This window comes from Onychomys torridus, chromosome 10 (assembly GCF_903995425.1).
Source record: "Onychomys torridus chromosome 10, mOncTor1.1, whole genome shotgun sequence".
Classification (NCBI taxonomy): domain Eukaryota; kingdom Metazoa; phylum Chordata; class Mammalia; order Rodentia; family Cricetidae; genus Onychomys; species Onychomys torridus.
Window position 1 is genome coordinate 63,714,433 of NC_050452.1, and position 71,356 is coordinate 63,785,788.

A 71,356-nucleotide genomic window follows, 5' to 3' on the forward strand; every position below is an offset into this window, starting at 1 on the left:
TCAAAAAAATCTGAACTCAGTAGAATATCATTTGGTCTTCCTTGTCAGCCTTTAAGTACCATGGGAAGAATTACCCTACATACATCATTTGGTCTCCTATGATTTGGGAGAAAAGGTCACCTTAACCCCATGAATTAGACACCCACTTCCTAAGTATTTATGAACCTTCATAAAAAGTCTTCAATGCTTGGCCCACTTCTGGCCCCTCCTTTGGGTCTACATACTCCATTCTCTCTTTGGAGTATATGTTTTGCTTTGCTAAATGAATGCCTGATTAAACTGTTCGTATCTCTTTTTAAATTCTTTCCTTGGAGAAGACAAGAACTGAGAAGAAACTTTTACCAGGTAACACCAATCCTGGGTCGAAACTTGGGGATCCAGTCCAAAGGCAGAATTCTCTCTCCCTTAGGGGAGGTCAGTTTTTTTTTCCATTAAGACATTCAACTGGTTGGATAAGGCCCTCGAGTTTATAAAAAGTCAGATGCAAACATTAACTTTGTTAAAAAAGTGTCTTCAAAGAAGCATTTATTTGACTGAACAAATACGTGGCTGTTATGGCCCATGTAAGCTGACACTCTGATGAACTGCTTAGGAAATGTCTCTCAAAACAGGTCGAAGAAGGCCACATTCTCCTCTCTCTCAACATTCTCATGTGTGGCCTCCTTGAGACTTCATGCCTTGTGTGTTCCCTCATTACTAACTCAACTTGGGATTCTTTATCAACCTGCATTCCCTCACTACTGGAAAAAGCCTACTCATCTTTCACAGTTCAGATCAAATGTTAGCTCAGAGAAACTTTAATACCACACTTCATCCAGGAGACTTCATTTCTTCCTGTTCCCCTGTGCCGGGGCTACTTTAACATTCTTACATTGCATCACTTGTATATCTAACTGTAGATCAGCAACATGGCTTTAAAAGTGGAGGGGGAGTTTTCCAAAGGTGGTATTTGTTGGAAGTAACTACGGATCCTAGGAGCAACAATGGGAAGACATTAGAATTGGGAAACTTAGAAGCTCAGAGGTGGAGTTCCAAAAAGCTTAATGACCTCTAGAAAGGGACACTGTTGGCCTGGTCCTGATTTACCTGAGCTTGCTGGATGGGCTGCATGTGCAAGAGACCCTGACCCAGCAAGAATGGGTATCAACTGTTTGCTGCTGCACAAGTCTTACTTCACTGTCACAAGTGTCGAGAGGTGGGAAAATTTAAGATATTCTGCTTTGCTTTGTTATATGGGTACTTAATCTAACAATGTATCTTCCATAATTTGTTCTGGCTTTGCACAGTTTCTGTCATAATTGAGGTAAAAAGTTTATATGATCTAAAAATAATATGGATTCTGGTACCAGACTCACTAGATTTCATCCCTCATCTCACCAAATTGCACAACTTGTCTGTACCTTGATTTTTCCATCTGTCAAATGGAGCTAGAATGGCTCTGGCCACTTGGGAGGATCTAGACAGTTAATAGGTGGAAAAGTCTTGGAATGGTGCTCTGGGCTAGGGATATTGCTCAGTTTCAGAGTGTCTGCCTCGTAGATGTGAAGCCTGGACTTGATTGGCAACACCGGGTTGGGGGTGGGGGAATAAAGGAAAAGTCAAGCAACCAAGCAAATAAGCCAGTGTTCAGCACATAGTGGCCACTCAGAAGCCCACAGTCATTCCCATTCCTAGTGTTATTGTTGCTAGTTGATTTCTGTGTCTCGTATATATGTTCTTACTTCTCGAGGATAGGGGCATGATCATAGTTTCTTTGCACACCTCCAATACTACAGAGAACAAGATCTACTGAGTCTTACTGGAGTTTATGTGACCTTGTTTGCAGAGATCGCCACCAGCACCATTGGAACCTCACAACCACACCTGCGAAGTGGTTATTATCCCCTTCTAACAGACGAGGGAGCTGAGAATTAGTCACTAAGTGAATTGTCCAGTGTCAGACACAGCTGACCGGTTTAGCTCCAAGGTCATTTAAAAGAAACACCCTGGTCATTGAGAGTTTTTCCTTTCTGGCCCAGCCAACCCTTTAGTCCCTCCATAGCCTTCCTTTTACTACCACGAACACTTGGATTGAGAAGGCTGGAAAAAGCGAAACCCCCATTGATGTCGCAGACTGATTAAGGGAAAGGTGTGGTCAGGAGCCGGATATCAGTATAAAATGTCCTCGGGGGTAACGGTGGCCTCTTCCATTTTAGTCTTGATTTCTGGGATGGGAATTTGACTGATTGCCACCACAACCAAGTTTGCCGCGTGGGCCGAGGCGCTCGCCACGCATATCCAGAATGACTCTTCATACTGTTCTTCCACCACGACAAACTGAAAGAGCCTCTCCTGGAAGTTGGCGATTCTTTCCGTCAGGTCGTGAAATCTCACTGCAGCCATGAAGCTGCCGATGGCTAGTGCCACGACTCCACCTGAAACCCAAAACAGCGCCTTTACTTACCGCTCCTCTTGGCAGTGGTAAGGTCTCTACTTCTGTGCTATGTGAAACAAAATCTTTTGGGTGTGAAGAATGAATAAAGCATCACAAATTTGAATTTGTGTTTGAAAGCAGTAGATAACCCACAGAGTACCAGAGGCAAGAGGGACAGTTGTCTAGAAAGAGAACAAGTTAGTAACAGCTGGACTAGAATCTGGATGCCTCTAACTCCTCTTTCCAGTGGTATCCCCATTAGAGGACCACTTTCTAGACCCCTTATGCCTTCTGTATAGATGGTGAGCACTGTGTAGGAAGAAGTGAGATCCTATGCTGTAAGGCAAATAAAGGAAAAACCAAGCAACCCAGGTTTCACCTTCCGGCTGCACTGTTCTACAGAAGGTGGAAGCGCTGGAATTCCAACCTCATTTATCTCCCTAGTAACTGAGCAAAACTTAGAAGTTGTTTGGTGGGTCCCCGCCCTTCTAATTGAAATTGACAATCAAAAAGACACAATAAACTGAGTCTGGTAGTGTATGTACATAATTCAAAGGCTTGAGAGGCTAAGGCAGGAGGATTGCAAGTCTGAAGACAATTGACCTACAAAAAGAGAATGGGGAGGGAAGGGTGGGCAAGGTAATGCTCGCTTTTGATGCCAGTCCTTGGGAGGCAGAGACAGGTGGATCTCTGTGAGACTGAGAGTAGCCTGGTCTACATATTGGGTTCCAGGCTAGCCAGGACTGTGTGGTGAGACCCTGTCTTAAAAGAGAAAGAGAAAAAAGGGAAAAATAACAAAACAAAAACCCATTCTTAACTGTGTGTGCAGACTCATAATTGTAACACATGGGAGACTGAAACGGGAGGGTCACCGTGAATTGGAGTTCAGGCTGGGATACAGATTAAGACCTTGTCTTTAAAAAATAATTTTAAAAAGGGTATATTTTCTATGTTTTTAAAAGATTGTTACACAGTCACTAAAGGAACTTTGGAGACCAGAGACAAGTATAAACTCGGAAAATAAAATTTAGTTTCACCCTAAAGACCAGGCACACTTTGTACACGTTTCTTTTATTTCATTCTATTGAATACAATCAAAGGTACTCTTTTTTTTTTTTTTTTTTTTTTTAGCTGAGGACTGAACCCAGGGCCTTATGCTTGCTAGGCAAGCACTCTACCACTGAGCTAAATCCCCAACCCCAAAGGTACTCTTAATTTGATTTTAAATTTGGTTTCTTCTCCTTTCACCCAAGGATGTTCCTGGGTCATTAACTGTTCTGTAAGGACACGACTTTTAAAAACATGTGTAGTATTTTATTCTGGAGCCATGCCTACATTTTAAAGGATGGCCTTGCTTCTGGGACTCTAGATGATAGGAACTGAGTTCTCTTCCATTTCCTCTCCATAAGCCTCATCTATGGGATTTTTCACAGGCAAAGGCTATTTACATTTTTATTCGTTTTGACAATGTTTCTTCTGATTGCCTATTTGTTAGGATCTCATCAGTGGAATTAGAACAGTGGTTCTCAACCTTCCTAATGCTGGTGGGCCCCAACCACAAAATTATTTCACTGCTACATCATAACTGTAATTTCGTTACTGTTATGAATTGCAATGCAAATATCTGCTTCATGATCCCCAAAGGGGTAAAGACCCACAGGTTGAGAACCACTTAATTAGAGAGTCCTAGGACTTTAGAAATGTGGACTCTACTCTCTAGACACATACAGAAATAAGCATTTATTTAATGAGTAGGACTGAATAATTATTATGGTAAAAGTCTGTGGAGATAAGACACCTGCAGTCCTGGTAACTATACAGGATAGCTAATCTTTATATACAAAGGCAAACACATAGCAATTGATGGACTATAATATATGTTGCAAACCCAGTACTTGTGTTACACTTTATGATCCTCTGATACATAGCTAAGAAAGTGGGAGATTATTGCCACAGTGGAACCTTGGCCATCCCATATGGGTTTTCTGTGACAGTCTTTTTTTCAGAGGATTTTGTTGTTTTCATTATAGGCAATATGTTAAGTACATAATTAAAGGTAACTCTTACTTTCCACGTGTTCACGTACAGCTAGTCTATGTGAACACAACACTGTTTCTTTCAGCAAAGAAAACATCCCTTTTTCCACCAAGGTTTTGGACCCAGCAAGGGGCATGTGAAAGAGCGGAGAGTAAATATTTTAATTTCTTCACACTTTTCATCCGACTACTTACGTTACAGGACTTGATGGCTTTGGAGGCCATTAAGGATGGACCCTTACCCTCATGGTCAGTTTTTCTCCCTCCTTGCTGTCTTTGGACCCTACCTTCTGTTTTTCTTGTAATACTGGAAAGGGAAGACTCTTTAGGATCCAAATGACCATATGGGTAGAGAGAGGTACCTGGTTGAGACCCATTAAGGGAAAGCTACTTCTTCCTGGTCAAAGGACATAGTTAAATTCTTTCTCTGGCTCTGGGTAGAGACCTACCATTCCAAACTACCCTAAACCTTGCATTCTAGCGTCCCTTCTGTTTAAGAGTTACTCCAGCTCAGCCTGTCAATCACCCAACTAGGAGTCTACCCTTCTATGGTGGACCTTAGGGCTTTCGGACTTTCCCTTTGAGAAATCTGACTTATATGTGGATGTGCTAAGGGGATGGGAGGAGCAATTATCCCCTTAATAAGATCATGTATTTACCTTTCTTCAAAGCCCCTTCTTTTCTGGAACCACTTTGCAGCCTGCCCACCCTTCTGGGACACCGTGGGCCTTCCTCACGCATGTGCTAAAGTTCTCCTCTCCTGTCACCACGCAGCTTAGACTTCTGTCGCTGAAGCTGCCTGCTTTCTTGAAGTCACGGGCTTTCTCTTCTCCATCTCCCTCTTCCTGGCAGCTGCCAAGATTTGGAGCTTGTCTTTCTCTCTTGTTTTTCTCCCAGACTCTAATAAAAACGCACCTTGGCTTCCTTCTGAGTCTGTTTTTAAATTCTTTCATTAAGGAGACCGAGATCCCCAAAAAGGTTAACTCTTGGGATCCCAGCCTGATGATGTGGATACCAGTTTCCCTCCCCTGGGGGCTTCTTACCTGCCAGGACATTCCAAAGGCAGATGCCACCAGGGCCATTGACTGCCCTGTAGGGGACCTGAATGATGTTGAGAATAGCAAAGCCCATGCTGACCAGAGCCAGGGCCAAGGCCAGGAAGAGGAGCAGCAGAATCGTGACATGGAGGCTTGCATTGAGCTCCTTCACCAGATGTGGGAAGACTGTGGAGAGAGACGGTATTTCAAGGTCAGAGAGTGGCTCCTTTCACAATGTCAGCACTTGCTTATTCCAAGATAAGTTAGTTGAGGATAAGGGCAAGACACAAAAATGCTGGGTTTTCCAAAAGCAAGAGACTTCCTGCGATGGGTCTGTGGACCCCAGAGCTACCCCTTGTTAGTTGGCAGGGATCTTCATCCTGATGGAGTGAACACAGATCCAAATGTACCCCACAGTGGCCATCACACTGACCCTGCAGTCCTGGGTGGGATCTGATGTAAACTGCTGTACTTCACATAAGCCCCAGGCACAGGCTGGGCAGAGTAGATGCTATTGCTGCCAAGTATCAAGGACACTTAATACTCACATAATACAATACTTCATGAACATATCAATTTTCCATGTGAATGTGGTGGAAGAGGTTAGTGAAAATATCTGTTTGTATTTGTTTCTCTCTGTTTGCCACTGGTACTAGTAGAGAAAATGATATGATGCACTAGAGTATTTCAAATACTGCCCAGGACAACCTGTTCTCAGAGATGACATCTGTGGGTACTGATGTCGTTATTTGTACTCTCTAACCTGGGAGAGGTATGTGGCCTCAGTGGGAAGCTGGTGATGGTTGTGTGAGAGAGGGGTAACTGCCTTTTGCTGAGCACAGTTATGGGTTGAGCTCTTTGGAGTCTTCATCTCAGTCAGTGATTGTGGTAAGGCATCCGGAGGTTGTCAATCCCTTCATCCACAAGCTTACAGACATGGAGTTCATTGTCATTGGGTAAGGCAACCCTGAACCCTATATACAGAAGTTGGAGTCCATACAGGATATACAGTCCTGTGTATTATGTGGTATAACAAGTTTAAGGTCAGTTTTTAACAATTTAAAATAACGAATACTAAAGAATCCCATCCCATAGCAGACTCCAAGGTTGGCATCTCTCAATCCTGAAAACTAGAGGGTATTTTTTATTGTTTTAGACAGGGTCTCATCATATAGTCCTGGCTGGCCTGGAATTGGCTGTGTAGTCCAGGCTGGCTGGCCTCCAACTCACAGAGATTCACCTGCTTCTGCCTCCTGAGTGTGGGGATTAAAGCATGCACCACCACGCTGGGCAGGAGAGAGGGCTCTTGTTCTCCTCCCTGTGTGGTGTCATTTCCATTCACAGGTTTCCAGGCACCACCGACATTCACATCCTGGGTTCTTCTTCTTCTTCTTCTTTTAATTTCATGTGCATTGGTGTTTTGACATGGGTGTCAGGTCAAAGAACTGGAGTCACAGACCCCTATGTGCTGGGAATTGAACCCAGGTCCTCTGGAAGAGCAGTCAGTGCTCTCAACTGCTGAGCCATCATCTCACCAGCTCCTACATCCTAGGTTCTTATTCAACTTTCTTTCCAGTTCTGTGTTTCCATTTGTCATTATCTCTGCATGGTCATCTCACTGGCTTTGGAAACTTTAGCTGGGGAGATGGGCTCCTTTCCAAGGTCTTTCTCAGGCATTGGTCTTCCCTTTGTTTCCATTCTAATACCCTTCTTGAGACCCACCATCCACTTTCAAACCCTGAGTCTCTTCTTATTTCAGACACAGTAGCTTCTACCTAATTGCCCATCTCTTTACTACCTTTCTTGATCATGCAATCCTTATGACACATGACTAGTATAGTATAGCAACCCTTTACTAAATCCTTAAAATGCAAAATAGTCACTCACATGATTGGCAAGATTAAAAACTCCTGTTGATGATGGTGTAGGAAAAAGGTACTCTCAAATCTTATAGGGATGCTCAGTCCTACATCCCCATTAAAAGGCAACGTGATCAAAGGCAGCATCTATCAAAGCAATTTCATTGCTAGTCATTGTTGTCCAGACAGACCAATGCATTCAAAGTTGTGTACGTTCATTGGCTATTCATTACAATAGCAAATGTATGGAGATAGATTAATTCCTCCAGTCAACAAAGTGGTTGAATAAATTTAGTTGTGGCATCACAATGCAGATTTTAGAAAGAACCGGCCACAGGCACATGATGATATGAACCTGTATTTGGAATTGACTAAATGAGAAATTGAGAACCATATTATGACGATGAAGAAGAGGGAACCTGGGGCACAAAGACTTGTGTGGGGAAGGAGGTCGAGAGTACTCAATCCACAGCCTCTAGCTGAAGGGTCTTAATCATCCAGACTATTGGCACAGGGTGAATCTCTGGCTCACATTCACATTCATGTGTATTAGTCCTGGCTCAGGATCTTCCTGGGAACCAAGGTTCTAATTACCTTTTATATGTTACGACTCAGAAATTCAAGTCTTTCTTTAGGAGTTTCAGTTTAACAGTTCTTTCCACTAGATTTTTCTCCCCCAATACCCTCAAACAGGGTTTCTCTGTGCAGCCCTGGCTGTCCTGAAACTCACTATGTAGACCCGGCTGGCCTTGAACTCAGAGATCTGCCTGCCTCTGCCTCCTGTGTGCTGGTTTCCTTTAGTTTTTGAGAACTCCACATTTAACACTGTTGCATGGTACTGCCATCAGAACACTGTGGCTCACTCCTCTTTCATATTTGTACCATTTCCAAGAGTTTTAGGCATTTTTCAGTTAATGAAATTGAGGTTTGTAGCTTGGAACCCACAGCGACAAACACAGTTGATCCATGGCCTCCACTGATAATCAGGTATAAGCTGTGTGCAGCCCCTTCATACACATTCTTCCTTTTCTCCCTCTCTCTCCTTCCTATGTGTGTATGTGTATGTACATGTGAGTGTTCATGTTTGTGCTCATGCATGTGGAGGCCAGAGATCAGTCTCAGGGTATTCCTCAGATACTATCCACCTTGTTTTTTGAGAGTCTGTCACTGAGACCCAGGGCTTTCCAATTAATCCAGGTTTGCTGGCTAACAAATCCTGGGGACCCTCTCATCTCCACCACCCCAGCATTAAGATTACAAAGGCATGCCTCTATACCTAGCTTTTTACATGGGTGGTGGGGATGGAGCTGAGGTCTCCATGCTTACATAAGGAATGCTTTGCTGACTGAGTTTGCTCCCCAGGTCACCCTCTCTTATTCTTGCAGATGTGGAAACTGAGGTTTAGAGAAGCTAAATAGTTTAGCCAGGACCATGTAGCTTGGTAGTAATGCCTAACTATTCTGTGAAAGGACAGACAGGAAAAAAAAAAACAAAAAAAAAAACAAAAACAAAAACCAGAAACCTTAGATAAGCAAGTTTAAAATTGCTGTGTGGTGGTGGCACATGCCTTTAATCCCAGCACTTGCGAGGCAGAGGCAGAGACAGGCAGATCTCTGTGAGTTTGAGGCCAGCCTTGTCTATAGAGTGAGTTTCAGGATAGCCAGAGCTATTACACAGAGAAACCCTGTCTCAAAAAAAAAAAAAAAGTTTAAAATTTTAAGCACAGTGTAGCTCAAATTCTAGAAGGCTCAATTTGAATTTAAGCTTTTTTTTTTTTTAAATCTAAGAAGCAATACCTGAATATTATTCTGTCGGCATTTAAACTTAGATGATTTGTTTGTTCCTAATTTTTTTTGCCCTGGTGAGATAAATAAATAATCACAGAATTGGAAGTCAGATCCAGATTTTAGCCCTTGGGGAGAGAATTCTGGAATGTGGGAAGGGGACTAGAGAACTAAACTTCAACATAATGTAAGTTAGGTATATTCACAGAGGTTATTTCATGTATTGATATCTCTAATTTGCAATTTCTTCTTTAATAAAATGTCATCATAAAGTCAGGGTAGAGGAAATGAACCCCAGGGGTGGCGTCAGAGATTCTCTAGTGACTAGCGTCTAGTCCAAATGTGCTCCATGTCTCCTATGTCACACAGCAGGCTTCTCAGGGCAGGCACTGGTCTGCTCTGTTCATCCCTCTTTTCCTGGTGGTGCCTGACTTGTACCCCTGAATGCACACATGTCATTCATTTAATGCTTGCTGTGTTCTTTCTGCAGCTACTCTAGCATTACTTCTATTTCAGAAGTAATGAACAGACCTTGGTTGGTGGTGGCAAATGTCTTGGTGTTCCCATGACCAAGAGGGAGTTGAGTCTCTCAGAAGGTGAGGAAAGAGGCTGTTTGTGAATGAGATGTGATAAAAATCCCCTAGTCTAAGGTTCACAAAGCACTTCCAAGCTCCTCTCTGCTGATTTGCCCTGTGAACAGGGATACTCTTCTGTAGACCTTCAGAAAGTGGGAAATCCTGTGAAGGGTGGGAAATGCTAATGTACTCCATAGCTACTTCCAGTTTACTTTGTACTGGACTTGAGAGATGTGCCCTGAAGGAATTTAGATCGTCTCTCGTCTCTCGAGAGGTAGTGAAACACACACAATTTCTCTACAGCACATGATCGAAGGAAGAAACTACCTCAGGCTTCCTGACAGCTTTCAAGCACCATCTCTTCCAAGGTACTGTGAATGAACACTTCTAAGGTACTGTGAATGAACACTTTATACATCCTCTGGGACAACCTGAGAGCAGCTGAAAACAAAACATTCTCAAACACTGCCTGACTCACAGATGAAAATGAAACACCTTCTATGCATCTCACACGTTTTTTGATGCTTGAGAGTAGATCACACTAGAGGGAACGGATGGTTCTTGTGGTTATCTTTCTTAGAAGGAAGGGGCAGGAGAGAAACTTCCCATTAGAAGCAGTTTAAATTTCTGGGAGCTGAGTGAGGATGGCTCAATTCCCACTAGCATTCAGGTACCACTAGCACATTAGAGGACCACAGGCACTTGGATGCCCTGCCATGCTCCCACATACTAGTTTCATAAGCATCCCGCAGACATACTGGCAGCCAGGGCATTCAGATCAAGCACCATTGTCATGGTCTCCTTTTAACATATCCTTTTCTTTGTTTATTTGTATAATTATTTTTCAACTTCTACTTTTTTGGTGTGTGTGTGTGTGTTGTGTGTGTGTGTGTGTGTGTGTGTGTGTGTGTGTGTATGTGTAGTTTGTACATGTGTGTGTGGGCTTTCAGAGAACAGAAGAGGACATTGGATGTCCTACTGTATCAACCTCTGCCTTACTTCTTAGAGACAGGGTCTCTCACTGAACTCAGAGATATGCTGGCAGCCAGCAATGTGTCTGTACTCTCGACAGCACTGGAGTTACATGCTTGCATGTGACCAAGCCTGAGCCACCTCTCCGGCCCCTTAGGTTGTGGTAGTAATGGAGTTATTTCCCCAATACTTAAGGTCCATTTTAATTGCTAGGTGAATATACATATACTCAGAGATATTTTTCTCAAACATAATGAACATGTCTTTCCTTTCTAATATAGAAATGAAGAGCACTTGTATAATGTCTGTCAAGGGATACAACCTTCTATTTTTCTGTATTTAGTGAAATGCATGTCCTGGCCAGGTTTTTAAACATTCCCACACAGTTCTGAGATACAGAAATCAAGTGATGGGTGAGATTTCTAATCCCCATGTGCTGACAAGCCATTGATTAACTATAGTTTTGTAGGACACTGTTTTTACTAGCGATCTAATTGATTGTTTTGGTTTTTTTCTTTCCCAGAAAATCTTTCCTAAGCCATTTTTGGATTCTAGCCTTAAGTCTTCACGGGGCTACTTTGTTTACCTTCTGAGCTCTGAACTCAGGCCAGTGCCGTGCGCTGGCAGCTCATCTTTAAACCATCAAGTGCCTTCCTCAGTCTCCTTGCCAGGAAACGTGCCAGCTGCTCTTCAAACCCCAGAAGTATGCTCCCAGCAAAGTCCTGCTGCTGTTCCTCAGGCTGTGAAGCTTTCACATACGTGGATGTGGGAGCGGTCACCATGCTTCCTGGAGGTCCTCTTTTGCAGGCAGTCTGCCCTTGTACACTGATGTAGAGAAGACTACCAGGGTCACATGGCATGGGTCTGGTGTCTGGCTCTGTTGTTACTTGGCAGAATGAGTGACCCCAGGTGAATCATGTAGCTGCTCAAGCCTCAATGTACTCTGCTGAAAAATGGGAGTATTCACAATGCCTTCATTTATAAGTGTGTTGTAAAGCTTAAAAGAATCTGGCAATGCACCTCTTCTAGTGAGATGCTTGACACACGAGTACTTGCTATTTTACTAATCATTATTACTAGAAGTAAACTACAAAATATACAAATTCCTATTTCTAGTATTTTTGTTTATCTCTTTTAGAAAAGAAAGAAAAATTCTCTTTGCATTGCTACACAGGAGCTATTGGCTGCCCATAGACTTTGATGTTATTTCTTAGATAGGCAATAGTCAAATCTCACTTAGACATAAGCACTCCTGCAAAACAAAAAATGCACACACCAGTTTACATGACCCAATATACTCACATACTCACTTGTAAATTGGGACTGGCGGCCCCCGAGCCCACATTGCCGTATTTTACAACCTCGGAAGAGCCCATAGTAAATGTCCCCGATGAATTTGACCAGTTCTGGGTCTGTGGCATTGACCAAATCCACTCCAGTTTGACACAGGATCTTCCCACTCAACCAATGGGGCACAGCCAAGGCAACGATGATCAGAAGGAAGGAAGAGAAGCTGAGTAGAGACGCCAGCCCGTACCACGCCTTTTTGAACCATCCAGGCATGCTAGTGAGTGCAGATCATCCCCCAGGGCTCTGGGCAGCAGTAGGGCAAGTGGACATCTTCAGACACTCGGCGATAGCCTGCTCCATACACACCAAGTCAAGACTTCCAGTCCATTTCCTCATTCCCCTTCAGTGCCTGCCTCCTCAGCTTGTGTTTACCACATGCCCATCGCAGCCTCTGCAGGTGATCTTCCCCTGACTCGATAGAGCAGAGTGTGTTACCCAAGGAAGTAACCCTATATCTCCCACTGGACTAGGGTTTCAGCAGAGGCTTAATTGCTCCTCCGTTCGAGTATTTAAGTAATCGTGATGTGGATGCCATAAGGACCAGAGAGTTATTACCAAGCAAAGCCAGGGAGAACTGCTGACAAAAGATGCTAACTAGACTTAAAAAAAATAATTTCGTGGCAGAAGCAAAGCAGAACAGACCCATTAGTGCTCACATGTGTTAGTGACAATGTGCAGGATCAAATGTCGATCTCTTCCAGGCGTGCCCTGGCATTTCTTTCTCTAAAATGTCACTGCTGTCAGAGTCCCCGGAACTGTTACCAATACCATGAATCGACCCTGGTTCATAAGGCTTAAATTGAAATGTATGCATTAGAACTGTATGGATTTGTTGCTGGATGAATGATAACATGAAATCTGTTTATTGTAATTACAGGGCCATCCTTTCCCCTGCTCCCCCCTTTCCAGGGCATCTGACATTGTCCAGACACTTTTATTTCTTTTAATTTTTGTACATTCTCCCTATGCATCTCAGACCTGGATTTGCAGAAAGTCCTTCCTCAGCTTCCTGGGCATTAGGATAATAGGAGCAAGGCTCTTGCCTGGCTGAGAAGTTATAAAAAACTCAAGATCTATCTATCTATCTATCTATCTATCTATCTATCTATCTATCTACCTATCTATCTCCTATCTATATCTAGCTATCATCTATCTACCTATTTATCCATCCATCCATGTATTATGTATGTATGTATGTATCTGCTTATTATCTACCTATCAATCATTTATCTATCCATCTATGTATCTACGTATTTATCTATCTTTCATCTATCATTTGTCAATCATCTATCTATCATGTATCTACCTATTTATGCATCCATGCATCCATGCATCCATGCATCCATCCATCCATCCGTCCATGTATGGAGCAAAATTGGGCAAAGGCAGCTCAATAAACTTTCCAATGTTTCCTATAGCTGGAGGGGCTTCTGACGTTACATCTGTTGGTCAGTAGGAACCTGAGATTTTCTTGGAGATATTGTGGACATGTTATAGAAGAGAAGTCCTGCTCATGAGAGGGCTCACTGAAGTAGCCTCTCCATAATGGAAAGAAAGGGCAGTATTTCTGAACCTTGTGGGGAGCTCTACCAGACAACAAAGGGCTTTAGTGTATGATTTTGCATCTCTGATGCGCCAGCAAACCCGTGGGCCAGGCCACTGATTTTCTTATGGGCAAAGTAATGGAGACATTGGGCTGGAATATAGGTCTTTGAAATACTTTGGCTTATCTTTACCACAGTGGCCTGGAAATAGAAAATGTTTGTCTGCCAACAAATGACACAGTGCATATTAGAGCCCTTGAAGACTATTTGGCATATTAATACATGACAAATAATATTAGCTGACATTCTTAGTTTAACATTAAGGATATATTTAGAAGATAGGATGTACTTATGTGTTGGAGTTATAGTTCTGTATTAAATGATGGGCTTATATCAACTTTCGATGTTTTGAGGGCTTTCAGAAAAAACTCTTTGAGTTAACGCCTGAGTTCTAGCAAGCTCCTGCCGTGCTGACTCAAGTGCTGGTTGAGAGCAACTCCAGCTATCGAAGGCCAGATTCAAAGTCTCTCTCTTAGGCAGGTGTTTGAGACTCCCATGCCCTTGTATTTATAGCCAGCCACACAACTGTTGTGTGCAGAAAAGTGAACTTGTACACATAGATTGCTTAAAACTGCCTGGCATGAGGAGGGCACTACATAAATGAGCCTTTCACTCCCACCAGGTTTCTCAACAATTCTACTTTGGATGATAATGCAGCTCCTGACAGTGGAATGTTTTGCCAGCCACATCCTGATGTCTGCTGACATAGGTCTTCAGGTCTCACCTGTTACAGGTAAAACTGTGTTGTCTACAAGGCACCCTGTGGGCTGGAGGTGCACAAAGAAGTTCAATATACTCTCTGTTTCTGAAGGTTACAGCGGAGACAGATAGCAGTTCTTAGCTAAAGGTGATCTTTAGCCCTCAGGGACCTTTGGAAATATTTAGAGTGTTTTGTCTCCCTTCTTCTCCCTCCCCCTGGCTCCAGGGATTGAGTTTAAGTCTTTGGGCACGTTAGGCAGATGCTTCATCATTGGGTTACATCCTTAGCACTCTTTATTTTGAAACAGGGTCTCATTAAGTTACCTAGTCTGGCCTTGAGTTCAGTCTGGTCCAGGGAGACCTTGAGCTCATGGTCCTCTTGCCTCAGCCTCAGTATCTGAGATTCAAGGCTTATGCTACTAGGCCTAGCTAGAGATAGTTTTGATCTTTATGACTCGAGGGCAGGGGCTTGCTATTGGCTCCTAGGGTTAGAGTCCAGAAATGCTGTGAGTACTATAAACAGACAGGCCACTCTCAGTTCCAGTTATCTGGTGCTAAAGGTCAGCAGTGAAGTTGTTAAGAAACTCTGGCTCATGAGCAGAAATCATTAACCTACCAGTGGTGGGTGACACAGGATCTGTTGGGAAGGCTGGCATCATTTGGTGGGTCTCAAATGCAGATCCAGGATAACCCTTGCTTACATGTAGCCAGAGAGGTGTAAGGACAGGCGTAAAACTTACCAAAGCTAAATTTGTGCCCCTACCAGACTAAAGCCTGTTGTGCTATCTACTAATACTATTTTAAAATATAGTAACTGCCCACGGTATTCTCTGTTTTAAAGGCTTGAATTCCAGAAATGGAAACATTTAAACTATAGAGCACTACAAATTTTGTATCACTGTTTTGGCAGATTTTCACTTTTAAATGCATCCCCAGATAGACAATTGCCTTCCATTTGGAAAAATGTAACAGACTTCTAAGAGGCTCAGTAAACTTTAATAACCAGTACTGATAAGACTACTTCTGATAGCCACACATGGCTCGATGTACTTTTCACACTCTTTTCTCCAACTCTTAGAGGCACAAACTATTATTCACATTTTATTAGCGAGGATAAACTGAGGCACAGAACAACTGAAGGAATTACTTAGGTGTCACAGCTATTAGGCAATGGGGACAAGCAAAGTTCATACTTTTATTTGGGGGTTAAAATATTTTAGGTGGTCTGCTAAGTATCTGCAATTACTTTCACCCACTTGATCCCTGCAGCTTCAGCGCTACTGAACTCTTGTTCCTGGCTGGGGCGTGGCGCTGTTAAAAGATCGCTTGCCGGAGGGCGGAACTTTGCTGCTGTCTCAAGGCTTGTAGTGTTCCGAGCTTAGGCGGAGAGAGTGCTGCGCGCCTACTGGCCGACAAGCGAGGGCGGGTCACCAGGCGGAGTCTAAGAGCACGCGCCTAGGTAGCTACGCTCCTATTGGCTCACGGGCGGCGGAGGCGGGGCAGATGGGCGGGGCGCAGTAGAGAGCGCGTACCTAGGCGGCTGAGAGTCTCCGCCCTCATCGAGAGGAGGCGTGGTTTAATGTATCTCAGCCTTAGGGCGGGGCACAGTAGAGATCACGCGCTCCAACTGGCGCCCTCCTATTGGTCGAAGTGGGAGGCGTGGCTCGGCAATGTCCCCGTCTCCCGGGGCGGAGCTTCGGGGGGCGGAGCGCAAGAAGGGGCGGGCAACCCACTTGAGTTCCGCGTGGGGTAGCGGCTGACACCGCAGTGCGTTCGCGCTTGGTATTTCGTACGTACCGCGGGAGCCTGTCAGGAGAAGAATGGCGGCTTCGGGCGAGGCGCGCCGGGTGCTGGTGTACGGCGGCAGGGGCGCGCTGGGCTCGCGCTGCGTACAGGCCTTCCGAGCCCGCAACTGGGTAACGCTGCGGGACGGCCGCACACATGGAGAGGGGGGGGGGGGGGGGATTACCTCCGTGTGCACCCTTGACTAGGCTACACTCGCATGCTCCGGTCTGTTCTAGGCCATAGATGTCGAGGCTTTGCCCTGCAAGGAGCGTGTGGTGTAGGTGCTCCTTAGGCTTCCTCCGGGCCCAGAAGGTCCAGCATGACTCGGGAGTGGGGAGGCAGAAGGGAGACTCTGGAATTGGGCTGCCCGAAGTTATTAGCCCAGTGACCTTGAATTGATTAACGCCCTCTAATCTCAGTTCCCCAGTTAAATAAAATGAGGATAATGTTCTTGTTTACTTTTGGGTCGATCGTGATGGTTCAATGAAATAACAGGTAAAAGCCTTTTAAATGCTAGCTGCCGCCAGTACTGCAGCTAATATTATTACCCGTGTTGCTTTAGCTCTGTTGGATCTGGCAGTCGCAGTCACAAGCCCGCAGCTGCTGACATCTTTGCTTAGTTAAGGATATTTCAACTACTTTGGTTAGTCAGGTGTCGACCGCCAGAGGACAAGTGGGCACGGAGCTGATCTTGGCCCCAGCCTCTTAGCAGGGATCAGCATGGTTCAGCACAGGAGACTTGTCTTAAGAGTCAGCCCTGGGGCTTGGAGCACCTTCCTGAGAGTTTAGTTAGCAGAAGCAGCAGCCTACTACTACAAGGGTCCCCTGGGATCAAGAGAAGGGCCCAGGAGTTTTTTTCTGGCTTCAGTGTGGTACAAAAATAATATCACTATCTGTTTAGAACATAGGAAGACTGGGATGTCGTCCACAATCTGTGAAGATGGAGGGTGGAGACAAAGGCAGCGTTGAAGGTGTGGGCTTTGTCTACCTCAACTGGGCCCTGTACTTCTACCAGTCAGCTTTCTCTGACTCTAACTTCATTGATTCCCCCTCCCCCACTGGTTATCTTTTGTCACATTGACAACCTAGAGTCACCCTGGAAGAGGGAACCTCAGTGGATGAATTGCTCACCTGATTTGCCTGTGGCCATGTCTGTGAGAGCTTATCTTGATGGATAATTGATGTGGGAGGACTTAGCCTGTTATGAATAGCATTATCTCTAGGCAGGCTGGGCCTTGGCTGCATAAGAAGACAGCTGAGCATGAGCCAGGGAGCCAGCTACTAACCAGTGTTCCTCCTTGGCCTTTGCATTGGGTCTGGTGTGCTGATTTACCCTGAATTCTGTTTCCCTTTCCTTCTTGGCACCCTAGGGAGGGCTGGGGTGGAGCCGACTTTGTCTCAGTATTATTCCCCATGGTTTGGGGTATACAGGTAATGAGTGTTGTTGAATGCTGCTGTATTTGCAGCTAAAGATAGATACTGACCTCTGGGGTCTTCAGCCTGAAGGACCCTGGAGGTTTCTGCAGTCAAACTCAGTGATGCTGGGAGTGAGTATCCTCCATCTCATTTTGTTCTTATTCTTACTAACCCCGTTAGTCATTCACCTCCTTTCTTTGATGAAGAAGATTGCCACTTTATGGCTGAGCCAACCTGAGTTGGGCATCTTCCTTGACAGCCCATCTGTCTGCTGCAGAGCTGAGGGGACTTCCATCGGACAACTGGACAGCCGTCCATCTCTATGCACCCAAGAGTTGTGAAGGGTTTTACACTTGAAATGGTTTTATAAAATGAAAAGAATAACACCATGTGGCGTGTGTAGTTTATATTTCAGCATCTGGCATTTGCAAGGATGGCTCATCCAAGCCCCCTACTCCTCCTTATTGTAACCAACTCCTGCATTAGCAGGTTTAAGTATTTGTGGCAGAGATCATAGGCCAGCAAAGTCTTTGGTTCTCGCTGTGGGCTCTTTACAGAGGCTCTTCTGACTTCGGGTGTTTCTAGGTACATGTAGAGTTTGGCCTTGAGAGTCCACCAGGGAAGAGGAAGGAACACAGTGGCTTGGGGTGAAGTGTGGTAGAAGGTGGATCACCCCTGAAGGATGCCTAGGAGATCAGTCGTTACTTCCTTTCTCTAGTGGGTTTTTGTCTACATGGTAAGCATCCAGAAATCTGAGATGCTTCTAAATCTGAAGCTTTTTAAGGACTATGGGATGCCCTAGCTGAGAAGTTTCATGACATGAAACCTGTTGCATGTTCAAGATCATTAAAAGCACTGTGTAAAATTTCCTTTAGATTGCGTATACAATGTAAATGAAATGTGCATACGAAATGTGGATTTTGTGTTTAAACTCTAGTCCTATTCCCAAGATAAGTATATGCAAACGTTTCAGAATCCCAAATTGCAAACTGGAAACATTGTTCGGTCACATGCATTTCGGTTTGAGCCTCTTCACTTTCCTTGTTGCTCTCATTTCTGGGTGTGGCTCTTTTGAGAAGTAACAACTCACTGACTATCACCCCCGAACTGCTTTTCTTGCTCCAGTGGGTTGCCAGCATCGACGTGGTGGAGAATGAAGAGGCCAGTGCCAGTGTCATTGTTAAAATGACAGACTCATTTACGGAGCAGGCTGACCAGGTAATTCTAAAAGGCTCCTCTCTGTGACAGGAGAGGCCCAGGGTATGTTTCTCTGGCTGTGTTCTTTGTCTGCCAATTCCCAAATCCTCCAAGGAAAACTTAGAAAAAGTGAGAAACAAAACTAAAGGCACAAACAAAGATAAATTTTAGGATCCATTTCTGACTAGCTTATTTTGGCATGTTTCCTTGTCTTTACTTTGCATGCTGTGTGTTAACTGCTTTTGCATGTCATATGTTTTATATTGATGGTTAGATTTTTAAAACTTCACCCTTTAGTTGGAATACTTTATTTCATGTAAATGCTTTGTTGATGTGTAATATTTTATTTTGTTGATTGGCTATGGCTTACTTAGTTTCCTCTTTATTGTATACCTCAGTCTTTTTTCTTATTTAAGTTCATTTTTTGTTTGGTTTTACTATTTAACAAAAATAGTATGGCTAGACATCTTTGTATATCTAATATATTTTGAAAAGTGAAGTTAACCTAGTTCAAAGCATAAATACTAATAATATATTATTTTCAGTTATGAAATTATGTGCAAATTGTAAAACAGGGAAACACATAGAATTTTAGAAATATGTAAATAAATAGTAATCCTACCTTTTCCCCCAAGATAGTGCTACTCCCCAGAAGGACCACCATTGCCATCTGGATGGATTTTTTTTTTTTTTTTTTTTTTGGTGGATGTTTTAGTATGAGTATCTTAGAGGTTCTTAAGTGGTCCTCCCTCTGGAGGATCCCTTCTGGAGGACTTAGGGCAGTGTTCCCACCCTCATTCCCAAGGAAATCCCCGCTTCCTTCCCTGTGTGGTATACTGTGTTTTCAGGGACTCTTGGATTGGCAGGCAGGTGGGCTGCTTCACAGTGGGGTCGCTAGGTTTCAGCCAGTAAGTGACATTCAGAGAATCTAGTTAGTGCTAGGGTTAGGGCAGGAGTTCCCTGACACGAATCAGTCTGTAAGTGGGCCTGCCTTGTGCACTCTCTGGTGGTCTCAACACTGGCTGACGATTCATGTTCCTTGGCTCTTTTAAATCACAGATGTGGGAAAGACTGGCAGAGAGTTCCTGGCCTTTGCCTAAGGTCATGCAGGTAGGAGAGTGGCAATAGCTATTAGCCATGGTTTGTGCCCGGGCAGTGGATTTTATGGTTGTGCTCTTACATGCCTCAAATCAATCCCATGGATAAAGCAGTGAAAGCTGAAACTCGGGAGAAGAGCAATGCCTGGGCTTGGAGAGCCGTAGACCTTCCAAGTGTGGGTTCTGCTTTCAGTGTCTCCTCAGTTCTGAAGTAGACGTTCTGACAGCAATGTGGGTTTATTTACTCATTATTATTATTGTTATTATTGTTACTGGAGTGGGGAGAAAGGGTGGCAAATGAATGAATTAGAGTGTTAATGTGGGCGTACATGCTGTAATCGATGTATGGAGGTCAGAGGGCAACTTTGGTAGTTAGTTCTTGCCTTCCACCCCGGGATCCAGGGGTTAAACTAACTAACAGGTCTATACGGGAAGCACTTTTATTTGCTGAACCATCCTGCTAGCCACCATATAGGTTTTTGAATGTTGAAGTTGTCCCCACCTGAGACTTGACTATATAGAATGTGTCAGCCGGGCACAATGTGTTATTTTAATCCTAGCTTTTTAAGATCTTTACTTCCTTTCATCCCATTGTGAGTTTCAGATCAACTCCATGGCACTTGGATTTTACTTTCGAGGTACCAGAAGAGAAAAGTTAATCCTAGCACATGTGAAATTGGCCCCTGGTCAAGCAGGGAGAAGAGATACAGAAGTGAGACTAGAATTGAGTCTAGAAGCTTAAGAGGCTGGAATGTGGAATGAAGCATAGGTTAAAGTCGGATGGTCCGTAGCTGCTGCTTGTTCTGTGCTCCTTTGAAGAGTAGGCAGCATGGCACGGCTCCTGTGCCCATCCAGATGTGGGGAGTTGATGCAGCCTCTGGCAGTCAGGGTCTAGTCAGTGGTTGTCAACCTTCCTAATACTGGGACCCTCTAATGCAGTTCATGTTGTGGTGACCCCCAGCTATAAAATTACTTCGATGCTACTTTATAATTGTAATTTTGCTGCTGTTATGAATCGTAATATCAGTATCTATATTTGACTCCCAAATGGCTCATGACCCACAGGTTGAGAAATACTGGTTTAGGTTCTGGCCTGAGAGACTTGGCTTCTGAAAGAAGGGGAGGGGGCTCCAGGATTGTTCAGGGTCATAGGAGGAAGGTCAACAAATAATGTAGCCAGAGTAGGTAAAAGACACAGGATTCCAGAATCTGCATGAAAGGAAAGTGTTAAGTATGGTTTTTAGGAAAAGCTTGATTTTCACTGGCCGGACATTCCCTTTGAAGGAACAGTTTGAGGCTTCAGAAAAGAAGTAATGGTTCAATGGAGATGTTGTTGGAGAGACTCTGGGTCTTGGTATCAGTTTTCAAAAGATAGAGCATACTGAAAACTTCAGAGGCATTACCTTGGACATTCCAACCAGTAAGAGCCACAGTGTCTGGCCAGCATGGCCTGCATGTCAGACTGTCCTTTTAATAAACGATAATGAGAGTGTATGGATATATTCTCAGGGTTTTAACATTTCAAACGTAGAGACCATTGATTTGTTTTGTTTTTTGTTTTTCTGTTTTTCGAGACAGGGTTTCTCTGTGTAGCTTTGTGCCTTTCCTGGAACTCACTTGGTAGCCCAGGCTGGCCTCAAACTCACAGAGATCCTCCTGCCTCTGCCTCCCAAGTGCTGGGATTAAAGGCATGCACCACCACCGCCTGGTGCTCTTGTGTTTCTTAATGATATTTCTTTGTTAAAGATGTCTTTTTGTGCTGGGCGGTGGTAGCACATGCCTTAAATCCCAGCACTCGGGAGGCAGATGCAGAGGCAGGTGGATCTCTTTGAGTTCGAGGCCAGTCTGGTCTACAGAGTGAGTTCCAGGACAGTCTGGGCTGTTATACAGAGAAAACCTGTCTCAAAATAACGGGGGGGGGGGGGGATGTTTTTGTTTAGAGTTGGGGTGGGGTGAGTGGAATGGAACCTTCTCATATCAGGAGCTTGTGATTCCTGAAGAAGATTTGGAAAGGAACATACCAGAACCTCGCCTGTTTGTCATGAGGCTCTAGTGATTTTCTTAAGCCCCCCCTTTCCTCCCTTTCTTTATGTTTAGATTTCAGGAAGTGCTCATGCCTTTTAGAATCCTCACATAGAGGCTCTCCCTTAGGAAATTCATATTGAAAAGTTGTTGGCGTCACGGTCCAAAATGCATGGAACTTCTTCCATCTAATTTCCCCAGCCAATTGCGAGGTACTTTGTAAACTGGCTTAAAAAGAAGGGAAAGAGAGAACAAGGCCTGCTTCAGCTCACCTTTTGCCTCTTTTGTTTAAGGTCACTGCTGAAGTTGGAAAGCTCCTGGGTGACCAGAAAGTAGACGCGATTCTCTGTGTGGCTGGAGGATGGGCTGGGGGCAATGCCAAATCCAAGTGTGAGTCTTTTTCCGAGTTAATTATTGCTTCTGCTCTGCTCTTTGTCTAGCTGACACAGCTCTGGTCTAGATGAGGCACCAGGCCAGCTGGTTTTCTGTTTGTCTCTTGGGATCCTTGCCACAGCTCTGCCTTTTCATTTGATTCGTGATGATAGCAGTGGGTAATTTGTAGGGATTGACTACTCAACAGTTCTGCGGGCTGGGAAGTCCAGAGCCAAAGTTCGGTGTCTAGTGAGAGTTTTCTTTTAGCATTATCCCATGGAGGAGGGTGGGCTGTGAAGAGAGCCTGAGAACCGGGGAGGTGAGGGGCTGACAGTGTGACATGTGTTACCACCTGTTCTTTCCCAGTCTCTGGAATGGCTAGAGGGCTAACGCAGCTGTGAAATGGTTGCTGTTCCAGCTCTCTTTTACAGACTCTTAAAGGCTCTCATTAACTTCATCTATGAAAATGTAACTCTGTAACAACCCTCTTTATGGCCATAGGGTGATCATTGCATGGATTTTTATCAGGGGTAGAAGCCAGAATAGGGAGAGAAGTCCCTTTTATAAATCTAATGGCCTTCATAAAGTATAACCATTTTTGAAGCCATGTCAGTCTGGTGAGTCTGTTGACCCCAGGTTTATTTGCTAAAATTTATTGGCTGAAATTTTGTCAGTTAGCATGTGAGGGAGCTGAGACCCAGGAGACAGCATGACCTGTGTTTAAACCTGTGCCTCTGACCATTGAGGCCTGTGCTGGTTTTGTTAGACCTCCTTGGTAGACCAGCAGGGCCTGGAGGGCTTCTTGTCCTGCAGGACAGTGTGAGTTGAGCTTGCCTTCTGGGTTCTTCTCTGGGAATGATGAGCCTGCATTTTTTTGTGCTTTCCCCAGCACTCTTTAAAAATTGTGACCTGATGTGGAAGCAGAGTATGTGGACATCTACCATCTCCAGCCACTTGGCCACAAAGCACCTGAAAGAAGGAGGCCTCTTGACCCTGGCTGGGGCCAAAGCTGCCTTGGATGGGACTCCTGGTAAGCCTTCATTTGTGTGCAGTGTGAATTCTCCTGCTAGGGCTACTGCATACGTCTTGGGTTGAGGTGGTGCAGTTCCTTCCTGCCCTCAGGAGCTTTCCTATTGGTTAGGTTTAATTTCTCTTATGCCAGAGTCTTCTTATAGGAACAGTCTTAATCTTCTCATTTGCATTTGTCCCCAGCTCATGGTACTGTAATTTGGCACTCCTTCTGGTTTATGATCTGTGATCAATAGAAGGATAAACAGTAAACCGGATGTAGATTAGTTACCACTCACACCTTACCATTGCATTGTAATTATGGGCCCCAGGGAAATATTTTGGCAGGCAGATTCTTAACCCTGATTCTCTGGTCAAATGTCTGCCACAGTTTCTTTAATTGTAAAACAATGACAATAACTTAAGAGCATCTACAGAGTTGTTGACACATAGATAGTGCCTACCAAATGGTGGGTCTTACTGTACTCATATCATATTGTTATATATACTTTCCACTTCACATTTGTTTTTGTTGAATCATGCTGTAGGCATCATTGTTACCTTTTTAATTCATTGGTTAGAAAAACAAAATTTAGAGAGTTAAATAAATTGTCCAGATTTATTTAATGAATCCGTAGTGAATATACTTTGAACCAAACCCCTGATCAGTTCTATTTTTATTTTTTTTTGGTTTTTTGAGACAGGGTTTCCCAGTGTAGCTTTGCCCCTTTTCCTGGAACTCCCTTGGTAGCCCAGGCTGGCCTCGAACTCAGAGAGATCCACCTGGCTCTGCCTCCTGAGTGCTGGGATTAAAGGCGTGCGCCCCTGCTGCCTGGCCCCTGATTAGTTCTAAATTGTGAGCTGTTTCCTTTCCACCATGAAGACCCTTTCTTTTGCATTTCTTATTCCCTGTATTCTTTTGCTGGGTCTGCCATGCTTTGGCTTACTCAATTAATAGACACATGTTTCCTAACGATTCTAGAGGCGAGATGTCTAAGATCTGGATGTTGGTGTGGTTGGTTTTGGGACCTTACTCATTGACTTGTAGATGGCTGCCTTCTTGTATCCTAGATGATCATCCTTCTGTTTGTCCTAACTTCTACCCCTGAGAAGCACATTGGTCCTTCTAGATCAGGGTTGCACCCTAATGACCTAATTTTAACTTAATTACCACTTTAAAGACCTTGTCTCTAAATACAGTAACTTTCTGAATTATAGGGAGATTTTGACAACATATAAATTTGGAGAGCGGGAGTGCATTTTATATCATACATTCATTTAGGGCCAGGGCTAAAAGGGACTTAAGTAAGGGGCACAGAGGGTGGGCACTAAGTCTCATGTGTACTCTCTGGCTTTAAGAGGTATGCTTCTTTGAATGTGAGTGGTAGAGATCTTAGGGCACCTTCCCAGTTTTATGTAACTCACTGAACCGTGAGGCTCTTGCTAATTAGTAATTTCTTGCCGCTCATTGCATTTCGGAGAGCATAAGAGCTAACAGGTCTGTAACTGTTGCAATAATTAAAGCTGTGTAAATGTTAGATGTCTGTCTGGTTCAGAGCTGGTTCTTATTAAAGGCGACATAGGGCAGAGGCACTAGAAAGTAAATAGAGAAATGAGTAATAGGTTGACATTTCAAAAACAAAACCCCAGCATTGAAAGACTCATTTTTTAAAGGACAAAGCAGGCTCCCGTTTCCTTTGGTTCACAAGTACAGATGGTTCCACATGATGGTTCATCTTAATGATCCTTCTGCTCTGCAGCCATTCTGTGCTGTGGTTGGAAGCCACTCTTGAGGGACTATATGATCATGTTATAATTTGGAAGAAAGTGTCCAGCGTAGTTGTATGCACTTTTTTATATTTTGCAAATGATCTCTTATCTGTGCTGTTCTGTTGAATTAAGCCATGGGTTGCTGGTTGCTCATTTCTTTCCTTCTAAAGCTTTTCGGCCTTCACAGTGCTGGAATGAAAAGGTAGAGAGCGCCCTGTACTTCACTGAGTTGTATTTTTAAACCACCATTGGCTTAGGTGAAGGATGGTGAAATACTCCTCCTAAGTAGCTTCTTGAGACCTTGACCCTCTTTGGCAATCCGCGTTGTTGCTGAAGCTGGTCAGTGATTGGTCCTGGGACTGGGCTGTGAATCCCACCTCCCTGGACTCAGGTTGCCTCTCAGCTATTGAGCTTGTAGGCCTTCCATGACAGTTAGCAGAGCCTCAGTGAGTTGTGGGGGGAGAGGAAGCCTGAGGCAGCCTATGTGCTAATGTCAAGATGTGCTCAAGTGGTATGCCCTGAATATGTGCAGCTGTTAATGCACATTACACCTTGCTCAATTACTGTCTAAGCAGATGTCCTGGACAACTAAAGGCAGAAAATGAGAGAGCAGAGAAGATTCTGTGGAGGAGCAGATGTGACCAAGAGCCCAGAGTCTATTGAGTAGAACTTAATTAAGGGAGAAAATTGATGGCAGTGTATTATTTTTATTCATGTACTTTTTATTAGCTTGTTTTAACCAGTGTGTGTAGGAAACATTCACACGGTGCTTTAAGGGACACATTTAATAGACTGTCAAGTGCCTGATCCCTACAGCACTCCCTAGGTACAGTCGGTCACAGATCTCAGACATCCTTTTGGAAGTATTCTGTGTGTGTTCTTGTGGGCATCCACACCATACTACTGTTTCCATTCAAATATTTGTATATTAGAGAGGGCTTCATCCTATGTAGCCTGGAATGAAGTTGAACTTACACTCCAATTGCTAGGATGGCAGGTGTGTGCCACCATGACGGTCACATTCATATGAATAAAAAAAAATGTATTGAGGGTTGGGGAGAGGGGCTTTGTGGGTAAAGGCACTTGCCACCAAGCCTGATGACCTGAATTTGATCCCTGGGACTCACATGGTGGATGGAGAGAAACAACTTCCACAAGCTAGCCTCTGATTCAAGCTATCTTTTGATTTTCCATACATGTGCTGTGGTATGTACACACATGCCCAATCACACATACATGCATACATACAAAATAAATAAACAAACAAATAAATAAATGTAATTTTAAAAATGTATTGAATACCTCCTTCTGAGGCTGGGCATGGTAGCTCATGCCAATAGTCCATAGGCAGAGGTAGAGTTGCTGTAAGTTTGAGGCCAAGCCTAGTCTATGTGGCTGGTTCTTGTCTAGCCAGGGCTATATAATAAGAACCTGTCTCAAAAAACAGAGGCTGGAGAAATGGTTCAGTGGTTTAAGCACATGATGCTCTTGCAGAGGACCCGAGTTGGGTTCCCATCACTCACATCAGGAAGCACACAACCACCTCTAACCCCAGTTCCAGGGGAATTGATGCCTCGGGGCTCCAGGGCTACCCTGACTCATGTGTAGTGATGGCTGTGGCTGGGAGGGCTACTTATTTTCCTTCACTCACAGTGCTGAGGAATCATTGCATGTCCTTAGCCATGACCTTCAACTTGGATCCTGGGTTTCACCTTGGAGTCAGGGAGCTGCCTTGCATTTTCATATGCCTAGCACTGAATCTGGGGATTTATGGTCAGAGGAGGCTCAATGACAGATGATGGTTAAGTGGAGATTTGGTGCCTAGAAGCAAGGAATCCTTTTTAAGCACTAGCTAGTTTTTTCAGGCAGCAGAATGATGGTGATGGGTATGAAGATCATAGAGAAATAATGTCAAGGTCAGGGTTGTAACAGACAGCTATGTCAGAACACACAGTCTGCTGCTCTGCATGTTGGATAAGGAAGGGAATGCCCCCGATGGACAGTCGATTTCTGCTCCACAGTGTGAATAACTGCACTAGTGAAGATGCCGGGAGCAGTGAGGAACATGGAGGGAGAGTGGGAAAACACCTTCCTTTATGCTCCTGGGCAAGCAGCTGAGTCAAGCCAGTCCTATGCCAAGCCATGTCCTCATCAGCTCAGCAGTCCCTCACACCACCTGACCTCTGTGGCCTCCCTGGCTTTTCCTGGCTGATTTCTGGTCCTCAGTGCAGCCTCGTTGATGGGTTGGGTGTACACGTGAACAGGCAAGGCTAGAGAATCTGTGACCATTACAGTCATCCGGAAAACAGGTGTGAGAGCCCCACTTTTGAAGTGCCCAGTCTAGGACCTTTTGTTCTTCTCCATGCCACCTGAAGAAGCGGAATACCTGTTGACATGAGGGCCCTTTAAAAACCAGCGTTCGTGGGAACTGGCCAGAGGCCACACCCGTGCCCACCCGTCCCGTCACCTTTCTCTGGTTGCTGTTATTTTGGTAGGGCTAGTGAGGGTGCCCGGCTTGGAGGATGCCAGGTATGGCTGTGGCTAGTCTTAAGGGACCAGAGAGTGGAGGAGATTGCACCTAATGTCTGTGTAACCAACTGTTTTCTTCACTTTCCCAGGGATGATCGGCTACGGCATGGCCAAGGGCGCCGTCCATCAGCTCTGCCAGAGCCTTGCGGGGAAGAACAGTGGCATGCCCCCCGGGGCTGCTGCCATTGCTGTGCTCCCGTAGGTGCTCAGGAGGTCCCATCGCTCATACCCTGCCCGCTGCTGAGTGTCGACATTCGTTTTGAGACTCTTTTTCTGTCGTGCTTTGAGTGTGTGTTACCAAAGGCCCTTAAGCGCCTGCCTTACTATATTCCTATTACTGTACACAGTGCCCTAGACTAGGTATTTTATAAGCCACAGGATTGTACTGGTCACAGTTATATGGATTGGAAAGTCCAGGTTGGTGTCTGCTGAGAGCTTGTTCCTGTAGATCAGTGGTTCTCGACCTTCCTAGTGCTTGGACCCTTTAATATAGTTCTCATGTTGTGCTGGTCCCCAACCATACTTTTTTGTTGCTACTTCATAACTGTAGTTTTGCTACTGTTATGAATCATAATGAAAATATCTGTATTTTCTGATCAGTTTTCACAGGGTTTTAGATGACCCCTGTGAAATGGTTGTTTAGTTCCCAAAGGGTTTCTACCCACAGGTTGAGAACTGCTGCTGTAGATGGTACCTTTTCTGCTATCATATGGTAGAAGGACAAACAGGCTTCCTCAGCCCCCTTCTGTAAGTATCCCAGTCCATCTGTGGGGCCACACCCCCGACCTGTTATCTCCTAAAGGCCTTACCCCTGTTACACTGCAGGCTGGGTCTCAGCCTAGGACTCTGGGCTGGGAGATACATCAGCCCGTGACAGTTTTTCAGGGTTTTGATGGTCATGGTCTGTCTTGAGGGATGTGCCTATCTTTTTTGCCTCTTTTATGCTTTCTTTTCTTCTCTGCTCCTACTTTTAAAGTGTCTTCATACTTTATTTTACTTTATATAGTTTTTTTCTGTTTCTACATTGTTAAAAAGCCAGTGTGTGTGTGCATGTGTGTGTTTGTGTAGCCAGGCATGGGCAGCAGTGTGGGAGAAATTAGGTAGGAGATCATGGGAATCTATGGGTGCATTTCTAGCTGACCAGGAAGCAAATCCCTACTTAGCTGTCCAAGGCAGAAGTTGCTGCTTTGGACATGGCATGTTCTTTCTCAATGCCTCTTGCTTCCTTCCGGTTTGTGGAGGGCCCTGGGGCAGCTCAGGGGCTAGCTAGCTTTCCAGTCTTTCAATTATGAGGTTTTATGACTGAGCTGCCTCTCTGCTTTCTGACTGATGTCTGAGGCCCAAATGTTTTGTACCATTTTGTATTCTCTTCTTGAAAATCCTAAGTTTCTTGGTAGGCAGCCATATGCTTAAAAATAATAACTTTACAATTTTGATATTTTGAGGAATATTATTTCACATAAATCCTTAGAAATCTTAGAAATGAGCCGCATTTTAGAGTGTACCCACAGACTTAATAAAGTACTTGCCTTTGATAAAGGCTGTATTTGACGTAAAGGTAAAATGTGACTCTCCCTGTTTTGTTCTTGTCTGCCCTAGTGTGAGTCACAAAGAGCCTTATTGGATTTCCCTCAGATGTGATTTTTGTTAATGTGGAAAGCTTGCTGGTCTCTGATTATCCTGTCTGATCTCTCCATGTAAATGTCGTGCTCAGTACCAGAGGCTCCCAGTGCTGATGCTGTGTTTGTCTTTTCATGGTCAAGAACCAGACTCCTGTTATTACAAAGACGATGCCCAAATGACACACTTATCTCTACGCTGCAGGGTTACCCTGGATACTCCAATGAACAGGAAATCAATGCCTGAGGCTGACTTCAGCTCCTGGACACCCTTAGAGTTCCTGGTTGAGTGAGTATCACAGGAGGGGTGGTGACTAAACAGCCTCCATTCTCTGTCCCCTGCCCTTTGGGGACTCTCAGTGATCCTGGGTAAGGTTCTGGGGCTCTGAGGTCCTGAGGCACCTGGATTTGGAGAAGAGCAATTGTGTGGAGGGATTAATAGCCCCGATATGAGTCCTGACTCCTTTTCTTCTCCCTGTCTGACCGAAGTGAGCGTATTTGCCAACTGCCCTAGGACACAGATGGTTGCCTGTGTGTAATGAGGTCCATGGTGACGGTGTAGAGAATGAAACATTGGGGTGTGTGTTAAATACTTGACAGTGTGGCTGACCCATAGCACGTGTTCAGTAATCCCCATCTCCTGGTTACAAATCGGCAAGGTATCCAGGAATAACTCTAAGGCAGGAAGACAGGAAGTCTCAGTCATATATCTCAGTCATGCTGACCTACATATATATATATATATATATATAGTCTTCATTTACAAAATCCTAGTCAGCTGTCAGTGAACCTGGAGACAGTTTGAAAGCTCACTGGAGAAGGAGTTGGGTTTACTGTTTGGCGTTTCTTTTATTCGATTCCGTAAAGCCTTCTATTAAGTAAGTCTGGGTTCAGTGGATACCTACCACAGCCAGGTGTTGTCTTGGCATGGGATGGCTAGGTCACAAGTCCCTTCCCCATAGTACCAATGTCATAGCTGCTTTGATGGCTGCAGTGCGTGGTTGTTTCTGACCTAATGTTAGAACTCATTTAAATTAAATGGAGAAACCTTGTATTTATGTTTGAAACAAGTACACACATAGTGCTAGTTATGTGCTAGGCACTATTTTAAATACTTCCTATTATCTGTGTGTGTGAGTGCGTTGGAAGTCAGAGGTGATTGCCATCAGGTGTCTCCTTTAACGATGTGTTTTATTTTTAATTATGTATATGTGTTTGTGTCTGATTGTGGGTATGTGCCCATGAGTGCAGGTGTTGGAAGAGGCCACAGGCTTGAGGTCCCTGGAGCTGGAGTTATAGAGGGTTGTGAGCTGCCTGATGTGCATGCTGGGAACTCAAGTCCTCTACAAAAACAGTATGCATTCTTAACCACTGAGACATCTATCTCTATCCCTTCCACCTCACTTTATGAGACAGTCTCTCACTGAACTGGAAACTCACTGTTTCTCCCATACTGGCTGACACACAAACACCAGAGAGCTTCTCGCCTCTGCCTCCCCAGCGCTGGGATTATAGGCATGTATAGCTGTGCCTGGCTTTTTTTTAATGTCAGTTCTGGAGATCTAACTTAGAGCTCCATGCTTTTGTGACAAGTGCTTTACTGAGTGAGCTATCTCCTCAGCTCATGCATCCTGTTACTTTAGTTGACCCTCCTAGAAAATTATTTTTATGTGACTTGAGTATCCTGCCTAAAGACTATCAAACCTAGGCTCTTATTTAGGCAGTATGGTGGCGGGCCTGTGGGCCTGCTAACCACACAGTGAGCTGGGAGTCATGCTTTAATACTTGATTGAAAAAGGGAGTTCCAGAAGACACCATGATTTGATTTGTGATTGCTTTTACATTTCTCTTTAAAGGCCAATGTTCTCACAATGTTTGAGTGACATATTAACCTAGAATCTAGACTCTGGACCCAACATTGAGGCTCCTGGGTCTGAATTCATGCCCATGCACATGTCCCCTAACAAGGGTTGTCAGACACCCTTTCCTCTAGCACTTGAAACTCACTTGACAAGTTAGAGTGAAGTTTGTTTGAAATGCTTGTGAGTACCTGACTTTCTTTACCTGCAATGGTAAGCATGTCTTCTCTGTCATCCACTCCACACTGCTGGAGAGGCCAAAGGCCAAAGGCAAGACAGGCAAGTGATGAATACGGAAACCCTTTGTCTCTCTCAAAGACATCCAGCTCAACTCTAGTCCAGAGATGGGACCATGACCAGTGACAGTATTGTTTTAGCAATGCTTTGGGTTTTAAGACTATACACTTTCTTGGCTTGTACAATATCCAGAGAAGGAGCCTGAGTGTCTGACTATCAAGTCTAGTCCATAGGGTTGCACATTGGGACCACAGAGCATCCTAAGAGCTGAGTGCTTTGCAGGTAGAGGACTGAAATCCTGGCAGTGGATCCTCAGGTGGATGGTACTCAAGGGTACTCAAATGCTTCACTGTTAGACGCTGTTACCTGCTTGTTGCTGTTTCTTGGAAATTTTGCGCCTTTTTTCTCCCTGGTTTTGAAACTTCATTTGTTCCATGGAGGGTTAGGTACCCCTCTCCACAAACAGCTAATTGTTGTAAGTCCTAATATATTCTACTACAACAGCCTGCTTTTTATATCTTGCCTTGGGTACTCCATACATGTTTGCTAAAATTAAAGAAGGAATTTGTGTTCTTCTAAACTTGAGAAGGAATAAAGCATAAGCTGGGTTTTTTTTTTTTTTTTTTTTTATCTGTGGGTTCTCATGCACCAATTCAGCCAACTTCACATCAAAACCACTGAAAGAAATGCTTCTGTACTAAGTAGGTGGAGACCCCCCCCCTTGTTGTTATTTCCTAAAGACAGTGCAGTTTTAACAGTTGCTTATTAGGTGGGATGTGTGGTGTGAGTTACTGTCAGTAGTCTGGGGGGGTGATTTGGGGAATATATGAAGAATGTGTGTGGGTTACATGCAGATAGCATGCCCCTTACTTAAAGGGTCTGAGTGACCTTCTTGGATGTTGAGGTCCTTGGCAGTCTAGGAAACTAGACCTCCATAGGTACTCAGGGATGCCTGTATGGTACATTTATCTGTCTCTTACAGTTAATTATCTAAAATCCATTTTATTAGTTAAACTCATACCACTGTGTTGTGAAGCATTTGACCACGTAGAAAAGGACAAAAGTGAAAGCTATGATTACATTAGTTCCTGGTCAGGCACTGAGCTCTTTGGGGACCTGTTTATATATTCCTGATGTCTAGTGACTTTCTCATAGCTCCCCCCAGAAACCACCTTTCACACCCAAGGCCACCAGTATTAATATTAGCATGAACCCAGAATTTTGCTTTAAGAATGTAAAATATCTTTTCTTATTCTAGAACCTTCCATGACTGGATCACTGGGAATAAACGGCCGAACTCAGGAAGCCTAATCCAGGTGGTAACCACAGAAGGGAAGACAGAGCTTACTCCAGCGTATTTTTAAGCCTCATCTCAGTGCCTGGGAGAACTCTCCCGAAACATCACTAACCTGTGTGTGGCTGCATCTGGCCCCATGTTTTCTGTATTCCTGTTGGCGGTACAAGATAACCAGTCCTGTTTGTCTTTTTCATAGTTTTCCTTTGCTGTCCTGGGATGGTATGGTGTTTATGGGAAATGAGCAAAGAGGCCTGTAGGTAGCACTGTCAGTGCCGAGGGCCCAGGGAGGTGTGGGGGCAGCCTGCGTCACAGCATCCTGGATTGCTTTGGAGACCCTCAATGCTCCTCTCATTTGTTGGCATTTGGGCACTTGAAAGTCCAGCCTGTTTTTGAATTCCATGTTGGTGCCATAGAGGTGATTTTTTGTGGCCTGAAATTGAACTGCCTTGAAAATTCTTTTGTGATGTAAGCAAACGTAGCCGACTGTCACAATATCTTTTTGTGTCCTAGCCTAAGCTAAGTGTGCAGGAGAACCACTTGTGAATATTTGGGATGTTCTTCCTAATAAACACACTTCATGTCTTGTGTTGTCTTTTTTACTCCAGTCCTGACTTACATACAGTGGTCCTAGGAAAGTGGAACCCTGAGGTACGGGGTCTCCTGGTGTCTTACAAGAGGGTAGAGTTGGTCTGAGACAAGCATTTTCTGCGTGGGAACACAGGCTCCAGCCTGCCATGTGTGTAGAGGCTGGGATGGCTCTGTGAGGCCAGAAGCAGCTCTCCAGGTGACTTATTCACACTGTTCTGGCTAAGGAGTTGTGATGTAATCCAGTCTGGTCAATTTATAGCTGGGGAAACTGAGGCCTAGAGAGATAATTAGCATCATCATTGCTGCTAGCACTTGTATAAGGCCAGAACCCATCACCAGATGGTCGCCAGTTATAAAGACCTCCAGTTTGCTTTCTCTTTTCATGAAATGACATACCACCAGCCATTTGAAGGCAAGGGCTTCAGCTTTTGGGACACAACTCTGGGGTACAGCCAGCACCTCTAGTTCCAAGTATTTTCGTTGGCAAAGTCAAATCCAGGGCTCTTAAGCAGTTCTCAGTGCTCCCTCCCTCTGGCCCCTGCCACCACTCACCTGCGTTCTGTTTCAGTGGATTTTTCTCTTCTGGGTATTTCATAGCACCTGACATCTTATGTTTGGCTCACACATGGCATGGTCTCTGCACCCTCCCTCTCTAGATTGTGTATGAGTACATGTCTCTTGGTGATGAGGAGTAAGAGTACATGTCTCTTGGTGATGAGGAGTAAGAGTCCCTTGTATCAATAGGCATTTTGTTCATCCGGTTGACACGCGGATACACTCTTGTGCTCTCCCCTTTGGGCTGTTGTAATTAATACTGTAAACATATTCAGGTGCTTGCATGTCTGTCTTCAGCCAGTACAGGCAATCAAGGGTGACTAGAGCAGCGAGGAAATAAGCTGGTAACTGGCTCCGAAGTTATGTGAAGAATATCAAGGGTCAAGTTTGCTAATATGTAGAGGGGGGCTGAAGAGATGGCTCAGCGGTTAAGAGCACTGGCTGCTCTTTTCAGAGGACCTGGGTTTGATTCCCAGCATTCACATGGTGCCTCACAACTACCAGGAACTCCACTTCTAGGGGGTCTGATGCCTTCTGTGGCCATCAGGTACACATGGTGCACAGATGTACATGCTGACAAAAACACCCATACACATAAAAGTGAACTTAAAAAAAAAGTAATATAGACGTAGACGACATTAGTCCATCCATCTTGTGCTACTGCAGTGGAAATACTGGAGGCTGGTAACTAAAAAAAAAGGGTTCACGTTGCTTGTGTTTACTGGAGAGTGAGTAACTATAAAGAAAATAGGTTTATGCTGCTCACATTTCAAGAGGTTCAAGGACCCACATGTGATGAGGGGTTAAGCTTTAGCAATAGCAGACACATGGGAGACAGGCAGGGAGGCCAGAGAAAGGCTGCAGTGTCCTGAGGCTAAAGAGCATGTGGCAAGGAGAGCTGGACGGTGATGTTAAATGCTGCTGAGAAGAAAAATGAAAGCTGAGGACTAGCTGCTGGCCACCGGCACTGTGATCTGGAAGAGAGGCTTCAGTAGAGTTGTTGGCGTGGGAGGAGTGAGCCTCAGTATGGGTGGAGAGGAATTGCTGTACAGACACCGCTAACTCATACCTGGTGGAGTCTCGTGAGCTTAGTTCTTGAATATAATCTAGAAGGGTCTGCCAGGTTTTGGCTCTGCTTTGTTCTCATAGGTAGGCTCCATTGCTAAAGTTTGTTGAGGAGCTGGTCTGATACATGGACTTTGAATTCTGGCTTCTTGGGTTTTCAGGCTCCCTCAGCTTGTCTGGACTGTGTGTCCCTAGGTGCTCGTTTTCAGCCACATTGTTCTCAAAATGGGTTCTGCTGGCTGGGAGGTCAGCCTGCATGTTTCTGGAAGCTGGGCTTGTTCACTGCTTCTGGGAATAATCAGAGCTGCATGGCACGGCTGGAGAGTGCTGGGAAGGCAGCCTGTTGTGGTCTGTTCCAGTAAGCAGTTGAGACCTTTTCTTTGCAGTTTTGAGCTTGAGTTCACCTCACCCACAGCAGTGGGCTAGAGAAACACTTAGCAGTTAGTGGACATTTGACTTCCTTTAGCCTTTTGGCCATTAGGAAGTTGTGCTATGAGTGTTCATGGGTGATCTTATTTGTATGTTTTCATTTTGTTGCATATATGCCAATGAATATCATTTCTGAATATGAGATGGTTAAGTCTGTGTTTATTTTTGCAGTTGCCACACTGTTTTCCAAACCAGCGCAACCATTTGACTTTTCCATTGGAAATGCAAAATGGTTCCGGTTGCACCACACACTAGACTTAACATGTTACTGTCTGTCATTTTGGTTATGGCTGTTCTAGTGGCTATCATATATTCTCTCACTGTGCTTTTGATTTGTATTCCCCTCACTGATGATACTATCTTTTCATGTGCTTGGTGGCCATTTGTATGTATTCTTTGGTGAAATGTCTGTTTTGCTCCTTTGCCCATTTTCAATTATGTTACTTCTTATTGTATAAAAATCAGGAGCTGGGGTGGGAGGCCTGGTGGAAGATGGAGCGAGAGGGGTGGAGGTGAAGAGTCCTGCTCCAGGTACATCTCAAGGGCAATGACTCAAGGGCAGTGAGTCCTGCCGTGGTGGTGTCCCTGTAGACCCCACTTCTACTGACCAGCCCCTGCATCGGGATCAGCCTCTGGTGTGTCTACTCTTCCTTCTGACTCTCAGCCATGAGGTAGTGGGGGCTTCTGACCATGGCTAAATGTGGTTATACAATCTCATATGGATTCTAGATTTTTCCATTACTAATATGACTCACTCACAGTAAATTCTGCTGGCATGTGTTCAGGCTGGTCAGTGAAATAAGAATGTTAATATCCCCTGTCTGGGGGCTCTGGGTTAATTTCTGGAAAGAGGATTGTGGGCAGATGATTTTCTAGAATATTCTTAGCATTAACAGATCATCTGGGGTGGGGCCTAAGGACACTCCTGGGTTAAATGAGTTCCTTTCCTAAATTTCTCAAGAAGCCAGAGTCTATCCTTTAATTTCCTCAGGTTTCTGGATGTATTGTTTATTTCTGGAGGAATTATATACTATATATTTTTTTCCAAATTATTTTTGTCCCTGGATAGGTAATAAGAGCTGTGAATCAAAATGAAAGAAAAACCAGTGTTCCATCTCATCAGTTACCCTAGAACCATGCACTGGAACAGTAAGGTAGCAGTAGTTAGAGCTGCCAGGTTAGGGTGGTTTGTATTTCAGTGCATGTGCGAAGGCCATTTCACAGAACTTCTTCTGGAAGTAATCCAGTGGTCTTCATCAGTACTCTGAAAACTTCACATCATCTGAGCTAATAATCCCACTAAATGCTAGGTAAGAACCAGATTCCAGGACAGAAACTGGTCACAGATGCAATTCCTATGTTCTACATTGCTGAAGTCTTGGAAGTAACCCTGAAGATCCACAGTCAAATGGTGTTAAATAATCACCACATTAACATTTTTCCAACATTTACCTGTTGTGGCCACGATCTCCTTTGTGAGCCTCCAGTAGTCCTCACAACTCCATGGAGGAGACTGTTCCTCTGCCTGTTTTGCTGAGGAGAGTATGCGTAGAGAATGACTGGCCTGACATCACACACTACGATGTAGCAAAAGCTACCAACTGGATGGGCTTTCAGGGCGCTGCACTCTATCAGGCTGCAAATAAGCGGTGCAATTAATTAGCACAACTGTGCTAATAATAAACACGATGGTGCTATTAAAAATCTCAGTTTGAAGGAGAAATAGATGAGACCCATATGAGCAAACTAGGGGTGAGGGGGATAATGGAGGGCAAGGGATGGGGATGAGAACATAGGGGAATGGGAGGTTCGAGCTGGAACAGGGACAGAGTGGGAGAGCGAGGAAAGAGAATAACATGATAAATGAAGTCATCATGGGAACAGGGAGAAACATGGTGCTAGGGAAGTTCCCAGGAATCCACAAGGATGACCCCACCTTAGACTACTGGCAATAGTCGAGAGGGTGCCTGAATTGATCTACTCCGGTAATCAGATTAGTGAATACCCTAACTATTATCATAGAGCCTTCATCTAGTAACTGATGGAAGCAGATGCAGAGATTCTAGGCTAAGCTCCAGGAATCCAGTCAATGAGAGAGGAAGGATTCTATGAGCAGGGGACATTGAGACCATGATGGGAAAATGTACAAGAGATGGCCAGCCAAACTAGTGGAAATGCACCAACTGTGGACCAATAGCTGTGGAGCCCCCATGGGACTGGACTAGGTCCTCTGGATAGGTGAGACAGTTGTTTAGCTTGAACTGTTTAGGGAGCCCCTCAGGCAATGGGTTTGGGATCCAACCCTGGTGCATGAGCTGGCTTTTTGGAGCCCAGTGCCTATGGTGGGACACCTTGTACAGCCTTGGTGCAGGGGGGAGGGGCTTGGACCTGCCTCAACTGAATGCACCATGGGAGGGGAGTTACCTTGTCACAGGAGGGAATGGGGGTAGGTTGGGGGGGTAAGGCTGGGGGATCAGGAGGAGGGAGGAGAGGGGGAACTGTGGTTGGTATGTAAAAAGAATAGAAAATTTCTTAATAATAAAAAAAAAACAGTTTGAAATAATCCTCAAGTGATATGAGAAAGTCTTCAAGCATAATGTTGTATGATGCATATGTGGTAAGTGATGTCATCTTAATTACATTAAAACATGTTATCATGAAGACACAGTTTTGAAGATTTCACCATCACTGAAACCATTGCTGTCCTGTTATGGCTAGTGTGTCAGGGTTTAACTGGCAGTGTTCTGAGAATCGGTGAGTCTATAACATAATTGTGAAATAATGTGTATGCATTGGTAGAAAAAGCTAGATGGAAATGTACCAATATCAACTAGAGGTAGGAGGTCTTTATAATTATTTTTTATTACATGCCTGTCTGTGAGTGCATATTAAGTGAGTGCAGTGTCTGCAGAGGCCAGAAGAGGGCACCAGATCACTCTGGAGCCGGAGTTACAGACAGAAGAGAGCAGGAATCTACTTGAGTTCTTTGTACCCCAGTGCTCTCACCTGCTGAGCCACCTCTCCTGCCCTGGTGGAGGTTCTTTAAGCTTATACATGTGAGTTGATCCTCAGTACTGCCTTCTTCGTTTAGTTGCTCCTCATTTAGTTAATTATTTGTCTTCATTTGGTGTAGTGTCCATCTTTCCCGTTAGCTGATGAGCCAACAGCAGACCTTGTTTATTTTATGAAACTCTGCACCCTGCTGTTAAGTTTTGGATGATCTAGCCAAGCGGCTGGCAGGCCAGGTGCCATGAGTGCTGATTGATTGATGACACTGTCTTTCCTTCACGTGTGGGTCTCAGGAACGATGATGACACACAGTGACTCCTGTGTATCAGGTACCGTGCTAACTCCTCACACCATTTGCTCCATTCTCACCATGGCCCTACTGTATAGGCACTGTTAACTCCCCATTTTACAGATGGAAAGACAGGTACAATGAGGGGCAGCCACTTACCTAGCATGTACCCATGACTGGCAAAACCTACCCTTAGTAGGACAATTTCATATTCTCTCTACCAGGCTTTCTGGAGTTTTCCCTTCGAGGAGTCCTTTGGGCTGGGGGACACTGAACGGCTTCAACTCCATGCAGAAGTTTAAAAAGCTGACAGGGAGCTGATCCAGGTGACTGGGAGGTTGGGGGGGGGGGATGGCCTCATCGATGGCCTAGTTCTGACCCAACTTGATAAATTGAAGTGCATTGGCTCCCCTGCCTCCCCCATTTTTCTCTTCTTGGGTTCCATGCCCCCAGCCCTTCTGCCTCAGACCATTTTCCCAACAAATCAGTGCCCGCAAACCTAATCTCCAGTGTTCCCTTTGAAGGGTGGGCGCAGGGTAAACTATTTTAAAACTCTACCACTGTCTTCGTTAAATTATACGTGTGCTAAGTATTTGTATTCTTGTCTCTTCACACTGCAGAGACAACCTCATCAGTTATATGGTGGATCATAAATGATTAGTCCAGAAGCAGAAAGCTCATGAGTCTGTAAGTAGCCCACAGGGTGGGCACTGGGGGCCGTGACCTTCCTGAGGAGATTTCTGGTTACTCTCCCTACAACAACCCTAGGCAGCAGATATCATTATTGCTCTATTTCACACACGAGGAACAGAGCAAGAGAGATTAGTTCACTTACCTGGAGTCTCACAGCTTTGGGAATGAAGTGGATTAATTCTGAACTCTAGTCGATTCCCAAGTTTACCTCATCTGTTTAATTACCCAGGCACCACGGAGGAGTCTTCTGGGAGAATACAGCCGTGGAAATGCAGCATGAGGGGACCACTCAGGAGGCAGGCGACACATCATGAATTTTTTTTTTCACCTTATATTGATTCTTTGTAGATTTCACATTAAGCATACCGATCCCACTCACCTCTTGATCCCCTCGCTGAGCCCTCTGCCCTTGCAACCTCCCCTACAAAGCAAATTTAAAAGTAAAACTAACCAACCAACCAAACAAGACCAAAGCAAAAACCAAACTAACCAAACAAAAAACAAATAAAAAAAAAAATCTCAGTGTAGAAGCTGTAGTGTGGCCCAGTGAGTCACAGAGTGTACCTTTTAGACTATACATCTTTACTTTTCATTGCAATGAGTCGTTGGTCTGGTTCAAGGCCTCTGGCTTCTGCTACAACCCCCATACTGGGCCCTCACTGGGACTCCTTCTGCATATCCCATTGCCCTGTGGCAAGGAGATCCTGTAGCTTTGGATCTGTGGACCCAGCCCCTTCACACACTCCAGCAGTACTTAGATGAGGTGAGTGTTGGGATGGGCTCCCTTGTAATACTGGTTCTGGGCCTGGGCGGTAGCTGGATTGGTCAGCCCGCCAGCTTTCCCTCATCATCACCACCTGGGCGAGCTCTCCAGCACTGCCCCTCCCCCTTGCCCCCAGCTGCCATGTGGTGGTAAAAAAAAATGCCCTTCCTCCCCCCTGCCACCTGCTGCAGGTGAGAGAGCTGGCCCTGCCCCTCATCTGCTGAACATGGGAGAGGGGGCCCTGCACCTCGCCTGGACAAAACAGTAGAGCTAGCCCTGGTGGTGTGAGTGGCGGGTGAGCCGGACCCGAGAGTGTGAGAGCAGAACTGGCCCCACTCCTCGATGTCTACTCCACTGGGTGAGCTAGCCAGGGCTAATGATTTTTATCTTGTAAGTCACAGGGCATGTTGGATCACTGAAACCAAGAGCATTTTGAAGGGTACATGCAGTTTGAAACATTTCCACAAGGGGGCAGGCATTGGCAACAGATGCACACTGGTGCTGGGGAGCCCAGTGAGAAACTAAGTTCCTATTCAAGTTCTATCTCTGCAGACCCAGGGTCGATAAGTCAGCTCGCCTGCTGGAGATCATTCCTGCGCCTGCTGCGTTTTTCTTGCCCCTGTGCCCTCCCACCACGTTCCGAGTGTCTACTTCCTTCACTGAAATGGAAATTGGTTGAAAGCGTAGTAAACGCTTCCACATCTCAAAATAGGTGCTTCTAAACCAGCATATCAGATACCCTGCAGATCAGATATTTACGTTATGATTCATAGCCGTAGCAAATTTACAGTTATGAAGTAGCAGTGAAATAATTTTATGTGGAGGTCACCACAACTTGAGGAACTGTTTTAAAGGGTCCCAGCATTAGCAAGGTTGAGAACCACTCTGCAAATCATCACCCTTGCAAGTCCTTAAAGTCCCTGAAAAAGAGAAGAGCACAGCACAGACAACAGTCACAGCCTCGACTTCAGTGCACTCCTCCAGAACACTCTCAACCCCAGAAACAGATCTGGTCCCTTGCTGTTTGTATCAGGATCCTTGGTATAGGCTCTGTCACTCTGCATACTTAGAGAATAGTTATTGCTCCAAGTTTAGGCTCAGCTAGTCAGGCTTGGTGTTGGGAAATTTAGCAGAAATTTCTCCTCCCCTCTCCTCTTTGTTAGAATTCTGCCCTCACCCCAGCTACATGACCTCACAGGCCCAGTTTAGGAGTTAAGCAAATGTCTTGTATCTTACGTCATCAGTGTGCACTGGTGACTACATGAGTGCGGCATGGTCACGCAATCCGCACATGCGTGGTATAGCTCTGTAAGCTCGATTCACTGGGAGCCCTTAAAAAGCCTGATGCAGACCCCATCCTCTCTGCTCTACTTTCTCTCCCCCACCCTACAATCTTTCCCTCTGCTCTCCACACGTGCCCCCCCCCCCCTTTCCTCCTTAAAAAACTCTGAAACTAATACTGGGTTCTGTCGTGACCGTGACCTTTCTGCCAGTAACCAGCACCACAAACAGTGCTGCTTATCATTCACTTCACCCTTTCCTCCCCTCTCCCTCCCCAGTTCCCTCTCTATCTCTGCTCAGATTTGTTATGTGGCCAAAGATGACCTCCACTATAACCCTGCCCTCCATTTCTCAGTTGATGAGATTACAGGTATGCCCGACCATGGTCCTAGGATACAAACACTCTACCAGCTGACCTAATTCCCCACTCCTCCTTGTGTGATGTTGAAGAAAGCATCCAGGACCTTGTGTGTGCTAGGAAAACTCTTTACACTGAACTATACCACCAGCTGAGCACATGCCATTTTTGACGAATAATTTGAATGCATCAGAATTTTTCCCATTTAAAGACAAGTCGTCTTTGTTCAAGGCCAGCCACAGCAAGGGGAGAACTGTGTACAAGTGGGGGAGCCTGTGTACAGGTCAGCCACGGTGAGTGGGAGAGCCTGTGTACAGGTCAGCCACAGCAAGTGGGAGAACCTGGGTAGAATTCTGGTTCCCTATCCTGAGGACCTAGACACTTTGCTCAGAGCTTTCTAAAGCAGGATGCACACTGTCATTTGTATGACATTAGGGGCCAGTGATAATAGACTTAATAAAATGTTCATTTGATGTGTATTATAAAAATACATAACAACTATGTCAAAGCCTTGGTTCCATGAGCATTGTTTGGATGAGTTTAAGTAGATAGTAAAGTTAAAAATTGGATAAATTTAAATATTATATAAAGAGTATGTTCCATGAAGGGTATCAGTTTCCTCTGGCTATAAACTTAGTGCCTTGAAACAATACAAATTTATTACCTCACAGCTCTGCAGGAGGTCTTAGCGGGGCTGGGTTCCTTCTGCCTTCCTTGGCTTGAGGCCTCTCCCTTATCTTATTCTGACCCTGGCTTCTGTTGTGTGTGTGTGTGTGTGTGTGCGCGCGCATACACATATGTGCTTCAAAGACTGACTCCTGCTGGTTAGAGTTTTTCCTCTCTGATCCCTTCCTTTCTCCAGTTAAGGGAAAGCTGATTTCTTTCTTTCTTTCTTTTTCTTCCTTCCTTCCTTCCTTCCTTCCTTCCTTCCTTCCTTCCTTCCTCCTCCTCCTCCTCCTCCTCTTCTTCTTTTTGTTTTTTTGAGACAGTATTTCTCGTAGTATTGGTGCCTATCCTGGATCTCACTCTTTAGACCAGGCTGGCCTCCAACTCACAGAGATCCTCCTGGCTCAGTGCTGGGATTAAAGGCAGGCACCACCACTGCCTGGCATGAAGGCTTATTTCTATATCTGCATCTTGAGTGACAGAGAGCAGCACCCATGCTGAGAAGTGACACAGACATAGGCAAGCTGGAGAGTAAACATCAGGGGAAATCCTGGCCTTCCTCACATGTAGGAATTCTTACCATGACCTGTTGGATGCATAGAGATTATACAGTGACCTTGAAAAGACCAGCTAGGATTTTAGTCAACTCTGTGTGACTCCAAAGGAGTTCTGGAATTTGTAACAAGGGTACTGGTGACTGCTCTTTGGGGACAGGCTAATCTCAAATCTTGCCAGAGCCTCAGCATTGTATCAGGTTGATCCTTTGGGATCAAGGTGGGTAGGTGTGGATTGATGGTGATTTGGTGTGGAGAATGACTTTTGATGGGCTGTCAAAGATCCACAAAAGCAGACACTGGAGTGGTCAAGACAACAGTGTGCTAGCATGATAGGTGGAAAAACTGAACTTGGTGCAGAGTCAGCTGGGCCTCTTAAAGGGAGGATGGAGGAGGAGGCAGGGGTCAGGGGGAGATCAGGAGAGTCAGCAAAGTGATGATTCACAAATGGTGGGGTAGAGGACTTGGTCTCTGTGAAACCTATCTGGGTTTGCTAAGTGACACTTAATGAAGTCAGTCTCCTCCCTCCCACAGGGCTTGGGAGATGAGCCCTATCTGCAGATACTTTTCAAACAGGTAACACATTCTTTTGGAAGCTTCCAGTTTCCTCTGGCAGGCACTTTAAGATGGTCAAGGGTTGGTGATCCTGAGGATGTAGCCTTGAGCTGTTAAAGACTATGTAAGTGATTTTTTTTCAAGCCTTTATGGGCCAAGCTTGATATAAAGTCAGGAAAGACTTCTGAGCTTGGCTAGAGTGTAGTTAGGGAGAGAATCTTGGTCAGGGATGTCTTCAGTGTGATCCTGTACTGTGACCAAGAGTGTTCCTTAGTACACCATTGTGTCATAGTGGGAACAGGAGGTATCACTACCAAGGAAAATGCCAAAATTCTATCTGTCTGTCTGTCTATCTAATCTCTATCATCTATCATCTATCATATATAAATTGATCTACATATATAAATTGTTTGAGCTTCAAATCTGCACCATCTTTTACCTTTTCATTTGTATTTATTATCATTTATATATGTATATGTAATTATGAATGTATGTGTATATGGATATATATAAAATATATATTATATATATATATCTTTCTCTTGAAGAACTTCTCAGAGCCTCTGATATTGTACATTGTAAATCTCCAAGAGGGAGTTTTTTGGCGGTCACTGTCTAGAGAAGCCATGCCTAGCACTGGGTGAGTACTCTGTTATGTGTGTGGCATGAGTGAATGGGTAATAGATGACTGACTTCAGGAGCAAAAGTGAGAAAGATGGTTTTCTCCACAGTCCAGTGCAGGCTGGGCTATGACAATGATTGTATTTATAACTATAATATTTGGGGCTGGACAGATGGCTCAGCAGTTAAGAGCACAGGCTGCTCTTTCAAAGGGCCCAAGTTTGGTCCCCAGCACTCATGTTGGGCAGCTCACAGCTGCCTAAAACTCCAGCTCCAGAGCGGCCTGACATCTCTGGCTTCTCTGAGCTCTTGTACTCACATCATTGCCTTCCACCCCACCACACAGATATAACATACAAGTAAAAAGAAAATAAACATTTTAAATAGTGCAAACATTTGCTATGCTTATGGCTACAGTTTATAAAGAACCCATTATGTGCCAGGGATAATGCTAGCCTTGCTTCTATTATGTTTTTAGTTGAAATGGGATCAAGAAACATAATTAGCCATTTCACTGATTTTGGAACTAATTTTTTGGGCCTCACTCAGTTGAAGTAATTATTATAAAGCAGTTTTGGTAGCCTGGCAAAGATGTCATCTAACTTGGTATCATATATGAAGGACCCAAATCTTGCTGTCCCCCCCAACCCCACCCAAGCTCCTTGAATGGTATGTAATTAATGACAGTGAAATGCATAATTAGTCACTAGGAGTGTTCAGCTCTTTGACATGTGGCATTTACTCTGGATGTAGATCTTTCGTGTTTCAGGGAACTGTGATGTCTTGTACGTCATTAGGGGAAAGCAGGCTGCCAGGTTAAACTCTAATTAAATGTTACCATTGTTATTTGAAAAATAACAGCTTAGTATTGGTGTCAGACTGTATCAGTGGCCGATATTAGAACATTTAGACATTATAGGCTGTCTAATGCATGCCACACACTGCCCAAGAAGCCTTCCTTGACTTTACAATGAAGTGGAAACTAAGAAAATTAATATGGTGAGGATGTAAATGAGGATGTCAGTTAGCACAGGGAGGGATTATGTCGTTTCTGTTTTTCTTTGAACCTCTCTATCAAGGCTTTGGGAGCAGGCTGGGCATGTTCCTGAGCCGTGGGTTCCAAGTGGAGGTCACGTTCCTGGAGGACAGTGTGATGCTCAATCCATCTTGTCTTCCTATGTGCAACATCCATGGACGAGTTATCTGTGTAGGAAGGGAAACAGACTTTCATAAGTGGGAGAAAAAAAAAAAGTTTGAGTCTGGAGAGAACATCTGCTGAGGATGCTCTTGTTATATAGGAAAGTGAACATAATATATAGTCTTCCATAAATGTAACTATTGGGGAGGCAGCATGATGGGCATTGAGAACCATAGAGGTTTACTAATTGAATATGGACAGATTAACCATGTGATTGGCATTGTGACTGTGGGTGCTTACTGCCTTTGAAGCTTTTAGATTCCACAACAGGACCCATAATTGCACAATGAGATAGATGACAGAGTCCACATGTCAAATTCTTAGATTTCTGTGTGACTTTTGGCAGGTTACTTTACCTCTCTGTTTCTCATATGCTTATCTATAACATGGGACCATTAGCCACTCCCTCACAGGCTTGTCAAAACCAAAAGAAGATGTCATCATAAAGTTTCAGCGGAATGCTCTGTTTATATACCCATCCCTGAGAAACTTGCTGCCTTCATCTCTTCCATTTCCTTTTGTTTCAGAGTAAATACTAACTTAGGGCCAGACTAACTTACATCTGAGATTGGTCATGCTTGTCCTAGACAAAACAGACACAGCAGGAGGAAGGAGTCTTGTTGCTTCTCGCCAACCTTGACTTTAAGCCCATCAATTAGATACCATTCTGTGTTTGGGAATGTCTCAGGATGTTGGTATTGTCCTGTCTATCAAATTTAAGCCACAAATGAACATTTCATCATTTGCTCTTTTTTTGCACAGGTTGCATAGACCTGTGGACTACGCAGGTAGCTGGTCCTGATGGGTATAGTGATGGCCAGTCTCTGGAGTGACATTCTTTACTGGCCACATGATTAGGAAAAGTTTATAGACATTCTCAGCCTCAGTTTTCACATACGTTATGTTTGGAGACTCCTTCTTCATAGGAGTGTTGTGATAATTAAATGAGATAATATCTTAAAAATAGAATTGATCTTATATAATACATCCACAAATATGTATCAATTTATAAATAATATATCTGTACATTAACCTATTAGTGATGTCACAACAAAACACTCTAGGTTGCATAGTTTTTAAACAACAGAGATGTATTTTTTACAGTTCTGGAAGCTTATAAAAATATACAGTGGCCATGGTGCCGGAATGTCAGGTTCTCATAAGGGCTGCTCTTTGCTCCAAGCCTGAGCATTGCTGTGCATCTCCATGTGGAAGACAGAGGGGCAGGAAGGGCTCAGGCAGTTCCTCCAACTTTTGATAATGTCACTCATTTATTCATGAAGACCAAATCCCTCCTGAGGCACTGCCTCTTAGTATTGCAGTGTTGGGATAAATTTGTAGCATGAATTGGCAAGGTCATAAGTGTCCAAATCATAGCAATATTTTTTTCTCTTTTTGTTTGTTTGAGACAGGGTTCTACAGTGCAGCCCTGTTAAGATTTGGGAGAGTCTTAGAGTTGGGCTACATGCATTTTGCATTATGACATGATCATGAGACTACAGGGCCCTGGGGTGGAATGTTGTGATTTAAAGTGGACCGTTTGGGTTTCAAGTTGACCAGAGGTTGACTTAGGATGCTTCATTTTGAATGGCAACTTAACTGGAGGAAGAAAGGCCTGGGACATCGATGAGGTACTGCTCCCTGTAGGTCTGTGAGGGTGTTAGACTTCTGAGGCAGCTTAAAGAGACAGGAGACAGAAAAGAGAGCAGTCAGACTCCAGTAGACAGGACTGCTTATCTCAGATGGCAAGGGGCAGACACGGCAGTACAGGTGTCTGCTGAACAGGAACCAGGGTACTTGGAATTTGTATAGGGCTTTGAAGAATGAAGTTAAATGCATCTTCTGAGGCTATGAGCAAGCCTGCAGTTTCTGGAGCCGTTTGTCTGGACGAGGCTGTTTCATCTTTAGAAAATGTCTCTCACGATGGTGGTCATAATGGGCGACTGAGTTTGGAAACGGCAGTAAGGGGCTGGAGTTTTGGGGATTTCAGCAAGCTTTAGGGAAGGAAAGTTTCTTGATCAGCATTTGGCAGAGTTTGCTTAAGGTTTCTTCCAACAGAGGGCATCTCCAGAGAGGATTAGCTGACTGAGAAAGACCTGTCCCCAGTGTGATCACCCCGCCCCACAGGCCAAAGCCCCAGACTGAATACAGAGGAAGAAAGGAGAAAATGAGCTGAGCATCTGCCCAGATGTGAGAAGTTCCTGCTGCACAGCTGGGAGCTGCCACTGCTGCCCTGCCTTCCCATCGCGATGGGCCCCGTCCCTAGAACTTGTGAGCCCATGCAAACATTTTCTCCTTCTTGTCAGACGTTTGCTCACAGTAACAAGAAAAGTGAATGACACATCATGTCACAGGTGTTTGCGAAAATTCAGTGGCAAACAATGAACTTTTGTATAAAGGTGAGGGGATAGTTGGCCATCCTTCCAATGTTAAAAGTACATAAGCTGGAAAAACTATTTTCAGAAATAACTTTTTGAAGGTACCAAGGTCAAGGCAGTAGTGGATTTTGACACTGTCTTATTTCTTGACCTAGGTTGCATCTGTTTAGTGCAAACTGATTGAGTTGTACATTCGGGAAGGTGTCTGTGTGTAGGATATGCTTCGATAAGAAAATGAGATTGGATGCTGGAATCCTTGATTATAATATGAGAACCAGGTATGGAAAGACACATATGGCTATTGACTGTCTTCTGTCTCATAGGTGTCTGTCCAGTCCTGCCCCCTGCACTTGCAGGTCTGTGTCAGATACTTTATATCTTAAATGAACTGAAAGCTCCATTATTTCCTGATGCTTCTGGAAAATACAGCTTTATTCCCCTTCAGACATGCCTTTGGTATGGGATTTCTTCCCCATTGTTTGTATCAAGTTGGTGGTTTTGATGCAATAGTCTCTGTAGCCCTTGTCTCAGAAGTTCCAACAGAGTCAGCTTCACATGATGGAGATAGAAGGTCTCCACTGTCATGAGAAAACGGCCTGCTAAACTCAGGGCTGAGTTCCAACACACTTTGATCATGATGCCTGTGCAGGAGTGATGTCCTGGCAGACACTCGCTGTTGAGGAGGCTTCTCCACACTTGAGTCAAGGGCAGCACCATTTGGCAAAGTAGAAAGAACCCTGAGTGGGTAACACTTTACAGTTTAGGACTGAGTGAAGAAAGGAAAGGTTTTTTTTTTTTTTTTTAAATAAAGTTTAGCTCTCTTAAATAGAATATACTGTTGTACTTCACAGACCTTCAACTGAAGGGTTAAACGGGGAAGAAGTTGTATGTGAACAGGGACCCGGCAGGGACTTTGAACTGAGTGTCTGAAAAAGGGGGTGCTTCAGTGCCTCTCAGAAAGGGCCAGACAGTCTAGCCCTTGCCCTCATCCTTTAGGACAACAAGGGGATCCTTCATAATAAGTGAAGTGTGGCTCTTTAGAGTATGAGTCTTTTGTTTAGGTAAACCTGAGGGTAAGGATTGAAAATTGGCATTAGAAGAGGGAAAACAAGAAGAGCAGGGCACCCTGGGGTGACCCTCCATTTTGTCTGCCGGCCCTTTTCACACTCCGACCCGACATGCACTAATGCCCCTAGTCCATAGGTCTTCAGTGGACAGCTTAAGAGTTGCAGCTGAGCCAGCTCAGTGACCTACAGCTTTTGTTTCATTTTTCTTGTCTTCTTTTTTAATCGTCTGCATATTCCCTTTCAATATTGGGTATGTCCCCCCCTTCATTGGATGGGTAAATAGCTCAACCACTATCTTGACAGAAATACGTCTTGTAGTGAGGCTATAAAAAGGAATTGGCTCACACGATTGTGGAGACTGAAAGGGCCTAAGATCTGCCACGGGCAAGCTGGAGGCCCTGGAGAACCAATGTGAGTTTCAGTCTGAAAGCTGCAGGCTCGAAACTCAAGCAGAGCTAGTGTTTCAGCCCACATCTAACAGCTGGAAGAGACAGTGTGCAGCTGGGAGAGCCCGTCACAGGTCCTGTCTCTTTCCACTGCTGGGTTCTCTGCAGTGCTTTGTGGGAGGCAGCACTTCAGAGAGGACCATTGGCTTTACTTAGTCTGTGCATCCAGGATACAAGTCTCATCCACCAATGCCACTGCAGACACACCCAGAAGAATGTTTGACCAAATGCCTGGCATCCCCTAGCTAGGTCAAGCTGACCTGTGAAATTCACCAGCCAGTGTAATTCAAGGGAAAGGAGGTCTCTCCTTCAGAGGGCTTCAGCTTCAGCTTTGAAATGGTTTTGTCCTGTTCCTTACACATTTATTCCTTCAATAAATACTTCCTAAGAGACTGCATGCAAGGCACTGTGTTGAGTACTGGGGTTCTATTAGCCAAGTAGTTTACTGGGCAGAGCAGCAGCAGCAACAATAACAAACCTACACTGCTTATGTGAATGCTGTGTACAGCAGCTCTTGACAATGTGCATAAAATCAGATGTAAGATGGCAGAGGGTTTGTTCTCAACTAAAAAAATTAGCTTCCATGTATAACTTGCCTCACTGTTTGCTTGTAATTTTAGGAGCTCTGTCCCCTCTCCTCTTCCCTCTTCCTTTCTTTCCTTTCGTGTTTTACAGACATGGTTCTCACTATGTATCTCTGGCTAGACTGGAACTCACTCTGTAGACCAGGCTGGCCCAGAGCTCACACAAATCTACCTGCCTCTGCCTCCTGAGTGCTGGGATTAAAGGTGTGCGCTGCCACCACACTGGCTCCTGGATGTCTTAGTTTAGCTTTGTTCTTCCATAACTGTACATAATTGATCATGTAAAGCTCTATGAGTACTCATCTGAAGCTAAAGATCTGTCTCTTCAGCCATATGAATCCAATTATCTTCCTGTTTACCTCAGTCCTATGAGCTGTCTGAAATTCATTAGCATTTTTCTTTTAAGTTTTCTTTTATTATAATAGACTAAGAACAAGTATTCTGCAAATTCATGAAACAAAATAATAGCTGACTTTTACACACACTTAATTGTTATGGGAATTTTATTGAGTGCTTATTTAATTATGGGCTGGGAGTACATTTCTGGAGCATACTGCAATGCTGCATTTTGGTCAGTGAGTTATTAGAAAAATAAGTCGGTGTGGTGGCCACGCCCACCAATACACTAGGATGAGTGTACAAAGGACATGATTAGCTTGCTTTCAAACAGAACTCTGGTCACGCTGACCATTGGTTACACTTATCACATGATATAGAGTCTAACCCAGGCTGCCAGGCAGTACCCGCAAGTTCTACTTGATGTGAAGTGACTGTGTGGGATTTCCTGTGAATTGGAAAGAGCAGGGTTGAGATATCCACTGGCTGCCTCATTTGACTTACCTCTTTGAGCCTCAGTTTACATGACTGCAAAATAGGAGTAATAAGAACCTCAATGGGCTACAGCCATCTCTTTGTAAAGAGGATTTAGTATGAAACTTGGAGCACTGTAGTTATCTAAAAGTACTCGGGTTGCCATTTTTTAAAATTCAGATTTCTTTTAAGAGAATTGTTAAGAGAATTGTTGTAGATGCTGAGTTATGTTATTAATAACCAAATAGAAAAATAAAATTAGTTTTTTTTTTGTTATCACTCTAGAGGTGGTGGTACCTGGGAGAATTAAAGCAAAGAGGCGGGGTGAAGTCTTATGCAATGGCAAACAGAGCATCAGACAGTTTATACTCTGAGGGTTAAGAGTCACAGGAGCAAAGCTCTCATGAGTTCAGGCTGTACACAATCACAAGGACAAGTCACACATGGTAAGAACATGTTTTTCATAGAGGACATTTTTCATAAAGGACATTTAAGCATTTGATTTAACAACAGCAAGCAATAATGAATAACTTGAAGTAAACTCACTCTTATCCACCACACCTGGGAGGAGCATGAAAACACATTCCAAGCACAATTCTGTGTTTTGAAGAAACTGAGGTCACAAGACTCTTGGCTTTCTTTCTTGGAGTGTTCGCAAGTGCTCAGGATCCTCTTCACATGACTCCATTCCTGGACCATATTCCGACAGTTTCTCAGTTGGGAGAAGGCTGAAACTGTTTAAGAGTTTACTTTTTGCTTTGTTTTCTGGCCAAGAAATCCAAGTGAGAGAGAGAGAGGCCAAGAAACTAGAAAGGGATCCGTGAGAGGAGGAAAAAGGACCCTTAAGGGAGACGATGGAGAGCTTCCTAGAACACGTGTAATTTGAGTACGGAAGGGGAAATACTGGGAATGGAAGGGTTTAAACAGGGATGGGAATATGGAAATAGGAGAGCAGAATGGGTGGGAAGAGAGTCAACCAAAGATACCCCAAGGAAACCTGCTACTTTGTAAGCCAATTAAAGGAAGAAAAAAGAAAATAAAGAAATAAGGGTCTGCAGAGAAAATCCAGTGGTTAACAGCACCGCTGCTCTTGCAGAAGACCTGGGTTTGGTTCCCAAAGAGTTGCATCAGGTGCCTTACAACCATCTGTAACTCCAGTTACAGGTGGCAGACAGCCAATCCAGGTCCAGGGCACATACCCTCTTCTGGCTTCTGTGATCACCTGCATATGTGTGGTGCACATACATACGTTCAGGTGTGTACATTCAGAAAATGAATACATCTTTTTAAAAAGAAATGAATTAAAATTAAAAAATAAGGTCATGGGTGAGAAAGATGGAGGAGTCTACACCACCCCCTCTGCTCTGTGAAAGGGGTTTCTGCTTCAGGGCATGAAGGAGGACCTGCCCTAGGTCTCTGCTCAGGTTAGCGTTTAGTGGGAGCAGCAAGTGGCCTCTTCTGCCTGCTTCTTTCTGTTAGGGCTGCTGTCCAAGGCGAGTGGGCTGACGGGAGAATCACTTGTACATAGCTAACTGATAAAGCCTGTGTGAGCCTTTCTAAGTGGACTTTAAGAGCCCATCAATCTGGTTTCCTCTTCTTGGAGCCATAGAGGAATATACCTCTCAGTTTCCTTGAAGCAAGCAGAGGTATGTGTATGTATCTGACTCTGTCTACAGCGCTCTGGCTTATGCAATGTCACTTCTGAGCCCAAGCACAGGCTACAAAGACTCCACATCCCCACATGCTTCAACTTTGTCTTGAGAAGTCAGAGTTTTAATGTGAGCATCACCTCTGTCACTGAGTCACAAGGATCACATTCACCCTGGAGAGCTGCCCATATGAACAGTGCTCTCTTCAAGTATGAGAAATAAACTTATATGGAATTATGGTACTGAAACTTGAGAACCATTGTGACTGCCTTTTAACCCAGTTGATCCTAACCAGTGTAACCTTTTAGAGGAGGTTTGAAATGTGCTCTGGAATCTACATGCTATCAACTATCTTAAGAGTCTACCGAATAGTACTGTCTTGAATGATGGGTGATCAAAATTAAAAGTGGAAGATAAGAGAAGCCTTGCATCTAGACAAATGGCAGCAGACACACTATGTAAAGCAGTACCTGATTGTTTTGAAGTCGACTGCAATCTTCCTGCATTCCAGATCCCCAAATTCTGAGCGCTTGCCTATTTCAAAGTGATTGTCCCCAAAGACCGTTGTTTTCAAAATGCCTTGAAGACTGCTCACAGCAAAAACCAGCTAAGCATGTTGGCGCACCCCACGGCAAGCAGGGAATAAGCATAAGGCTCCCTTTCACTTGATGTGAACACATTTGGGTCAGCAAATACAGGTGGGAGATGAGTTTAGATCAAATCACTGGGCTGGCTCTCGGAGGAGCAGAAATGAATGAGGCTTGCTTCCTGCCCTCGAGGCGCTCCCAGTCTATGGCAAAAGGGCCACACAGACAGAACAAGTTAGCCCTAGGAAGTGCTTCAGGAGAGTTGTAAAAAGATGGAAGACGTGGAGTCAAGAGGAAGCAGAGATCTGTCCTGATTTGGGGAAATAGGGGGCTGTCTAGAACTTGGGTTAGCACTTGAAGGACAACAAGACCTTGAGTTTTCTGTGAGCTCTGAAAAGCAGCCAGTCTTGTTTCTGAAGCATTAGGGCTTTTTACTCTGTACCATGGAGATGTGTGCAGTTTGGGCTCTTTCAAAGCCCATGTAACTAGAGATCGAGGTTAATGGGGAAACAGTCACAATATTGTCATGGGATGCGATATCTTGTTGATAGGTTTTGCTAAATTGCTCTTATGTGTCACCAACCCCTTTTGCTTCCCGCACTATAACAAAAAGCACTGCAGAATGAACTCCCCCACAACACCATGTTCTGGGCTCTTGGCAGCCTTCCTGATGTGGCAGTTCTTTCCAGATGTGCCTTTTAACATGTAGACTTTAGAATCCTGTAATAATGGATGCAAGAGACACAGGAGGCTGAGAGCCAATCTTCTATGTTGTACAAAGATCAGTTTCTTAAACTGTGATTCCCTGGAACCATTTTGGAAATATTAGTAGGTGTGCTATATGCTGAGGCCTAGCATTTTTCTTTTCTTTTCTTTTTTTCCAGAGGGCAGTTTCTATTTATTATCTCTCAGCTGCATACTCACCCTTTCATGAGGGTTCATAAGGAAGTATAAAGCCTTTCTCCTTTCCAACAAACTTAAAACTTTGACAGTAGAGGGCGCAGAAGGGACATCGCAGGAGAAAGGAGCGGCTCACACAAGGGATTACCACACACTCACAGCCACAGCTCAGCCCTCTAGCACATGAACTCTAGGGAGATTTTCTTTTTACGTCGACACAGAGGATTAGGCATTTCAGTGACCTTCTGCTATGTGGAGGGCCTCAACCATGCATACTCTAATGATACCTAAATCCTAGCCTTGAGGAAGAACCCCACTTCCAAGTCTGTCCTTCCCTGGGTACTCGTCTTTGGCTTTAGAGTAATAATTAGCATTCATTTTACATCTTTATACTTACTTACTTGTGGTTAATAAGCGTTTGTGTCAAACTTTCCCTGTTCAAGTTTCTATACAAATTCTGTCTGTAGGCATTGTAAAAATTCTCTTTAGGCTCCTACTAACACAGTCAGGGTACAACAATGACTCAAATACTTATCTTGGGGTCCATTTATATTCTTAAAGACCCCAAAGAGCTTCTGTGTAGCTATTTGGTAGGTTGAATTATTTGTTGTATAGGAAAGAAGAACTAAGACATTTTAAAGATGTTTAAAAGCTAATTCCTTAAAGGGGTTAAACCTATTACATGCTAAGCAATATTGAAAGAAAACTCCACATTTTCATCACAAAAGGCGTTATAACGTGAGACAAATAGTTGTGCTTCTTTTTGCAAAAGTTTTTCGTGTCTGAGGACAGAAGACAGATAGCTTCTCAGACCCTTTTCTGCAATCTGCTGGGGTCGGTTGTTTAGCTCCAAGTTTATGTAAGAAATCCCTAGCTCCTCACAGACACATGTAAATGGAGGAGGCTGTTAATAGCCCTTTCAGGTGAGTGTGGACTTTTTTTTTTTTTTTTTTTTTGCCGAGACATCGAAATTCAACAAGTGAGAGTTTTGTTTTGATTGTGGATTGTGGCTCCCTACTTCCCTCCCCCACCCCTCATGCTGCTGCTGCTCAAACACAAGGCCACAGTGTAGTATCTATAAGACTGGTAGCAAGGCTTTTATAGCCAAGAGATAGACTGTCAACAAGATTCATGTTCTGGAAGCTTGGTGTCCAGTGTGGGAATGAGGAAGGTAAAGGGACCTTGGAGGTAGAGGCTTGATCACTGGGGAGTGCTGGTGTTCTGGAGTAACTGCTCAAGAAGAAAACTGAAGATTATCATGAGTCTTGCTACATTCCTGTTTTGGATTTGAGTTCTTCACCGTACGCATGCTCTGCCATTCACCTTGAGGTCTTTGCCAGAGCTGAATTGAGATGATGTAGGAGACATGCCCTTAGGACCTCCCAGAACCATAAGTGAAACAAGCCTCTTTTCTTTACAAAATTAGTTTGTACAAGGTATTTCACTACAGTAATGGAAAGTGGACTAACACAATGTAGACTCTGAAACCAAAACCCATGGGTCTATCTGGTACTTTGAGTATGTCTTTTGCCCACTAATGACTGTGATGTTGTTAATTACTCATTTAGAAAATATTGGTTCATTGAGTTATACAGATATTGCAACAATGCAATGTTTCTTTATACAACAAACAGACTATCTATACTGGCTAGTTTTGTCAACTTGACACAAGCTAGAGTCATCAGAGAGAAGGGAGCCTTAGCTGAAGAAAGGCCTCCACAAGATACAGCTGTAAGGAATTTTCTCAATGGGGGAAGACCCAGCCCATTGTGGGTTGTGCCATCCCTAGGCAGCTGGTCCTGGGTTCTGTAAGAAAGTATGCTGAGTAAGCCATGAGGAGCAAGCCAGTGAGCAGCATCCCTTCATGGCTTCTGCATCAGTCCTGCCTCCAGGATCCTGCCTTGTTGGAGTTCCTGTTCTGACTTCCTTCAATAATGAACAACAATGTGGAAGTGTAAACCAAATAAACCCTTTTCTCCCCAACTTGCTTTTTTGTCATGGTGTTTTGTTGCAGCATTAGAAACCCTGACTAAGACAATATCCATTCGTTTACAACTGATGTCATTTAAAAATTGTTTTAGGAGTTATTAGACTTAGAGGTAGGTGCAATTTTTCCTAAATCACCTAAGAATCTGTAGTTTATCATTGGTAAGAAAGCATTTCCAAGCAATATCAAATAATCACAATTTGTCAGTGGTCCTCTAAAATAAGAAAATAATTTAAAATGTGGTTAATTTGTCTTGTAGTCAAATGACCTCAGTGGTGTTCATCAAGACAAACCAGAGGATTTTGATATGTGGTGAGACTTTATGTTAAGAACTAGCATAGTCCTGCCACAGCCAGGGTTTGCATTGATCTCCATGGCTCTTGTTACTACCAAAGGCCTTGTGGATACCTGGGGTCTGGGTTGCCATCTTGGCCACCCTCTAGCCAGGGTGAGGCTGATCTGAGTGGCCTGTACCGCCATCAGGGCCATGGTGACATCAGGGCCCAGGCTGCTACTGAGGACCATGTCTGGGCTATGGTCCTACTCCAACCTGGGTCTGTGTCAATATCCGTGGCTGTGTGCCACCAAAGTCCACAAAGATGCTTGGCTTCTGGGCTGCCTCCTGTGGCCATGTTGGGGTCTGAGGGATGAGCCATTGCTGGGACCATGCCAATCTGAATGGTATGCACTGCCACCTGGGGCCATGGTGTCATCTGGATTGAGCTGCTGCCAAGGGCCATGTCTGGGTCTGTGACAATGTCTATGGCTCCTGTTATCACTGAATGGTGTGCAGATGACTGGGGCCTGGGGCGACACCTGAGGCCGTGTTGGTGCCCAAGGGCCATGCTGCCATTGGGGCCATACAAATCTGGGTGGCCTACACTGCCAACCTGGGCCACAGTGATGCTTGAACTGCAGCCTAGGGCCATACCTGGGTCTGTGGCCCTGCCACAGCTAGAGTCTGTGTTGATATCCATGATGCCTGTTACCATTGAAGGCCGTACATATTTCTAGGGTCTGGGCCACCACTTGGGGCCATGTTGGAGTCTGGGGACCATGCTGCTGCTGGGTCCATGCTGATCTGAGAGGCCTATGCTGCCACCTGGGACCCTGGTGACATCTGGGCCCAAGCTGCTGTTATTGTCAATGTCTGGGTCTATGGTCCTGCTACATCTGGGTATCTGGTGGTGTCTGTTGCCTGTGTTATCAAAGAGGCCCATGTTGTGAATCATGTGTTGAACTATGTGTTGAAGTATGAGGGTCATGCTGAGCTGGTCCCACCTCTCACTGGAGAGCTGACCCCGCCCCTTGTAGGCACTGGGATAGTGATCCCAATGACTCTGACCTGGGAGAGCTGCCCGCCCCCTCACTTGAGAAGGCTGGCCTGCTCCTCACCACAGGCGTGGGAGATCTGGCTCTGTCCCCTCACCTGAGGGAGGTGATCCCGGGGGCCTGGACTGACCAACTGAGCTACCACCCAGGCATTCCCCAACATCTACCCCATCTATGACCTGCTGGAACATGTGAAGGGACTGGTCCTGTAGAACCATAGCTGCAGGATCTCCATGACTCCGGGTAACAGCAGGATATCCGAGAGGAATTTCAGTGAGGGTCTAGCATTGATAGTATACCAGAAACCAGAGGCCTTAACCTGAACAACAACTCATTACACAATGAACATTTGCAAGCAAAGCTGTTTGGACAAAAGGGTATATATACTGCATGATACACAGCACCTGAAGAGGTGATGGAGAGGCAGAAAAGATGGAGGAATGAAGTCTTTTCTGTTTGTGTTTTTTCTTTTTTGTTTCTGTTTGTTTTTAATTACTGTTCTTATTTGTATTTTTTATTTCTTATTTTTATTATTTCTTCTTAAAATTTCGTTTGGGGTGGGGACACTACAAGGGTGAGGGGTGAATACTGCAAAACTGGGAAATGAGAGAGGTTGGGATGCATGATGTGAAATTCCCAAAGAATCAATAATTTTTTTTAAAAAGAATTAGTCAAAGTAGTCATTTCTTGTGTTTCTTTAACTGATAAAGTAAAGAGGCTTTAAGGTTCCTGGAAGTCATCCTTTATCTTAAGGGCCTCCTAACACACACACACACACACACACACACACACTTTCAGTTCCTGACCATAATAATTTTAGTTATTGACTGTAACCTGAATAAATCCTTCTTCCTCCAAATCTGCATCATATCCCACCCCATGTTGGCTTCTTTCTACTATATATATGTGTGTGTGTGTGTGTGTGTGTGTGTGTGTGTGTGTGTGTGTGTGTATGTACACATACATATGTGTACAATAGTGTTATATAAATAATAATACTATATATGCCATATATATGTATATATTTGGGTGGAATTATTTATGTTATTTCTGAATCTGGGGTGAATAGATATTTGATCATGCCTTTCCAAGAAAAGTTATGTAACCGTGAAGTACCTGATAGTTAAGTTTACTCTTTTTATTTTTCTTAAAAATGTATTTATTGAGCTGGGATGATGACACACACCTTTAACCCCAGTGCTTGGGAGGCAGAAGCAGGCAGATCTCTGAATTCAAGGCCAGTCTGGTATATATAGTGAGTTCCAGGCCAACCAGAGCTACATAGTAAGACTCTGTCTAAAAAAATGTATCTATTAAAAGTACAATGCCAGGGCCCTTAAAAAAGCCTGATTTTGGAATGGTGTTGGCCAATCTATCATTAAGGTTTAGAGTGAGTAGAAGGGAAAACTCCGCTCTGCATGTAAGAGCACCTACTTGTGTTGGGGTGTGCTAAGTATTACATGATCTGTGTTCATTTTCTATTTTATCAGTTGTCCTTTGGCTTGTTTCTACAACTAATTTCTAAAATGGTTAATATTTTTTATTTAATAATTGGAAACAAGCTAAATTTGGATTTTTTTTTTTTTTTTGAGACAGGGTTTCTCTGTGTAGCTTTGCACCTTTCCTGGATCTTGCTCTGTAGCCCAGGCTGGCCTAGAACTCACAAAGATCCACCAGCCTCTGTCCCCCAAGTGCTGGGATTAAAGGTGTGTGCCACCACCGCCCGGCTTGGAAATTTATTCTAATAGGGGAGCAACATCTGACAATTCATGAACATTGTAGTTTAAAAAATATTTTAATCGTGTGTACATGTGTGGGTATGTTCATGTGAGTACAGGTGTCCACAGAGGCCAGAAGAAGCATTGCCCTGGAGCTGGAGTTACAGGCAGTTGTGAGCTGCCTGATGTGGGCGCTGGAAACTGAGTTTGGCCCTCTGGAAGAACAGCAAGTGCTATTAAACCCTAAGCCATCTCTCCATCCCTGCATGCTGTAGCTTTCAAGATGTAGTTTTCAACTGATGATGAAATTATCTGGATTTATTTACCTATTTTATTTATTTACTGTGGTGCTAGGGATTGGACCTAGGGTCTTGCACATGTGGGGCAAGGGCTGTACCTCTGAGCTGTGTTCCCAGCTCAGTTTGTGCAAAAGTAATAATGTAGACACAATTTTGGCATGGCGCAAATACAATGTAAGACAATCTTTTGATCAAGTGATGAAACTTATGAGGGAAAATTGTGCTTTCATCTTGTACTGTACACAAAACTAACTGTTGTACCCAGGCAAGCTGTGATATTCTATTAATGAAAATAGAGGGCCAGCAAGATGGCTCAGAGGGTAAAGAAACTTGCTGTCTCACAACCTGAGCTTGATCCCTGGGTAGAACCACATGGTTCATGAGAACTGACCCCCACAAGCAAGAGACAGTTAAGTAATTGATTGGAGGGCTAGAGAGATGGCTCAGTAGTTAACAATAGCAGCTGTTTTTCCAGAAGACCCAGGTTAGATTCCTAGCACTCATGTGGTAGTTTATAGCTTGTCTGTAACTCCAGTTCTAGGGGATCTGAACCCTCATCTTGCTTCCGTGTGCGCTAGATGTGTACATGGGACTCAGTCATACATGCAGACAAAACACTCATGTACATAAGATAAAAACTAAAAAAAGAAACCGACTGGACTATTAACAATGCATGATTGATAATTATTATGATAGTTGCTATTATTCTAATAATTAGTGTGTGTGTGTGTGTGTGTGTGTGTGTGTGTGTAGCTGTGTGCACCCATGTGCTTGCATTTGGTGGCCAGATCAGAAGTTTAGATGTCTCCTCTATAATTCTGTGCCTTATTTATTATCTTGAGAAAGGGTCTCTCACTGGACCAGAGGGTTGCCCTGTTGGCTAGGTGAGTGAGTTCTTGTGATTTGCCTGCTTCCATGCCTCCAGTGATGTGATTATAGTCATGTACGGCAATGCTTGGCTTTTTGTGGGGCTGCTGGTACTGGAACTCAGATCCGCATGCTTGCTTTCCCCATTGAGCCATCTCTTCATCACTGTTTATTGTTTTTAATGTCCAGAGACTAGTACAAAGAGAATCTGTTTCCACACAATGGTTGTGCCTATTTTCTTCTGGAAAAAAACCCAAAAAACAAAAAACACCTTTTTTTTTTCTTTTCTTTCTTTTTTTTTAAATGATTCTGGAATAGTACTATTTTATGGGTCTATCTCTCCTGGAAATTGATAAGCTGAGAGTGAGGGTGGAGGAGAGGGATGGACGCTCAGGAGGCCAAACCTGCTATTGGCTGCTTTGCGGCAGCAGGTCAGGGCTGAGGTCCTTACCCCGCCTTCCAGGCCATGGCTTCTTCTCTGCACCTCTGTGTGGCAGCCCCATCACATAGCTGTGCATACGCTTCCCTTAATGCCTTGATAGCAGCCCACAGCTTTCTTTAAACATTTCAAAAAACTACAACAAGCCTAGGTCTCAATTCCTTGCTAAACAAATGCAGAGTTTAAGTCGTTATTCTCAGCAAAAAACGAGGAAAAACCAGAACTAGAGCAGAAGCTTTCAAACAAAGCCCAGGGAAAAAAGCAAAGATGCTGAAATATTTAATATGTATGCAGTGCATATCCACAGCTTTTTCCACTCCCCCAATCCTGTGGGTTTTTTTTTTTTCTTTTTCCAATAGTAAGCTGTAGCTGCCAAAGCATGGCAGTCACTCCATTAATTATAAAGCAAAGGGAAAAATGGGTATTGATCTCCAGGAGTTCCATTCCACTTGCTTGGTATTAATTGAAAGTTATTCCTCTGATGTTACTTAAAAGAAATTCGAGGCAGTATAGAAAATAATGTTTAAAATATTCATTCAGGGTTAAGTGAACTCAGGGTGGTGCTTCCATAAACATGATATTTTAAAGTCAGAATTGGACTGTGGATGAATGACAAAATGATTTCTGAGTTCCTTTCCCAATCTCATGGTGGACAAATTCACTTCTGATTGTCTAGGAGGGGTCAGAGTATTGGTCCAGTGGCATAGGAAGAGAATGTGGCCCTTAACCCAGAAAGGCTTCCTGTGCAAACAACATCCATTCTTTTATTCGTTGACTTAATCAATTATGCCTTCCAGGCATGGGGCTGTGACTCTATTCCTGGTGGGACACCAACCTAGGTCTAAGACTGCCTAATGCTTGTATAGTACTGATTATGGTCAGACCTTTGTTCTCAGTGCTCTGTAGGTCAACTCATTCATACTCACAATGGTGCACAGGACGGATGTACTCACCACCATTGCCACTTATAGAAGAAGAAACTGAGGTACAGATAAGAGAAAAAACTTGTCAAGAACACTCATCTGATAAGAGGTATAGGTAAGACTCAAACCCAACAATTACCTTTAGGTGTCATGCTCTTCACCTATACTACAGTTATTAAAAATACTTTCTCTGGAAGGTCATAGTGGGGCTCCCAGAATGTGAAAGGTAGAGGCAAGCAGATCTTTTAGTCTGAGATCAGCTTGGTCTACATAGCTTTTCTAGGACAGCTAGGGTCACGTGGTGAGATTCTGTCTGGAAGACCAACTCCACTAGCCAACCAACCAACAAACCCAAATAACTGTCCTGATTACCTTCATTGATTCAGAAGGACCCACCCCAGTTGTGGGTGGCACCTCCGGTAGCTGTCCAGATACAAAGGGTTTGTCAGAAGGAAGATGCTTGCCTTTTGATGTCTTGGCCTTCTCTCTTGCCACTGATTTATCCTTCCCCAGAACCAGAGAACCAGCGTTTCCAGGCTTCCATTGTGGACTAACAACCAGCAGCTCTCTAAGAACTTTCCAGGTTTTCTGTGCCAGATTGGAACCACTTAGGCACTTAGCCTTGTGAACTAACCAGCTACTGTGGGGCAATGTTGGCCTCCTTGGGGAAAGACAGCTACTGTGGGACCATGCCAACGGCTAGGGCACCTAGCTTCAAGCACCAAGCAATTACTGGATTCCCAGCTTCTCAGGTAAGATAAGATTGCCTTTCTACTATTTTAATGTAAATTGACTTAATAAATTATACATATGAATATTTATATTTATCCCATTGGTTCTGTTCCCCTAGAAAACCCTGATTAATATAGTAAGTTTTAGATGAATCTGAAAAGCCCTTTAAAAAGGGCTAAATGCTAAGTGGGCCTTATGTTGTTTGGTTTGCATGGCCTTCTTACTTTCAGGGCTGCATATATTAAAAGATACATACAATAGTCGGGCAATGGTGGCGCACGCCTTTAATCCCAGCACTCGGGAGGTAGAGGCAGGTGGATCTCTGTGAGTTTGAGGCCACCCTGGACTACAGACTGAGTTCTAGGGTTCTAGGACAGGCTCCAAAGCCACACAGAGAAAGAGAAATCCTGTGTCAAAAAACTGAAAAAAAAAAAAAAAAAGAAGAAGCTGAGCAAGCCACAGAGAGCAATCCAGTTAGTAGCACTCCTCCATGGTCTCCGCTTCCGGTTGTTTTGAGCTCCTGTCTGGGCTTCCCTCAACGTGGGACTGTAACTTGTAACCTGAATTAAACCCTTTCCTCCTTACATTGCTTTAGGTTGTGGTGTTTATCACAACAACAGAGAACCAAAGAGGACAGTATTTCTGTGTCTTTGAATACCTGGTACTTTTTGCTAGAGGATAGGCATGTTAAGTCTCACCTTTGTGGGCACTGTGTATTTCTCTATTCCTGTGACGGTGTTTAAGGTTTGTTTTTTTCTCCCATGGGATGCATGAATTTAATCTTTACAAAGGCTCCTTTTAAGTTTTGTTAGACAGGATCCACCTTACTATTGAGACACTTCATTCCTGCTGAGTCTAACTGACACCTGCCTGTGAAGTAGGAGAAGACGGGGACATAAAGTGCCTCTGGTCTCACTGATCCCTCTGTTCCATTTCTGTGCTTCCTTTCATGGCTTCTGGTAGTTTCCTCATGTGCCAGTGTTCAGCTGAAGAGTCCCAGGGGCCCTTGTGCAGATCCTCAAGATCCTCAGAGTATACTCTCTGCCCCGCTGTTGCCTTGTGTATAGTTTTCTCCTCTCTGGGAATCTGTTCTGCAAGGTGCAGCTTCTTTGCCTTTTCTGGGCTCTTGGGCTCTTCTTATGGCAGAAGGAAGCCACTTCACTACCCCTTCCAGCACCCTGGCTGAAAACTCCCTGGGGTGTCGAGTGGGGCATTTGTAGTCACTGTGGCCGCTTGCCCCTTTCTTATGGATCCCTCTTCTGCATCGATCCATGGCAAGCAATCTTCTAACATTATTAGTTTGTTTCAATGCAGACCTTTGGCTGTAGCTAAAGCTAGGTTTGGTTACAGGCTCCAGGGCACTAGATAATGGATTGGCAATTATCTCCATTGGTGATATTTCTTCATTTGTGACATGGGAATGATGATACCTGCCTTGAAGAGTTGATGGGTAAATTAAATAAATAACTCATCTGGATTAAGCACTTGCCAGGTTTTCTGAAGGCATCAACTAATCTAATCTTTGTAACAGTCTCATGATACAGGTACCAGTATTGACCCAAGGAAGGAGGAAGAGTTTGTGTGAGTTGGGGACAGCTTTCACATTCAGGACTTTGGCTCCAGATCCAATAATCTGCACTGTGAGCATACTTGGGGAGTGGCCATTACAGTTGTCCTGCCCCAGGGCTGCTTGGGGCACTGGCTCAGGGACCTCCTGTGAATGCCATGTTGCTGTCCATTACACAATGTGGAGTAATGCATTCATGCAACATGCAACTTATGCAGCTCTTCCCTTATCTATTAAGTCTCCTCTAGATCACCTGTGATACCTAACACAGTATGAATGCTATGTGAGTACTTGTTTATGGAATAATAAGAAGAAAGTCTATATCTGTTCAGGGGTTGGGGGGAGTCATTAGTCACTAAAGTGCTTGGCATCCAAGCATGAGGACATGTGTTTTGGATCCCTAGCACGCATGTAAAAAGATCAAATGTTGGTGATGCATACCTGTAAGCCTACTGTTAGGTAAACAGAGACAGGAGGGTCCCTTGAGCTTCTAGGCCAGCTAGTGTGACCAAATCAATGAGCTCCATGTGCAAGAAAAACTTTGTCCCTTCTAAATGAGGTAAAGAGTGAGTGATAGAAGAAGTGAACTCAATATTTATCTCTGACCTCCATGTGCACACACACGCACACACACACATGTAAGTGTATGTAGTTATACGCCACCTCCACTTGTGCATACAAAGAAAAGAAGAGAAAAGTCTCTATATGTTCACAATACACTGTTTTTGAACAGTTATAATTTGCATTGGTTGAATGCATAGATGCAAAGCCTGTGTAGGAGGCTGACTTATTACTGTTATTAACTGTCTTGGATATCCAACTTTAATTTGAGTTGAATCAGTACTGATCAGAAATGTGAACTGGCATGGTGATGCATAGAAATGTATTAAAAACTATAGCTTCAATGTAGCTAGGAGTTGGACTATTTCCCAATGAGATCTCCACAGGGGAAACTTCTTTCCATTTATGCAGTCTTAATCTTTGTGGGCATGCATTATGATCGATCCATGTGTGTTCAACTAATTAAAATGAAATTCAGTTTTTTGGTGGCCCTAGTTGCATTGTCAGAGTGCAGTGACCTCCTGTGGTTGGCAGTCATGACAGGGGACAGCTCAGACAGAAGGTTTTTACCACCACTAAAGCTCTTACGACAGGCCTTGTCCAGGTTCTCATTGCTTCTCTTCAACATGGCCATCGTCTAAAATTTCTCCAGGTTCTTCAGGATGCCTTCCTGCTTATCCTGTCACTGCTTGCTAGGCATTTCCACGTGGCAGTCCTTACTGGACATAACAATGGCTACAACAGGGCTGGAGTCACTCATAATTCTTGCAGGCTTCCTTTAGCCTCAACTGCTCATTAGGCTGTGTTCTACTGAACTTGCAAGGGGAGGTGCTACAGAATACAACATTTCTTATTTCCTGCAGCCTTTCAGGAGTGCTCTGTCTCTCACAGAACAGCACCATCATCCAGAGCTTGTGCAAGGTCAGGCTCCGACCTCCATCACCAGCTCACGTACTGTCTGCTCTGGAGCTTCTTCTGGGTGCTTTGATTTCTGGGTCCAGAGTCCCAGAGCTCTGTTCCTTTTACTTTGATCAAGGAGAAAGGAGCTGCCACATGGGTAGGGTGCTGGCAGCAACTTCTGTGACTTCTCCATCTGCAGTTCCCCTTTGTCCTTTACCTACAACTCCTCCTCCTCCTCCTCCTCCTCCTCCTCCTCCTCCTCCTCCTCCTCCTCCAAGAATTGTTCCCCCTCTACCGGCCACTACATTCTTCTGCCTCCCAAAGGCACACTATGTGCCTTGTCCTTAATCATCCTGTGTCCCCTTCTTCTAGTCTGTGTTATGGGATCTTAAATGGCAATAGCTCAGCCAACATTAGAGCACCTACTATGTCCCACACACCCCATGAAATCCTGCATGTACAAAGCCTAACAAGACTGTTCCTCATTCTCTATAAGCTCAGCACGTTTTAACAATGATGGATGGGGAGAGGCCAACTTACCAAACATGAAACAAAGTGAGATGGGTGTTGATGGAGCAAAAGCAGAGAGGTGAGACATCTGGAGAGGGTTAGATTGGGGTTGCTATCATGGCAGCTTCCATGGAAGCAGAGGGTCTCTCATGGCAGAGGTTCTGTAGACATGAAAGAAGGAAACACCAACAGGAGTGAGGAGCACACTTGCTTAGTTCTGTCTTATTCTCTGTTCCTCACTCACTATACCATATGCTTCCCATGGCTATCTGGATCTACACTGAGAACACTCCATAGAGAGGGGCTCCAAAGCACAAGCTATTTGCCTAAAGTAGCCTAGCTAGTAAGTATCAGAGCATGCTTTGAATTCAAGCATGTCTGACGCTACATCTTGGGCACCTTATCACCCTGGCCAGCCTCCACCCATTATGAATATAGTTGGATTTTAATGAACGTCTAAGAGTTTCTCATGTAAACAGGGTTTATGGGCGTTCAAGGTGGAGGCAAAAAGCAGTTGGTAAAAGGTGATTCGCAAAGAGGTTGGCTATATTCAAGGAGGATTGAGAGTCTGAATATGCTTGAGAGTCTGAATATGCTTGAGCATTTGCTAAAAGCCAAGGCTGGAGATAGAAGTGAGAAATAGAAAGATTGTTTTTTAGGTTGTTAAACCCCTTTTCTCTCCTAGTTGGTATGTAAAAATGAAAGACATATTGATTGGTACCACAGAATTCGCAGTTAGTAATGAGATTCCCTCTGAAAATCCTTTAAAGTCTCCATAATTAATTTATTTGGGAGGTGAATCAAACTGTGCACGTGAAATGTGTTAAAATGATTAGCCTGCCCTGGGTCAGATGCCTGAGGCTGCCTGGCGTGATGAAGGGTGCTGGGATTTGGGTCCACAAACTAAGTCTGCCCTGCTCAAAGTCCTCGTCACCAAATCAATTATTGATCACACCTGCTTGGAGCAGGCTTCTCCCAGCCCTGCTGTGGCTTCCATGCTTGCTCTGGTTCTGCCTGACCCAGTCAGCTGCCAGGGATCTGGGGAGGAGATTACACCCCATGAGCCCCACTGAGAACCCCTCTGACCTCTTTCTCCTACCCTGCTTCCGGGTCTTTCCAGTGGAAACACCTGTGGTCTAGCCTGTGCAACTGCTTTAGAAATGACATGGTGAGTTTAGTATGAGATGCCATAAAAATCAGAGCATGACTCATGATAGCAGTTTGTGGGGATGATGACTGGAAGATGGGCAAGAGGGAGCCAGGTGGGGAGACTCAGATGGTCTCTGCATGGTGCTCCTCAGGATGGGAAGGTATGTATTTTGCTGTATATCCTTTATGGCTTAAAGAATAAACTGGTCTTGTCCCCTATCTTCCTCCTCACTGTAGAAAGGTTAACAGCAGGGCTGTAGAGATGGCTCAGTCTGGGAAGTGCTTGCTGGACAACATGAGGACCAAAGTATGACCTCCAGAACCCATGTTTAAAAAAAAGTGTGGTGGTGCACACTTGCAATTCTAGTGCTGGGGACGTGGAGACAGATCACCAGGGCTCACTGGACAGCGAAACTAGCCTAGATGGTGTGCCTCAGGTTCTAGAGGGAAACCCTCTCTCAAGAAACTAGGTGGCCAGGCGGTGGTGGCACACACCTTTAATCTCAGCACTCCGGAGGCAGAGCCAGGCGGATCTCTGTAAGTTTGAGGCCAGCCTGGTCTACGGAGCTAGTTCCAGGAAAGGCTCAAAGCTACACAGAGAAACCCTGTCTTGGGGAAAAACAAACAAACAAACAAACAAACAAACAAACAAAAAAGAAACTAGGTGGGTGGCATCTGAAAATGATGACACTCAGAGTCCTCTGACCTACACACACGCACACACACAAAGAGAGAGAGACAGAGACAAACAGACAGAGACAGACATGAACACACATACGTGCATAGATAAATACAAATGGTGGCAATGAGCTCTGAATGCATATTTAATGGTGAACATTGCTTCAAGCATTTCTTTTTCTTTTATTTTTTGTTGGCATGATCTCACTATGTAACCCTGGCTGGCTTGGGACTGGCTTAAGTAGACTGGGTTAGTCTTGAACTCACAGAGATCTGTGAGATCACAGTCTCTGTCTCCCACATGCTTGAATGAGAGTCATGGCCAGCATTCCAAGCATTTGTTAATCTGCCTCACTAACACAACAACTCTGCATAGTGAATATCCTAATAAACCCATTTTACAGATGGTTATTGATAACTTGCCTAAGGAAGCACAATGACAGAGCGAGACGTGAAGCTCCTGCTAACCTTTACTCCCATGCTATGTCTCTTCCAACTCAGGCTTCTGTACTGTTGACTCTTGGTTTTCAAGAGTAAGTCAGCAGCACTTCGGCTTGAGAGACCAGAGTGGAGCTGAGGCTCAGAGGATGAGGATGAGGATGTTCATGGTGTTGGAGGAATGATGTGAGCCCTAGCCCAGGGGAAAGAAAGGCTTTGTGTTCCTTATTCCTAACTAGCCACAAGTGGAAGGCCTCCCATTAAAGAGACTGTACAGACAGCTAGTTTCTGAATACCCAGCATGCACCATTGATCCAGTCACATACCAGTGAAGTGAGTCTGAGCAGCTCCTTAGGGGCCTCTCTGAGGGCCAGAGGTAGTTCCTCCATTCCTGCTAATGTCCTGGGACTCTAAGATGCCCATGTCAGGAGGATAAACCTACCCTAGATTAGCATCCTCACCAATGCTGAAATAGAAATTAAGAAACATTTTATCAGAGTAAAAGCCATCATAGGAAAAGCTACTGTGGATATCGCTCTGTGTAAATAAAGTTCTGATTGGCCAGTGGCCAGGCAGGAAGTATAGGCGGGACAAGAGAGAAGAGAATTCTGGGAAGTACAAGGCTGGAGACAGACACCTCCAGCCGCCGCCATGAGAAGTAACATGTAAAGACACTGGTAAGCCACAAGCCATGTGGCAAAGTATCGACTAACAGAAATGGGTTAATTTAAGATAGGAAAAGTAGATAACAAGTAGCCTGCCATGGCCATACAGTTTGTAAGCAATATAAGTTTCTGTGTGCTTTCTTGGTTGGGTCTGAGCTACTGTGGGACTGGCGGGTAAGAGAGATTTGTCCTGACTATGGGCCAGGCAGAAAAACTCTAACAACAAAAAGCCATTCAACTTTAACTTGGCTTTGCAAAATGTTTTTAGAAACGGCATCAGGCTGGAGAGATGGCTGCTCTTCCAGAGGTCCTGAGTTCAATTCCCAGCACCCACATGGTGGCTCACAACCACCTGTAATGAGATCTGGCGTCTCTTCTGGCCTGCAGGCAGACATGCAGGCAGAACACTGTAATAAATTAAAAAGAAAAGAAAAGAAATGTCTTCATTTAATGTCTTCACTGTCACCTGACAGATCTAGAGAGGACGAGAGCTTCAAGAGGGCAGATGCTGAGGCAGTCTTGAAATCCAGGAAGGCCTACTCCAAATGTGTTGCTTGTTTTCCTGGACTGGGATGTCAAGGGCATCTTGGAAGGGGAAAAACATGTCCAAAGGTACCCCACAGGAAATTGTCTTGAGACAATGATAGCTCCAAGGCCAGCTAATACAAAGCCCACTTAACATAAAGGTTCGAAGACTGAGTTATGAAGCTTGAATAGTGTGGTTTAGTATACACACAGGTTGACGAAAATGGAAGGGAGTTGATAGTGAATACATTTATGGATGAAAGACCATAGAGTCTGATCCCTGTATGTGCAGAGCCTCCAATACCCTTCCATCTCTGCAACATGAGCCTTCCCTGATGATGTAGACCTTACAAAGATTAGAGTTGACGTTAGAAAAGGAGCTTAGCAAGAAAGGTGCTTGGGGCCATTACAATCAGAGATACAGCAGGAATCACACCTGGCCCACGGTTGTAACTCACCCTGGTGAGTGACTGCCGGTTTCATCTGGCAGAGGACTCCTGGGGCCAGAATGGGTGTTGGCAATGCGTAACTCATAAATATCCCGTGTCTCATGTGTATGGACTATGACTGTTTGGAGACTCAGGTGCTTCATGCATATTTAGTGAGTCACGAATATTGGATACCTGTTGGTTTTCCCATCTCTTTGCATGTTCAACACACACATGCTCATCTATTCGAGCTGTGCTAACACCTCTCCAGAAGTTGCTACTTTAATTATACATGTAACAGAGCTAATGAATTCTGCTTGTGTTTCACAAGCTATTTACATCTGCATGGAGTTTCACTTCTTGTTGTTTATGTTGCTGATTTTTCTCTAGCAGACTTGAATATCTTAAATAATGTAACAGACACGTTTGTAAAGAGGAACTGTTCAGGAGACTCTTGCAGAGTCTCTATGGGTTAATAGAGGGATGTGGTACCCCTTTGGACTAACAGATGGAGGAATGTTAGAAGGCAAGGATGTCTGTGAGAGTGTAAAATGGACTTGGGCTTGACCTCAGTTCCACCCTGACTGCTGGCCCTGTTTCCACTAGGTAAGAAGGGCACAGACGTGTCTTCCACTCATAGCTCTTTGATGACTTGATAAAGTCCTGCTTCATGCATGAGAACACACTCTTTCTTGCAAGGGTAGTTTTCGATCCATGTGGAGAGTTCATTTTCTTCCTGTCTTAAAAAAAAAAAACAAACCATTCATAACTGCCTGGAAGAGAAGCTTCAATTACCTAAGGCCACATTTTCAACCAGACCATCTAGTAAAGGAGAATGTCACCTGTGCTCAGAGCGACATTCTGCAGGCTCCGTGCTTATCCTCTGTGCCCTTGTGATGCCACCAGGAGAAGGAGGGAAGTATTGGGGACACAGCAAATGGAGGCTTTGGAAAGCTACTTGGAACAGGCAGAACTTCAGTGGCAATTAGTAGGGCAAATAGGACTTAGCGAATTAGTTTATTTAGCACTGGTTGAGGAAAGCTGGGAGCTCTGATTTGGGCTTGTTCATGCAAAATGTAGCTCCTACCTCAAAGGGAATAGGAAATAGTGTACTCTGTAGGCAAATATGAGTAGCCATGCTCTAGGAACATGTTTCCCCCAAGATCGTGTTTGGACTTAGTGATAGTTTCATGAAGTTCTTATAGTACCAGAAAAAAAGCAAGCCATGAATCCAGACACATGATTCTAGGCTATGTTGGTGGGTCAATCAGATAGATGTATAAAGTGAGGACATTTGTTACAGGCCTCAGATGCTATCTGATGACAATCTTAACTTTTGTGTTGGTAGGAGCTAGAGGTCTGCTTATATATTCCAAAAGGTCTTTACTAACCGTCACAAATATGTCAAGCTAGACAAAGAGGTGGATGGTAAGTAGTTATTAAGGGCTAATGATAACCAAGATAAATTGGTTCTGAATCTGCACATTTCAACTCTTCAAAACCACAAGGGTCCTATTGGTCATATGTCTCGTAGTAGATTCTTTCATACAGATAATGTTTCCCCCTTGTGATCTTTATTTCATACAAAATAACAATGATAAAGGCAGGAGACAGAAGAGGGCCTTGAACATGTTAAGGATCTATGGAAACTGCCTGGCTGTAAAGAGGCAGCTCAGGAATGGGATGACTTCTGGTCACATATGGACAAGTTCCGAACTTACTAAGTGCACAAAGAGAGAGGTAGAGTTGAAATAATAACATATGTCTTGACTCAAATCTAAAGAGTATGAACTACAGTGAAATGAGATAACTGGATAAGAAGTGAGAAATGTTTGTGGTTATTTGGTTATTGTAATTTAACCTAAAAAAACAAAACAAACAAAGCAAAACATGAGATGATTCTAGCTTACAATTCAGACTCAGTTCAAGGGGATTCAACTTTATGCCAGGAAGGTAGAGAAATAAAGGCTCCGAGCTGTGTCTTCCAGGATTCTTAGTTAATGTGTACCGGGCTAAGATGACAGTGTACAGTTTAACCTTGGCAACAACTTCATCC

General features: G+C 44.3%; 2 protein-coding genes across 3 annotated transcripts; one reads left to right on the forward strand and one right to left on the reverse strand.

Annotated features, from left to right (window-relative positions):
* Positions 1-1,953: 1,953 nt before the first annotated feature.
* On the reverse strand, positions 1,954-12,325 carry Clrn2 (clarin 2). Its single transcript, XM_036200406.1, has 3 exons — positions 11,987-12,325; positions 5,493-5,672; positions 1,954-2,414 (listed from the first exon to the last, which is right to left on the reverse strand). Exons 1-3 carry the CDS (start codon positions 12,237-12,239, stop codon positions 2,149-2,151), a joined length of 699 nt encoding a protein of 232 aa, XP_036056299.1. The 5' UTR covers positions 12,240-12,325; the 3' UTR covers positions 1,954-2,148.
* A 3,711-nt stretch (positions 12,326-16,036) lies between these two features.
* Positions 16,037-33,122, forward strand: Qdpr (quinoid dihydropteridine reductase). Of its 2 annotated transcripts, none has more exons than XM_036200589.1 (7): positions 16,037-16,245; positions 18,656-18,748; positions 22,140-22,236; positions 23,108-23,248; positions 27,615-27,723; positions 29,350-29,433; positions 32,499-33,122. In XM_036200589.1, the coding sequence occupies exons 1-7, from the start codon at positions 16,150-16,152 to the stop codon at positions 32,602-32,604; spliced, it is 726 nt and encodes a 241-aa protein (XP_036056482.1). In that variant the 5' UTR covers positions 16,037-16,149; the 3' UTR covers positions 32,605-33,122. The 2 variants fall into 2 exon arrangements, with proteins under 2 accessions (XP_036056482.1, XP_036056481.1); XM_036200588.1 differs by lacking the exon at positions 16,037-16,245 and adding an exon at positions 17,285-17,661.
* The last annotated feature ends 38,234 nt before the right edge of the window (positions 33,123-71,356 follow it).

What these genes read in the sequence shown, in the direction of transcription:
- Clrn2 (XM_036200406.1), bottom strand. Translation starts at nt 12,239, where the DNA reads ATGCCTGGATGGTTCAAAAAGGCGTGGTACGGGCTGGCGTCTCTACTC. An exon ending in CCGCCAGTCCCAATTTACAA is followed by an intron (nt 5,673 to 11,986) that starts GTGAGTATGTGA and finishes CTCTCTCCACAG; the next exon opens with TCTTCCCACATCTGGTGAAG. An exon ending in CCTTTGGAATGTCCTGGCAG is followed by an intron (nt 2,415 to 5,492) that starts GTAAGAAGCCCC and finishes TTTGGGTTTCAG; the next exon opens with GTGGAGTCGTGGCACTAGCC.
- Qdpr (XM_036200588.1), top strand. Translation starts at nt 17,563, where the DNA reads ATGCTGCTGTATTTGCAGCTAAAGATAGATACTGACCTCTGGGGTCTT. An exon ending in GCTGCCATTGCTGTGCTCCC is followed by an intron (nt 27,724 to 29,349) that starts GTAGGTGCTCAG and finishes TCTACGCTGCAG; the next exon opens with GGTTACCCTGGATACTCCAA. An exon ending in CCCTTAGAGTTCCTGGTTGA is followed by an intron (nt 29,434 to 32,498) that starts GTGAGTATCACA and finishes TTCTTATTCTAG; the next exon opens with AACCTTCCATGACTGGATCA.